This window comes from Topomyia yanbarensis, chromosome 3 (assembly GCF_030247195.1).
Source record: "Topomyia yanbarensis strain Yona2022 chromosome 3, ASM3024719v1, whole genome shotgun sequence".
NCBI lineage: Eukaryota > Metazoa > Arthropoda > Insecta > Diptera > Culicidae > Topomyia > Topomyia yanbarensis.
In genome coordinates this window covers 35,514,199-35,575,406 of record NC_080672.1, presented here as the reverse complement: position 1 = coordinate 35,575,406, position 61,208 = coordinate 35,514,199, and the positions used below count along the sequence as shown (strand labels likewise).

The window sequence follows — 61,208 nt, the reverse complement described above, 5'->3', positions numbered from 1 at the left end:
AACACTGGATTTCTTGAAGCGCTTAAACTGATTCAAATCAATCAGGATGATTGATAATGAGCTTTAGGAAAACTAATATTAGTATAGTTTACAAGGTTAGCTTTTATTCAGTGTGGGTACATACTAATTATTAACTGACTTCAAAGAACATTTATCTCCCAATTGGAAGTTAGCGCTACTAAAACAGGATGACTAGACTCATACCTATTTAAAGGACAAACTTGCGCCTGTTGTAGTTGAGGTAGAGTACCACCAAGACCAAGAATCTCTCAAATCTTCAGTTCATATGTGCCTGTTCAGTGCTAATTTGCCACAAAAGTGAACGTAGGTTGAGCCAAAGAACCAATGGAAATATAATATTTCAACAACGGCTAGTCTTCCGCATTTTGTACCGTCTACACGCGCAAAAGCACTCTACTGTAACGGTAAACCAGCTGTTTGATAGTTGAACTAGCCGGTCCCATTATTGCCGCAATTTCACATTCTAACGACGGCCACCTCCACCCCTAGCTTGGCCCCGATCAACCGGTCGTCGAACGCGAGGGTGTAAATCCATATCATTCTGTAGGATCGCCGCCCCCGAGACGGCAAAACCTAGCAACACGTTTTGCACAGATTGACAATATTCTCCTCTATTCAAACATGATAGAATGTTACGTGAAACAAAACCAACGCCCGTACAGCACCCCCCTCCCTCCCGGCCAACATGCGACGTCGAATTACACAGATTTACTGCACGTTAGCTAAATCAACCGAACGGATGGCTGTTTAATGCGAGGAAAATGCACAAAATGAAACCCAAGCTCTCGAGAGGCCATAAGCTTCAATGAGTAAATCCTGAAATTTCTTAGGCACATGACCCGATCACGTCGGGCTAGGAAGCCCACGAACACTGTAAGAAGTGGGCTAGTAAACTCGTACTGAATTTGAAAGGCGTTGCACACAGTACCTACCCAGACTAGCACGAGCGCGACCAATCCAACAACTATTTTGAGCAATAAAAAATACAATGAACAATTGAAAGGGAAAGTTCATCAGATTGAGGTTGAAAGGTTCAATTTTTAGCTAGGGACGCATGTTTGAGAATAATGGCGATAAAATATATTACGTTGGCTCTAGTGGTTCTTATGAAATTCTGCCTAAACAATAGGTTATTCGCTAGAAAGATGATGAGTGGATAAAATTAAAATGAGATGACAAAATAAAAAACTAAAAAGTGCGACAATAGGATTTACAAGAATTTCAAACGTGTATGTATGACGAATACAGCTTCAATTCAATTATTCAATGATTTGACATATCTACCTTGAAAAAACCCTATATAGAAAAAACTAAATTCAGCAGAGGTAACGAAATCATAAAATCATATAAAATAAAAAAGAATAAGAACATATAACAAATACTAACGTGAAAATTTGTTGTCATGCAAGCTTGAAATCCAAATTGAGTTATTTCTGACACCAATTATGAGCAAAATCGAAAGAGGGAGAGAAAACACCCAACAACCTTCTAGGTAAACCACTCCGTGATCTTCTTCTAGTCGTCCTTCCTTCTGCTGCCACTCGATCTCAAACGGAGAAGACCAACCGGCTCAACAGTTGGCGTCAGTCGATATTACATAATTGATGTGATTTCGGAGCCCGACTCTACTACCTCTTTTGAACACGGCAAGCAAATCGTAGATCTCCGTATTTAGGTCACCACTATAACCGAGTGTGGAGGAGAAGAGAACTGGTCAAAGAGCAACGACACTTTCGGGCAAATGCAATCGAAAGTGGTCGATGTGGCCAAAGCAAACCCGTTCATATATCTCTATGTCTGCTGGTCGGTGGAGAATAGTTTGCAGCGGCTAAAACACAGATTGCAGAACTAAACTAGACTAGAGCACTGAAGTCGTGCTCCAAAGCGACATGAATTTGCAAACATCGCTTCAGGACGGAAGGCCAATGTCTTTCGAAATTTTGAAATTGTTTATAGTGCCGCCGGTTTGGTGGTGAGTTGGAAAAAGCTAGTTGAAGAAACGAACTGCCGTTCTAAATTGGTTCCGCTTCGATGCCAGAAACTGAATCGGTTAGCATTCTTTGCGAGTTTAGCCTAATTGATGAGTCTGATCAAAAAAGCCATGTCTACTTATTTATTCTTTCTATGATTGTTAAATAAAAAAACAGAAATAGAATTATTTAACACTTTCGTGTCCAACTTTTTTCTAGCGCATATAAAGTTCCAAAACGAGGTACGACTACGAAAACCTATTTTGATCAAGATATGTGTTGCTCTCGCTGTGCTAGAAGCTGCTTAAATTTTGCATCCCGAAGCTCAATACAGTTCTCCTAGAATATTTACAATTGCATGAAAAAGATAACTGATGACAGCCAAAATTGATAGCTGTCAATAATATTGTAACAAACCAAAAATATATCAAAATATAATTTTTCACCGTTAACTAAAACTGTCTCTGACAGCACTACTACAGCTGAATCTAATTAGGTTTATTGCAATAATTTAAGTTCTACGGATAATACTTTTTCCGAGAATTGTCCTACTGGAGCAGTAAAACTGGCTTCTCGGAAGGGCTCCTCTTCAGAATCACTCACTACAATTGCAGACGAGACGGGAAACTCACTAAAACAACGCTTACGACCAATTGCCGCAGGCCGTGATTCTGATTGTGATATTGAGTGTACGGTTCAGATGTGCGAGCGGTGGGATTTTACGGTCGCGTGGGAATGAGCGTTTATTTGTCCTATAGCGTTTGCAAAAGATGAATTTCGCGCCCACTCGAACAAATGTTTGCAGCAACCTCTCAAATTTTATTGAAACTTTCTGTGTATGAAAACTTTGTTACAAAAAGCCGCTTTGCATACTTTGTTTTTCCAAAAATGATCTAGACTGTCTTTTGAAAAGGGTCAAACTTTTTTACCTTTTTTTTTTTCAAATGGCTATAGTCTAAAAAAAATGACAAATCATACAAAAATGTTGTAGGCGTGATTTTTACAAAATTAATCCAATTTTTAAATAAAAATATTGAAAAAATTCTTAATCGACCCCTACACGGAAAAAACGATTTTAAAAATATAAAGTCGATTTACAAAAAAAGCCATCTTTGATTTGGATAAAATTTGGGCATTTTCAAGAAAAAGAATTATTTGAAAAAACTTTTCCTCGTCCAAACTGAATTTTTTTCAGTGTAAGACACCAAATCATCAAAAAAACCAGTCTCAGTATCTCATCGAGTAATGTTGGATCGATATAGATGACAAAACTTACGATAAGACCAGCAATTCACTGAACAAGAATATTTCAGCGTCAAGTCCAAGTTTATTGTTCCAAAGTACATTCGAAAGAAAAGAATTTCAAAGCTTTTATACTGGGCTAACCGAGACATCACTTGATATCAGCCAGTTGCTTTTGGCGTTCACACAGGTTATGTGAACTGTTTGGATTTAATGTCTAAGTGACGTCCATTTGGCAGCAAGTTGGTGTCAGTTACTGACGATTAGAACACTAAACATTCAAATCCACCTCTCGTCAATACTTCGTTACGTATTCGATAATCGAAACGTGTCATTGCTTCTCACGAGTAACTTAAATATGTGTGTCGAAAAGCCGGCTTAAATATGCAGTCAGTCGCAACATTTAGTCGCGAAATTGCTTCCTTGTGTCTCTCTCCCGCGATGAGCGTCATGTGTATATACTTTCATGAACATGCTGCTGATAGTTGCAACCTTAAATTCCGCGTGTGAACAGAAACTAATAGCGCAAATTAATGGTATCCGATTGAAAGAAACGACAAAATAAAGGAAACTTGAACTTTTTCTAACTCTTTCTAGCGTATTCACGAGAGATATGTTTCTTAAGAGCCGCCAAGTTGCATGCTTCATAAAAAAATTCTGAAAATTTTCGGAGAGGAGTCTTTAGCCCCCTAACCCGCCCTCTGGCGGCGTATCGTCCAAGCCATTCTTCACTTTCTATTGTGTCGCTGAGTATTGAGCGCAGAATTCTTATTTGAAACACATCGAGTACTCGATAGTCTGAAACGTTCCCACCTCAGAGCCGTACCAGGTAACAGGGAGTGTCAGTGATTTGTATAAAAGAAAGAGAAGATCGGACGGTTGACGAATAATAAAGCCACTTACAATCGACTAGGGAACTCGACTAGATGATTTCCGAAAATTTGGAAGAAGTCTTTACTGGAGGATTGAATAAACAGAGTAACTCTGCCATTTTGCAATTGGTTTTGCTTTTCTCTCTAAATTTTCATTTCATAGTTTACTCATCTCAATGGGATTCTTGATTAATAAAAATATACTTAGTTGCTAAATTAGACAATATCTTCTCACAAACTGAATTTCATTGGAGTTTTAGATGATTATGACTTTCATTGGTTTAGTTTTCAATTAAAATACACAAAAAAAACCGTTTAGACAAGGAAAAGTTTTTTTCAAAAAACTTTTTTTCCTTGAAAGTGCCCAACTTGAATTTTTGACGGTGGGTAGGGAACATAATTACCTATCTTGGAACAAAATTTCATCCAAATCAACGATAGGATATGTTTTGTAAATCAATTTTAAATTTTTAAAATCGATTTTTTCAGTTTAGGAGTCGATAAAAAAAATTTTCAATATTTTTTTTAATAAAAAATTTGACTAATTTTGTGAAAATCACTCCCAGAACATTTTTTTGTAGGATTTGTCATTTTTAGATTATAGCCATTTGAAAAAAATGGTAAACAAAATTTGACTCTTTTCAAAAGACAGTCTAGATCATTTGTGGAAAAAAAGTATGCAAAATGGCTTTTTGTGACAAAATCTTCATGTGCATCTTCATGAGATTTTCATTAAAATCTAAGAGGGTGCTGCCAACTCTGAAAACGATTTAGCGCGAAATTCTTCTAAACCATCGGGGCGTTTTGTGTTTACAAAATCTTTGACGCAGTTGTGCGTTGATGATCGCGATTGCATGTTCGTCTTTGTGTACTATCGCAAAGTGATCGAGCGTTTGTAAGTTGACGTGTTCGATCGCGAGGGCATTTGTATGTCGCGTGTACTAGCGTGAATGTAACTTCGCGAGTATAAATTAGATTCCATAACCGTGTGTCCATTCGCATATTCGCGTGTTTTCTTGTATGATCGCGCGCGGACCGTGAATCTGATACTTAATTTTTAGTGTTCCGTTCAGATTCTAGAAGAGAGTAAGTTCTACCGTATCACTAAAGTTGCCGGTCATGTCGCCATGGAACGTGTTATCTAGTAGATATGAGCATATTTTTTTCTGATTAGTTCAACTGAAGGCATGGACCTAGACAACTAGGACCAAAAGTAGGGGCTTCCGGACGTAACCGATACATGACCGCGCGAACACGGGCGTTTATAGGTTAACTCTTGGACTGCGTTTATAAATTTATAAATGATAACGATTACGTATTTCGCATTCGTGAACAGAAATAGGCGATACTACTTTTCACAATTTCTTGAAAGATGGAAAGTTGGGTTCCTGCTACTAAGGACGAAAATGATGAGCGATAAACTGCTTATCGTGAAAATGAGCACATATTTCAACGTCTGGTTATCCTATTTGCGAGATCGCGAGCGTGGGTGTTCATGGATGATCGCGAAGGGCTCGAGCATTGGTATGTTAATGTGTTTGTCGCGTGTGCTATCGTGTATGTAACTTCGCGTGTATCAATTCATTTTTAAAAGTGCGTGTTCTTGGAGGATTGTGCAGACCGTTAATCTGATACTTAATTTTCAGTGGACGGTTCAGATGCCAGAAAAGAGTGTCTTCTCCCACATACCTAGAGTCCCCAGTCATGTCGACATGGAATGTGTTGTCTAGTAGATATGAGCGACATTTTGTGATTGATCCAATTGAAGACATGAGTCTAGGCAGCTATGACCGAAGGTTGGGACTTTCGAACGTAACTGATACCTGGTCACGCAAACGGTGGGTTAATGAGTGTGTAAATTTATAAGTGCAAAAGGACGATATTGCTGTTTTGAAAGCCGCCGTAGAAGCTCTCTCGGTTAAAATTGGTTCAAAACCGCCATCTCCAACCGTAAATGCCAACCTTGGAAAAGAATTACTGGATATAATCCAGCTTCTAACATACCCAAGCGCAAGCGTGAAGACGATCCACTAAAAACAAAATCACGAATACTCGTGGAGCTAAGGCAGCGTTTCACTACCTGAGGAGCTGTTATTGGTCTTTTCGTCAGCATTTGATGCCAGCACGACAAATGATAAAATTTCGAGCGGGGACGTTGGTAAATTTTATGCTCAACATTTGCCGCCAACAACGTTTTTTTTGGTAACGTGTCATGGTTCTGTGTAATTTGACAATTTTCATAAATAGACCCATTGGGTGACTGTCAAACGATGACGTATGGAGAACAGTGGAAATTTCTTATTTTTGTGATCTATCTTAAAATGCGCATGGGTTCCGATTATCCACAGTAAAAACGACTCATCAAGTGCAAAGCTTGTCAATTTGGGCAGGTTTTTTTTTTAGAAATTATCTCTTATTTCAGGATTGCAGATTATAGTTATAGTGTTTCATAGTTCCTACCTATGGTGCACACTAGTACATTTTACCACCGACTGAATCTACAAAAAGTTTTTATGCATTAGTTAACAACAAAGTGGAACTATGTATCATTTTTGGTTACACAAATAACATGTATTAGTATTAAATCGTAGAAAAAATGTGTTTCACTACATGCCTAGAAAATAAGCAGTTCTACTTTTATTTGAAGAGTATGAATACTGCAGATTATTTAAAACATAATAACACAAATAATAAATTGTATCAATTGACGTGATTCAAATAAGAAAATGAGGAAGCGGCCAATTATGTGAAAAATCATGAAACCGCGGAAGGAAATGTTGGAAAAACGTTCTTTCTCAGCAGCCGCGTCTGCTTTTGTACTTTTGACTTTATTATTATTATTTTGATTATAGAGGTTTTAATCTTAAGGTCATTCGCCTCTGTTGGGTTAGAGAAATCTCTAGAAAAATCTCTAACTCTAAGTGCGGAATTGGGAATTGAACCCAGCTGAGCTGTGTACAAGGCAATCGTTACGAATGACTTCTTCGATGTCCTCATCGTCGCCAGAGTGTAGAATGAAAGTTGTGCTTTCCGACTCATGTGGTTACTTAGCTGCGGGACAACCACGTTTGCACTTTGAAGCATTAGCATCTCATACGTGGAAAGCATAGCGGGGAGCGAAATTGTGGTGTTTTTTCAGATTATCTCCTCCAACAACACCTTATAAATCGCGCGAAATATCTGACACGCTTTCAATGAGGACGAGAACTTTCCTGTCACACGTGTGCGTAATGGCGCCATCTTGAACATCTGCAATTGTATTATTTATGTCCTCTTCACTTCGTTTTGCAGTTTTGACGTGGGACTACGTCTTTGTTTTTCGCACAAATTTACGCCCCACTTTTCTGTCACATTAATTCAAATTCACATTGTAGTAGTAACCTAAGATGCCCCAAAACGGTTGACCATATCATGTCTCCAGGCGTATGTTTCATGTTGATGTCCATACTTTTTTCAAAACCCATATATCGAAAAACTAACAAAAATCCGGGCCTCCGTTAAAAAGTCGGTTTTCAGAGCAATTGCAATACCTTTTTATTAAGAAAGGCAAAACTTGTGTTCACCATTAATTTTTACGCAAAAAACTCATTTGACCATGTTATACATTGATTAAATGTACTGTACTGCCCATGATCGCATGATTGTCAAATTTTCTATGAGATTTCCTATCTTTATAGGACTGATTTGTTATCAGATACAGTGTACTGAGGACGAAAGACAATGCATTTTCACAGAACAACACGTGAAAAATAAACGACGCCGTAACTAATAAAACATTTACTTGTATATTCATTTACTTACTTACTAGCTGAAATTTAGTGTTGAGCTGATGAAAGTAAAAGCATTCAACTTTTAAAAGGTTTCCCAGTTTCCTTATTACAGTTATGTTCAATAGAATATTAAACGCTATTTTCCTAGCTGACGCCATTAAAATAAGATTTACGAATAAACTAGCACTAGTTGATGATACTTTCACCCTATACGAGGGTTACATTAGAATGTCCAAGAAGATCATTATCGGAAGGAAAAAAAGATGGTTGGGTAATGTCAGCGACATAACCGGAGTGAAGTAGAATACACTTTAGACCGGTAAATTCTGCTCTGGAATAAGCAATTTCTATGCGATTTTGTCGTCTTTTACACATGTATAGTTTATTTGGAGTATTTTTGGAATTATCAAGTTGACAATTTGCAACATTCTTTGAAAATATTGTTGAACTTTTATGAATGAAGGCACGAAAACGAGCGTTTGACCGTCGTCCTACTACCAGCATCAGAGAAGTAGCAGATCAGCATTTTTCGCTACATGGCCTGTACCAAACAAACCGCTCGTAAGTCCACCGGAGGAAAGACTCCCCGCAAGCAGTTGGCAACGAAGGCCGTGTAAAAGTGCCCCAGTCACGGTTGGCGTTAAGAAGCCTCATCGCTACCGAACAGAAACTTTCGCCCTGCGTAAAATTCACAGCTATCAGAAATCGAGCGGGACTAAATTGTGATCCAAAATATACCAGAAACCAACAAGTTTTTTTCAGGACCAGCCAATTATATTCCAGTAAGATGTAAATGAAATTTTCCATTGCCTTACAACCTCCTTCCCCATTTCCTTCCGGCTTGAATTACTATCAATCTTGATGATGCTGTGCGGCGGTGGCACTAGTTTTTATTATAGTGGAAAATTTAGGTTTGCGCGTTTTTCCCAAAAGTTTTTTAGCTGTGCTGTTTTCAAGAAAGTTGTAGTTGAATTCAAAATAAAATAGTTTACTTCTATTATCAGAGGTGGACCTTCCAACGAAAACTAGTCTGGCTCGCTTGGAATCGAATTGTACGGACCAACCACTGCTTTCACAAAATCTGTTATTTTCAGTAATTCTACAAAAGCAGATTTTCACTTTTAGAAAAACAGGCAACATTCTGGCCGAAAATTTTGAAACGGAGCACCTATATCGAAACGTTAGAAAACGTTCGATTTTTATAAATTGAATCATTACACTAACCTGTCTACAAATCACACAAATAACTTTTTTATTTTGTGCCATTCTACTTGAAAGCGACGATATTGTTCACAAGTGGCTCACTTACCATCCAACGCTCTTGGCAAGCCACTTTCTGATGCTTGTAATAACAAAATTTCAATTCGATTCTTTGTCGATAAATTGATGGCCCTGAAAAGGGCCTTTTGTTTGGGCAGTGTTCGGAATTTACTTGGAGCTGGTGTATATGGTAACAGTTTTGGTGCCATCTGAGATGGTGTGCTTGGCCAACTCATCTGACAGCAGCAAACGGACGGCGGTTTGAATTTCGCGGGAGATGCTGCAAACGAACTGATCGTGAACAACAGCATGCTGAGTTTTTATACCTGACTACAGCACAATGTAAGCTCGTCCTTTTTTGTGTTGTCCTTAATATTTGTTCTTCGTAGCTCCACCCCTTCGTTGGTCGACCACATATTTTTGATATAGAACAAAATTGAAATTGTGTTTCCAATACGGAGGTTATCGAACACTCAGGGTAAAGAGAGTAATGTAATACGGCACCTTGATAAAATGTTTGAGAATTGAAACCTTTTTTGAATGCGCCTAGTAAAAATGTTTTCCACTTTACTTCAGTTTGTCTCTGACCATACTTGCAATTTGCGTACTGAAATAAATCATAATTTAGGGTTTAGCCCAAATTGCTCTCCAGGGAGAAACAGTCCATGAAACAGAAAATGCAAACTTATTCTTTGAAATGATTTTGGTGGCCCTGAAAAGGGCCTTTTTATAATGATACAAGTGAGTTCTACCTTTTCAACTTCCAAATCCATACAAAGTGCGTCCCTGCCGCTTCAGAGTATAGACGACATTCATTGCGGTTTTGTGCTTGGCGTGTTCAGTGTAGATCACGGCATCTCGGATGACATTTTCCTGCACACCATCAGCATTCGTAGATTAAATCGGAGATGCATTTTACACCACCACGACGAGCCAGTCGCCGAATGGCGGATTTGGTGATTCCCTGGATTTTATCACGAAGAACCTTGCGATGACGCTTGGTACGGGAACGCAAACATGATACCGCTCATAGTACCGTCCGGACGAGCATGTTGCTCGTGTGGTAAGCGTGCACCCACTGATTCAAAACAAGCTCGCATGACTTGTATTTATAACATTCCCGTATGTAATGAAACGCTTACATGCTCCTTTTTGACGGCTCTGCGTGAGATATACTTGCAAATTGCGCATTTTCCTCGCTGTTTTCGAAGGATATTCTAAAAATCCTTGTTTTGGTTTATTTATAGTAGTCGCACTAGTTGCGAAATTTAATACGAAATACGTGTACGAATTTCCGATCAGATAGTGCAAAAATATTGCGATTTCGATCAGTAGAACGGAAGATATTCGCATTTCAAACCTGGGAAAATTTGTCAACTGAAATTTTTGAAACGGGGCCCCATATTGAAACGTTAGAAGTATTCTACTTCAAAAAAGTAACTGTAGAAGAGGTTTGACAGACCCCAAGATGGACAAGAAAGTTTTAGCACAATTCATGTACCAAGCGAGCATGTCAATCCGGGATGTCGCTGGAAAAACATTCGTTACCTGTAAAGTATAAAGCGTTCTAAACTATATTTCCACGGTTCTGCAGGGACTAAATCGGAATGAGAAGCATTGTGATGGATTATGAGTATTTCGACAAAGTCGACTTGCCTGTGCAACGGAACTTTTCACCGCCAAGTCTAAAGTCGAAAGCAAATACTGAAATTTGCCAATAAATTTAAGATAAGGCAAGCAATTTGCGTTTATGGTCAAAATATCAAATATTCATCTATATTCGCGATTGATAAACTCTCCCCCTGTTTTCCCCTAAATGCTCGATATGGTATCAGTAAGCTATCCATGCTCTGTTGTTCGTTTTTAACATGCACACATATTGTTTCATACACTGATCCTTCTTAATTCAAACAATCCCATTTGTGACCGCGCTATCAGAAAAAAAATCAACTGGTTTACTTCCTTGAAATATCAGCGATCGCCTTGTAAGGTATCAGGAGGAAAAATGAAGTTTCTTTACTGTGGTTCTGATCGATTTGCCATAAAACTACATTTGTTCTATGGCATCAACATCCAAAATTGTTACATATTTTCTCGTTACCTCATCGACATTGTGTTTCTTGTATTGAAAATTATTCCTTATTATATTATTACCTCACTGTTGCTACTATATTTCAGGATGATTGCGTCGCAACTCCTCCCAGCACCAGCAGGTTCTGGGATTGTAACAAAATGCTCGACTTTTTTCGACGCGTCTGGCTACAATTTGCGGCGTCGCCGTCATCATCGTCGTAGCAAAAAATGTCAAGGACACCAAGAAAAAGTGAAACCTGGTCTAGCTTGACCAGTACCTGTACGCTGTCGACACCCAATATTCATAGGTACACGACGAAGGCGCGTGAAAGGATTGATTCTGTGTGAATACAGCGGGATGCGGTAGCTATAAACGCAATTAAACAGCACAGTAGGGAAAGGTGCGGTACAAGATTTCGAGGTGTTCCTTCAACCGTTGACATGGTTTGATAATGGTTGAATAGCCGCAACGAAGCCAATCAATCCTTTTCGAACTATGGTCTCTAAATTGTTCGAATTAGTATGAAAATAATTTAAAAAAGTTTGCAGGTTTTCTAAAAACGTAACAAAAATTACAACCTTTAAATTTATGCAAGGTGAATGAAATAATTTCCAATGAATGTGTCACGCAAGAAGCCTTGAAAGAATATTGACATTGAAGTGTACGTTCTTATCATTTGTTCATTTCCGATCCATTAATTCAAGTTGTCGATATTAGCTAGGTACTCATCGACCAGTGTTTGATAAGTACCAATGATTAGAAGGCTTTCCATTTCGCAAATGAAGTCCGCGTTACACTGGCGAAATGGGGTCAGCCGTATACCAACCGAACCTGGATGAGACTTGTTTGACCATCTCTGAAACCAGTACCAGTTCTTGTTCTCGTTTCTGGTATTAATATCCTAAAAGTTGTCCAATTTGAAAGCTGCTACGAAAGCAAATTCTTGCAATGCTGAATATTCTGCTGTTTCAACAGCCCTCTTTTGTCTCCTCTACCTTCTTCGGATAAGATCGAACTGATGATAGAACATCAAGGCTGCTCCCATCAGCCTGGGGAAATTCAAATTAAATACGAAAAGTTGCTGCAGAAACAGGTTCCGGTCTGGCCCTCTGCCAGTATTGAATTTGTCCAAGTTAAATGTCAAACTTCATGGTTAATAGATATACTACAAAAATGGACAAAATTTACATAGGAATTAAAAAGCCACCTCGCAAAAAAGTTGGACCCGGACTAAGCAAACAGAGAAATTAGTGAGTTTATTTTGCGTTCAGCTGACCAAATGCAGTACGTCGTACTTATAGCCTAACATCACTAAAATTCAACGTATCACTTCGTCTGAATTGGATACGGAACACTAATGGATGCAAGATGTGCAGCAACAAAAAACACTGGATCACTTGCGTAACACCAGACCCCACAAACTAGCGGAGGTTCCAAAAGAGAGCATCCCAAAAAGCGCAGTCTCCTATATCGCATATTATCTAGGCGAAAAGAAGAACCATCAAACAGCGGCATGTTACGAAATCGATATAATTAGCTGCAGTTTTTCATACGTTTTTCGGCGGCCGTTGTCTGTTGCATGTCTGGGATGTGGAGCACCACGAAGGAAACCGTCGTTTTTGCGGTGCGGCTACAAGAAGGCAATCAATTTCAAGTGAATCGTAATATCGTTACACGCATCTTATCGGAATCTGGCGATAACACATTCAGGCTGCTCCTCTAGTGGACGTCAGAAAACAACAACAAGATAAAGTACTTCATTAGTACCATTATTGGAGGCTTGTGAACCGGAAATGAATGAGCACTGTTGAAAATAAATACCATTAAATCGAGTTTGGGTGTTTGTGGGAGTGTGGAGATATGCTCCTTTGTGAATTTATTTTTTCGGAACTAATCACAAATATTCCATAAGCTCAGTCCAGTGAATTTTTGAAAAAGAATTTTTACAATCTCTGTTGATTGTAGATACGTTGATTGTAGATACACAGTGTGGTCCCCACACTAAAGGTTATAGTTATCCAACAGATTGAAGACACCTTTTGTTTCTGATGCAGAATAAAACCCTGAGGCCTAAGGGTACCCAAGATGGTTTTGTAGATATGACATTTAGTTAAGGGGTGAAGCGCTCTTATGCATAAATGCTAAAGAATGCTTCCCCATCTGTCCCCTCCGAAAATTCCTATGCTCTTTTGGCTCGTGTTGAGCAAGAACCTAACGATCCACAAGAGGGAACATCTTTTATTCACCCGTGGTGTCCTGGAAGAGGAGAATTCTTGCCTAGACTGCCTTGTAAGAGTCCTCTAAGAGTACGCGAACAGCATCTAATAAATCCAATGGAAGTGCTACCTTTAACCCGAAGCGATCTGCTCCCGGATTTGGAAATTTTAATTCTAACAAGAAGTTTCCATCACTTCCAACGACACCAAAAACCCCAAGTGCGCCCTTTTTTCAAACAGACTCTCAGCCCAGTAATGGATTAATGAAGTTTTATGACATCGTGGACTTAATTTTCACAGCTTCCAATGTTACTGATCCTCTTCAAAGCCTTCTGATACGTTTTCTTCCTACAGTGCAAACATTTTTCAAGCAGTTGACTACTTTGTGACCCCTTCTTTCAGCGATCGTATCCTTCGATGGCTAAATCATCGAACGAGGTCACCCATTCGATCTCTGTTCAACAGTGGAGCTGCCTTCGCATTATGTGAAACTTGATTAACTTCCGATATAAATTTCGTTTTCCACAATTTTCGTCTGGATTGAGAAAACCCCTACTTTTGGAAATAAAAAAGTGCTATTCCTTCAACCGAATTAAACTTCCTTCGGCACCAACCACTGAAGTTGTCGCTTGTCAAATTCTAATCAAAGACCTTTGCATTGCTTCCATTTACATTCCTCCTAAGGCCTCGGTGGGAAAGCTTTGTAATATCACGGAATCTTTACCGGCACCGCGGTTAGTTCTAGGAAACTTTAAGTCGCATGGTACGGTATGGGGTTCTCTTCACGATGATAATAGATCAACATTAATCCAAAATCTTTGCGGCAATTTCAAAATGGTGATCTCTGATCTCCACGTAGCGAACATTTGTCTATCGTTATTTCAATTGCTAACGGTTCAAAACCATCAGAAACATTCAATGTCTCGTATGACCTCACACGGAACATTGATTGGAAGAGTTACGCGCGACCGTGATATCCGACAAAATCGAATTCACTCAAGAGCTCCCCCCGGAGGAATAGTGCAGGTTTTTGGCTGGCCTGAGTTTCGACTGCGCGAATCAAGGTCAGACTAAACCAGTACCCGGCGCGAACACTCACGAATGGTCTCCCACCCTGTGGTGAGAAAAAAAAGTGCTCAGAACTGTACGTGGAGAAGTCAGCAGTGTATAAGACCTTTCGGGATGACGAGTTAACCGCAGTTATTGGAGCCATTTCGTTGACGGATTACCGAAAGAAATAGCGATGAGCACTCTTTCGGGTACGGCTCGACGTATGCGTAACCGAAACGGGAGCGTGGAATATTCAAACCGCTGGATATTCGCTTTTACCAAGATTTGTCCGGACTCTGTCCCGGTATAGAAAACGTTCCGCGCCGCGTCTTCTCACAATTCAGCTAACGAAACACCGTTTTCGATGGTGTAGTTCTCACTTGCTATCCTATCATGCAACAATAACGCCCCTAAATTCAACTTGCTGAAGAATCTACCTGACACTACGAAAAAGACGTTTGTTGAATTTATTTAACAAGTTTCTTGAGGGTAACATTATCCCTTATGACTAGAGTGAGGGTCATGGCCATTTAAAAACCAGCCTCCGACGACAACTCGTGTCGGCCAATTGCAATGCTTTCCTGTCCAAAGGCATCAAACGTTCCTGATCTTGTAACTACGAGACCTGAGTCAACTTCTACGCCATGTTTCCACTGTTCCGTTGCAATGCTTGTTACTGAAGATACGGTTCCAGTGAGATCGAAAGGCGACAAGCCGAAATAATTTGGTGAGTTCGTCTTTGTCGACTAGATGTTACTCCTACGTTGGACTCAACAAACTTGTCACAATGTCATTGGTAGAAAAAGAAACGTTTGTCAATAATAGGAAACCCAACCACCGATGCTACCCAGACCATTCAGTACTCACTCAATTGACCAACAGCCTCAACAACAGCCCGCTATACTAGTTCGAAGGGGCCATCTAGTGAACGAATGAATGCGAGACAAGTTATGTCGCTGGACTAGCTAAAATGTTCAGGTGACTCTTAAGATTGGTTGTTGTTCTATAGCTCGTTCTGCAACTCTATGGAAACATTTAGATACACTAAAAACATGACGAGACTAAAGCGTTGTTTGAAAGGAATTGCGTTAGAAGCCGGTTACGGATGCCGCAGTCGGTGGCCTTCGTAAATGAATATATTATAGCGATGGTCGACCAGAGATTCTGATACCTTCCTTCTTCCAAAAGTTGCGAAAAGTCACCGAAGACTGATAGCTTGCAGTCGCAAATAAAAATCGGTCTCGTAGTACGAAATGACGCGGATCACAATGTGATGTCATGTGTGTTATCTATATTCCTGACCGTTTGTGGAATTCCGATATTTGCCGGTAACTATACACGGGAATGGTAAGCAAGATGACGAGCCTAGTTCTACTCTTCTTGAATACAACATTACGTCGACATTAGACATCGAGGGTTCAAATGATGGCTTCTGTTTGAGTTGGATAGGAAATATCTCGAGCGAGGAGAAGGAATCCCAGCGTACCCTAATACACTGGGATTTCTTTCCCTAATCTACAGGGATGGTAAGAAATCCAAAGTCCATAATGTAAGCATTGATGTCACTGCGGCAGGTAGTGTATTAAATATCGCAGAGTACGATATTTAATACACTACCTCCTGATTCTTTCGAATTATGGAAAAAAGATTTGCCTGTTAAAATTATAAGCACCTGCCTTCTGTCGCGTTATCGGTCACGTTCATGTCGCCATCGGTATTGCTTTCTTGCTGATCACGGTTCTAGGCAGCATTGCCAATCTTCCAGATTTTTTCCAACTGAACACACATTCGTTCAAGCAAGACATTTTGCCAGATTTTTTAAATTTTGCCAAATTTTTCCAGGTATTCTGAATTCTACATTACACCCCCGAGGGAATGCCATTATGCTAGATTTATCTGGCACAGCTAGTGTTTTTTTAGGTTCTAGCAAAAAGACAAACCTCTCATTCTACCAGATTTTTAAATTATAGAGGTGGTTACACACAAATTTTGGAAATCTGGGTCATATTTTCCCAAACAAAAATCGATTATTATTCTACAAAGACCAAAATGTATACCAAATTTCGATTACTTTGAGGTCGCTGTCAAATGACAGATTTTTACAGATATTTTTATTTGATTTTCTTTGAAAAATAGTGGCAACCCTGGTTCTTGTGTTCACGGGTCGTTGTTGTACATTGTCTACATCGGTGATTACTTCTTTATTGGTGGTGTTGGTTGTTGGTTTAAGGTACTAGACGCAAACGTTGTTGCTTCGCTGTTGCCGTGGTTGCTCTGGTTTAAACAATTTTCAACAGATTTCCACCCAAACCATACGCAAATAATCCCGAAGTCGTATAAGTTTTCAAGGCTGTATATTTCATTATATTAGGTAGCCGTTTGCGGGTTCATACGGATATTTTGTGGAGTATTTCCCATGTTTATTGAAACTACTTCATTAATTTTTGAACGTCAAGCTTGAAGCCTAACATCATTAGAATATAAACGTAAACTAATCTTGTATGCAAATTCTTCGATCTCATTTTGGGATCATGCGGGCCATTTTCAGGAACTTTGGAACCGGTTCTGGGGGTCCAAATAAATCCAAAATACGCAATCCATAGATATTCAGAAAAAAATGTTTGGTCCGAAGAACCAAATTCCAGAACGTATAACCAAGTGATGCCTAATGCTGCCGAAAAGGCCCGGGAATAGTCTATAGAGACCTAATTCGCGTTACGTTGCATTTTTTGGACCATATGACTATTACAAATGTAGCGATTCTAGGTGTTCTCGGATGTTACATTTGCGAATTCTCGTTCGGTAAGAGTATGGTATTTATAGAGTCGCCTTGTTCATAGTCTGCACATAACCTTTCGTCATTTTTTCCAGATTTTGCCAAAAAACGGAGTTTTGGAATAAAATTTGGCAAAATATTCAGCTGCATTCCTCCAGTGCAAATAAAATGCTATTAATCGGCTATTATGCATTCAAAATGCTGAGCCAGTAAAGGCGCTTTAACCTAGGCTTATTACCCAGGGCAAGGTGTAAATACCTCTGTCCCATCCCAAAGGGTCAAAGGAGTGACATTAACCTTCTTAGCCAAGTCACTCCCAACGATTTATTATATCTATCTATATATATAAAAGTCAAAGTTTGTATGTATATGATTTATAGACTCCCAAACGGCTTAACCGATTTCCGTAAAAATTTGCACACAGTAGGTATTTGATATGGGGCGTGTTTATGTGCTATTAGTTGGAGATTATCTGCCCGCCAGATGGCGCTTCGGAACAAATTGTGTTTTCCTCATATTTCATTGAAAGTCGCAGCAACGCGCGATGGGTATTAGCTAGTCTGTATATATAAAAGTCAAAGTTTGTATGTATATGATTTATAGACTCCCTAACGGCATAACCAATTTCCATAAAAATTTATAGATAGTAGGCTTTTGTTATGGAGCGTGTTTGTAAGCTATTAGTTGGGGATTATCTGCCCACCAGATGGCGCTACAGAACAAATTGTGTTTTCCTCATATTTCGTTGCAAATCGCAGCAACGCGCGATGGGTATTAGCTAGTCTATATATAAAAGTCAATGTTTGTATGTATATGATTTATGGACTTCCAAACGGCTTAACCGATTGCCATAAAAATTTATGCACAGTAGGCATTTGTTATGGAGCGTGTTTGTGTGCTATTGGTTGGGCATTATCTGCTCGCCAGATGGCGCTTCGGAACAAATTGCGTTTTTCTCCTATTTCGTTGAAAGTCGCAGCAACGCGCGATGGGTATTAGCTAGTTCCCTTTAAAATTAAACGGTCGGTACGGTTGTCCTCGTTTCTTCCTCCTTTAAGATTCAAAACAATTCGTTAATTAAATTATCCATTAAACGAATAGTTTAATTGCCGTCTAATTTTGAAACATCTTCAAACCCAACTCTGCACCGTAGGCCTGGCCGTTTTAATATTTGCGACATATGAAAATATGCTTCAAATATTAATATTGACAAGAAAAACACTACATACTAACTGCAGTGTTTTCCAGGATGCTTTTCAACACTGGCTGCGTAAAGGTTAGAATTAGAGGTGTGCGCCGCCGCGCCACGCCGCCGCCGCCGATGATTTTGACACGCCGCCGATTTCAGGAAAAAATGGTCAGCGCGCCGATTGCCTTTTTTGTGCTGCGCCGCCGATCATATTTAAACTCGCGCCGAGTCCATATTTGACCTGAATGTGTATTGAGTGAAAGAATTTTGGTTTATTTTGCGATAATCTTTTTGGTTGTAATAGTTTTGTCTGATTCTTACCATTCCCAACAAACATTTCGTGGTTTTATAAACGTTTTAACAGTTGCTTTATTCAGCTCTAGCTGAACATTGGAAGTATACGTGTAATCATATATCGTTTATTCCACCCTTAAACATCCGGGATTTGGAGAATTTATTCAGTTGGTCTGATTAAGACACATGAAAGAACAATTCTTCAGCACGTATACAGCCTGAAGAAAACCATAGTTCAGTTTTATCAATAAACCTTTTCGTTACCGCTATTCAGCTGAGAGAATTATCATAGGAAAATTGTTAAAAAAGACATTCATTTCAAGTTACACACGCCATCAATCTCTTTGGAAGCCATATTCTTTTATTAGTGTTACGTTACAGTTAGAGAAAAATTGTATTACCTTGTTGGATATCATATCACGTACCTGGATCCGAACCAGCAACCTGTTGAATACTAAGCACTTACCTTACTGTCTGCACCAATCTTGCATACGTTGAATGCTTAAGAGTTCACCGATGTACCGACAAGTCTAGGCTGCTGAATAGAGTCTGTACAAAGGCTACAGTAGCCTTCTATAGATTTAAGTGAACCTAGTTGACTTGGGTTCGAATCCCAACCTACGATAATATTTTTATTTCATTTTTTTTTATTTAATAAGTTTTAGAACATTCGGGAATTTTAAATTAGATAATTTATTTATTTCAAAAATGATGATTATAGTCGTTTTTGTTTCCAAGGTGAGGATTTATGGTTGTCACAAAATATTTAGATAAGTAAAAATGGGTGTTATATGAAAGTGGTGGTAACTGAATGATGGATTGAAGTCATTTATAATTCTAAGGTGGCAATCTCCTCAATTTATTTACCACTCCCTGCCAAATGATTTTCTTTCCATTGTGATTTTTTTAGTAAGCGGAAGTCGCTGTTCGAATTCAATAGTTTATTTATTTATATCAATTAAGTCCGCCCGCGTGAATAATCATTTCATTGTACCTTTGTTTGCAAGTCGATGGATAGAAAAAAATCATGGTAACAATGCTGGTGTCTAAAATTTATAGCAACATTGGAACAAAAAGTTTCTATTGTGTTCAATATTAGTATATTCATGTTTCACAAGTAAACAGACCGTTTCGAATTAAAAGGTAAATTTACATAAACGAGGGCGCGAGTGATTTGGTAAGCTTGTACATTGAAAAACTGTAAATCGTGTATTTCTCGTGGTGAAAACTCAGTAGATATAAAAAAAAAAATTAAAGGGTTGTGTACAGGACACGACCACGGTGACATTAAAAATGTAGCGTTTTTCAAGAGCGTGCAAATGTATTTTATCTATCACACATATCGACTCAAGTTCTTGCTCACTCGCCTGTTTTTTATGTTACAATTTGCTATATACCCTCCTCATTAAAACATAATTTATTGAAGGTCTTTTAACGGTAATCTATTAATTAATCAAATATCTCACTAGGTGATTAGCATTATTTGGCTAATCCATCTAGTAAAAATAGGCTGGTCTGTCCAGAAAATATATTTAAAAGAAAAGTTCCATATTTAGAACCGTGACGAGGAAGCCCACGCTCAGCAACCGAAATATACAGATTCTTCATGAAATATGAAATTTCATTTTCCATTTAAATTTTCAATAATGTATTAATGAACTTAAGTAAACAATCTTAAGGTTAAGTATTTCTTGATCGATTAGTGGTGAAAAAAATGAAATTATTTGATAAATTACATTGTTATGCAACGTTCGCACTACCAGTTAAAACGGGTTTTATGCTATCTTGGTGACATTTTCTCTTGTTGCTAATTATTAAAACGTGTTATAATTCTGTACTGTAAACATTGTATTATTAAACCAATTCTGCAGCGTTTTATGTTATATAGGTGTTTTATGTGGTAATAGGACTGACATAATTATATCTTCAGTACAGCGGTTTGTTGCATAATTTCAAACAGATATATTTTAAAATTTAAATTAGTATACCCAACCGTTCTATTTTTTTTTTTATTCATTTCGTTTATTTGATAGGCACAAATGCGTTAGCTTGGCGGTGCCAAATGCTTTTGTTTTTACATTTGGATATCTTAAAACTAGGAGGTTACAATGTTGAAATATTTTTTTTTACAAAGGAAAAGAAAGTTTACAGCTATCTTAAGACTAGAAATAAGATTCAATATACAAAAGAGGGCCAAAAGATTTTTTTATGAAAAAATTTAAAACAAGGGATTCACTTTGATATACAAGAGGGGGAGTAATAGTATTTTACGAAATATTTTACGGTTATCTTAAAGCTAACAATATAGTTTAGTACACAAAAGGGGGGAACAAATATTTATGAGAAATTTCACAGAAATCTTAAAACTAGGGATTCAATTCTATTTACAAGATGGAGGACAAGAGTTTCAATAAAGAGTAAAAATTATAGCTATCTTAAAACTAGGAATACAGAATACTAATTTGAATTTTTTAACTAAAACTTATGGTCAAGATATTCAAAGGGTGGCTTATTTCCGCATCAGTGTAGCAGCAGTTGTATCAAGGACAGGGGAGAGACAGGGAAAGAAGAGCAAAACTTGCAACTTTCGCTCGAACGGCGGGGGGGGGGGGGGAGGGGGATCAGCGAATCAAATTTGCGCCTCAGTATAGTAAGTCGTCGAGTACCGGATTGGCGGATGGTATTCTTCGGACCCGCGGGGAATCCTTCAAAAGTCATCGGACCTCGAGTCGCTCTCGCTTCAGTTTCCTTCTATGCAGGCGTAGTGGTAAGGGCGATGGCGGTTACATAGTGGCACTCTGGAGCTGATCGGTTCCACAAGGCAGGAGGAAACTCTAAAAACGAGAAATAAAAGAGAGGGGCTAAATTGGGATATTTATCGTTTTTATGAAGGTATAAATAAGGGACATATAGGGGAAATCACGAGTTGCCAGCATATCTCGGACTGGTACATTGGGTGGTCTACCTCGGGCCCGAAGGGATTCCTTTAACTGAGACCTGGCGTCACAATACCCGGCGCACACCCAGACAACGTGTTCGATGTCGTGATAGCCCTCGTCACAAGCGCACAGACTACTCTCCGCAAGCCCAATACGCCGCAAATGCGCATCCATGGTGTAGTGATTGGACATAAGTCGGGACATTACACGAATAAAATCCCGACCCACATCCATCCCCCCAAACCAAGGCTTCGTTGATACCTTTGGGATAATCGAATGTAGCCATCGTCCAAGTTCCCCATTGCTCCACGAGGTTTGCCAACTGTTGAGCGTCCTCTGACGACAAATACTAAAAAATTCGTTGAAGCAGACTGGTCTTTCGTATATGTCACCATTTAATGCGCCCGCCTTTGCTAATGAGTCGGCCTTTTCATTGCCCGGGATAGAACAATGAGAGGGGACCCAAACAAAGGTAATCTGATAAGATTTTTCAGATAACGTACACAAGGACTCCTGTATCTTCCCCAGAAAATACGGTAATTGCTTTTTAGGCTTCACCGCACGAAGAGCCTCGATAGAGCTGACGCTGTCCGAAACGATGAAGTAGTGATCTGTGGGCAGAGTGTCGATGATCCCAAGGGTGTACTGAATTGCAGCTAACTCTGCGACGTAAACTGAAGCGGGATCATTGAGCTTGAATGAAGCGGTGATAGTATTGTTGAAGATACCGAAGCCAGTGGACCCATCGAGATTTGATCCGTCAGTGTAAAACATTTTGTCGCAGTCGACTTCTCGGAATTTATTATAAAATATATTGGGGATCACCTGCGGGCGTATATGGTCCGGAATTCCACGAATCTCTTCCTTCATGGATGTGTCGAAGAATACAGTAGAATCAGAAGTATCTAGGAAACGGACACGGTTGGGATTGTACGAAGAAGGATTGATGCTCTGTGCCATGTAGTCGAAGTACAAGGACATAAAACGGGTTTGAGAATTAAGCTCGACGAGTCTCTCGAAGTTTTCAATTACCAACGGGTTCAGAATGTCACATCGGATGAGCAATCGATATGAGAGTTCCCAAAATCGATTTTTTAGCGGAAGAACGCCCGCCAGCACTTCGAGACTCATCGTATGGGTCGAGTGCATGCAACCCAAGGCAATGCGCAAGCAACGATACTGGATTCTCTCCAGTTTGATGAAGTGTATGTTCGCAGCGGAGCGGAAACAGAAACACCCGTACTCCATCACCGACAATATCGTTGTTTGGTACAACCTGATCAGGTCTCCTGGGTGAGCACCCCACCATGTTCCAGTTATTGTTCGGAGAAAATTGATCCTTTGTTGGCATTTCTGTTTCAGATACCTAATGTGACATCCCCAGGTACCTTTAGAGTCGAACCAGACCCCGAGATATTTAAATGTGAAAACCTGGTTGATCGTTGCACCCATTAATAGGAGCTGGAGTTGCGCCGGCTCACGCTTCCTAGAAAAAACAACCAACTCAGTTTTCTCCGTGGAGAACTCAATACCCAGCTGAAGAGCCCAAGCAGACAAATTGTCCAAGGTATTTTGTAATGGTCCTTGCAAGTCGGCAGCTTTGGGCCCTGTAACAGAGACCACCCCGTCGTCTGCAAGTTGCCTTAGGGTGCATGAATTGGCAAGACAATCGTCAATGTCATTCACGTAAAAATTGTAGAGCAGGGGACTTAGACATGAGCCCTGGGGAAGACCCATGTAGCTAAATCGCGATGTTGTTAAATCGCCATGCGAAAAGTGCATGTGCTTTTCAGACAACAGGTTTAGCAAAAAGTTATTTAAAATTGGTGAAAGACCATGCTGGTGCAGCTTCTCTGACAGAATGTTGATAGAAACTGAGTCAAAAGCCCCCTTAATATCCAAGAAGACTGATGCCATCTGCTCTCTGTTAGCATATGCCATTTGGATTTCTGTAGAAAGCAACGCAAGGCAATCGTTCGTCCCTTTGCCTTTGCGGAAGCCAAATTGTGTATCTGACAGTAAGCCATTTGCTTCAACCCAATTGTCGAGGCGAAACATGATCATTTTCTCGAACAACTTCCGAATACAGGACAGCATTGCAATCGGCCGATACGAGTTGTGGTCGGAGGCTGGTTTTCCTGGTTTTTGGATGGCGATGACCTTCACTTGCCTCCATTCATAAGGGACAATGTTACCCTCAAGAAACTTGTTAAATAAATTCAACAGGCGCCTTTTTGCAGTGTCAGGCAGATTCTTCAGCAAGTTGAATTTGATTCTGTCTAACCCTGGGGCGTTATTGTTGCACGATAAGAGAGCAAGTGAGAACTCCACCATCGAAAACGGTGTTTCGTTCGCGGTATCGTGAGAAGACGCGGCGTGGTACGTTTTCTGTACCGGGACAGAGTCCGGACAGATCTTCTTGGCGAAAGCGAATATCCAACGGTTTGAATATTCCACGTTCTCGTTGGTACTATTACGGTTACGCATACGTCGAGCCGTACCCCAAAGAGTGCTCATCGCTGTTTCTCTCGTTAACCCGTCGACGAACCGGCGCCAATAACTACGTTTTTTGGCTTTCATTAGACTCTTCATTCGCCTTTCTAACGACGCGTACTGTAGATAGCTAGCGGGTAACCCGTCTTCCCGGAAGGCCTTATATGCAGTGGACTTTTCCGCGTACAGCTCTGAGCACTCTTTATCCCACCACAGGGTGGGAGACCGTCTATAGGTATTCGCGCTGGGTACTGGTTTAGTCTGAGCTTGATTCGCACTGTCGAGAATCAAGCCAGCCAAAAACCTGTACTCTTCCTCCGGAGGAAGTTCTTGAGTGGATTCGATTTTAACGGATATCGCGGTCGCGTAACTCTTCCAATCAATGTTTCGTGTGAGGTCATACGATACATTGATTGTTTCCGATGGTCTTGAACCGTTAGCAATTGAAATCACGATAGGCACATGATCGCTACCGTGGGGATCAGGGATCACCTTCCACATGCAATCTAACTGTAGCGATGTCGAGCATAGCGATAAATCCAACGCGCTTGCGCGTGCTGGTGGTGTAGGAATCCGCGTCATTTCTCCCGTGTTTAAGATGGTCATGTTGAAATTATCGCAAAGATCTTGGATTAATGTTGATCTATTATCATCATGAAGACAGCCCCATACCGTACCGTGCGAGTTAAAGTCTCCCAGAACTAGCCGCGGTGCCGGTAAGGATTCCGTGATATTACAAAGCGTTCGGTGCCCTACCGAGGCTCTAGGAGGAATGTAGATGGAAGCAATGCAAAGGTTGATTTGATTAAAACTTGACAAGCGACAATTTCAATGCCTGGTGTCGAAGGGAGGTTAATTCGGTTGAAAGAATAGCACTTTTTGATCCCCAAAAGTACTCCTCCATAGGGGTTTTCTCGATCCAGACGAATTATATTAAAGTTGTGGAAGTTGAGATTTATATCGGAAGTTAACCAAGTTTCACATAATGCGAAAGCATCACATTTTAAACTATTTAGTAAAAATTTAAAGGAATCGATTTTCGGGAGGATACTTCTGCTGTTCCACTGTAGAACAGTGATCGAATCGGTGACCTCGTTCGATGACTTAGCCATCGAAGGATACGATCGCTGCAAGGAGGGGCCATTTAGTAGTCAACTGCTTCAAAAATGTTTGCACTATAGGGAGAAAACGTATCAGAAGGCTTTTAAGAGGATCAGTAACATTGAAAGCTGTGAAAATTAAGTCCACTATGTCAGAAAATTTCATTAGTCCGCTACTGGACTGAGTATCTGTTTGAAAAAAGGGGACACTTGGGGTTTTGGATGTCCCTGGAAGTGGTGGGTACTCCTTGTTAGAATTAATATTTCCAAGTCCTGGAGCAAATTGCTTCGGCTTTTGTGCATCACTTCCGGTGGATTTATTGGTTGTAGATGGCGCACTCTGAGTGGACGACACCTTGGCACCCTTACGAGGCAATGTAGGGGAGGCTGGATTTCTCCTTTTCCTGGATTCCCCTGGGTTAACCAAAGATGTTCCCTCTCGTGGGTCGTCAGATTCTTGCTCAACGTTAGCCAAACCAGCATAGGGATTTTCGGACAGGACAGATGGCGAAGCATTCTTTAGCATTTCTGCATAAGAACGCCTTGAGCGTTCCTTAAGGGAGCGCTTAATTTTATCCCCGCGCTGCTTGTACGCAGGACATGATTTAAGAGCATGTGAAGGGCCCCCGCAGCAAATACACTTTTCAGTTTCTTTGTCGCAAGAGTCATCCTCATGCTCTCCTTCGCATTTGCCGCATCGTTTCTTATTTCCACAATATGTGGCTGTGTGGCCCAACTGCTTGCAATTGCTGCAGCTCATGACCCGCGGTACAAACAGGCGAACTGGTAGGCGAACCCTGTCAAGGAGGATGTAGTTGGGAAGAGAGGACCCGGCGAATGTCACCCGAAGCGAGCCTGATAGAGAGTAGGTAGTCTTACCTCCCTCGGTGTTTGCGGTATACAATTGTTTGCATTCTAAGATCTTAATCTGTTCAAGAAAGGGGTCCTTAAAGCAGCCAACCCCGTGCTCCAACAGTTCTTCGCATTTCAGGCCCGGTTCGGACACTACCCCATCGATTTCACAGGCCACACAAGGCACGTACGCTTTAAATTCCCGCGTAAAGCGCTCACAGCAAGCAATCGCGTTTGCCTGGCCGAGATCACTCACTAGAACACGTATCTTGTTTGCCCGAACACGTGTTATCTGAGTTACGGCCGGGTAATTAGCAGTCAGATCTCGAGAAAGTTTTAATATATTAACCGGTTTCTCTCCGGTCCGAAAATATACCACCCATGGCCCAGAGGAACCTTCTGGGTACTGCTTTATACGGGGAGCAATGCGAGTATTAGGGGGATCAGGGACTTCCATGATTACATCAGATGGTATTTCGCCCTCGGCCATTTAAGCACGAGGGCAGAGCGTTATATAAACGGGAATGTGTCTTATTATTTGATTACAAGGTAGAGTAAAAGTAGGGAAAAGGAAAGAAAGCAAACGAGGAAAAAAAAAATAAAGCAAAACTTATCTGCAAACAACGTCGATTGTTCCGCACCAGCGAAAACAATGTACTGGATTTACTGTCGGCACCAGCAGAACGGCTGCTAACGAACGAACAAAGGATGACCTTGACTCACTAAAATTTACACACCGAGCACCACTGTGAAATATAACGATCCGTTCCGTTCAAAGGTTGGGAGACGTATGAACCGTTCTATTTGTTGTATACTTTAAAACGCAATTAGAACTGTGTTTTAAATACATAGGGCAGGACAGATACTCTGACTGGATAAACTGGGAAAACAATTTTAAGTCCAGTAACGATTAAGACATGGCTTGAATTTGAATCGAAAAAGAACACCCGCCTAAACTGCTGCTGGGACGGTAAGTTCTGTTTTAAAATTTTCCGTTGTGTACAGTACGAAACAAAAGTGTTTGAAATAAGAAAACAAAAAGTTCTGCTGGGAATGTGATTGTTTCCGATGCAATTACACTCAGGTTTTTTACGCAGGGGATACAGGCCGTGCAAATGAAAACCGCCTAAATTTCAAAAAAACGCGTAAATGAAAACCGCGGAAATTTCAAAATTCGCGTAAAAAATACCGCGTAATAAAATCTGAGTGTACTCCCCTATATAAAATACTACGCTGCTGAACAGTGCAATAACTACAGAAGCACGTTGTCAGATGCCTTACTGATAAAAAACATATAACCAAAATATGAAACATATGAAAACCAATAGGCTCTTTACCCTAGGCAGCTACAATGCGCCGTAAACATGGATTAACAAGTTACAACGCACACGCATGCATAAAAATAAATATATTTTATTCAAACGCAACACTCTTAAGCAGCACACACCGTATTGAATTAAATCCAAACCACCCCACCCACCCACTTTGCAAATCATTCTGTGACACCGTGCTGGTACCCGAAAAATCCGCACACGGCCACCGCTGCCGAAAATGCATAGCGTCTACCGCTTATTGTAGTGCCCACACGCTGCAGCCATGATCTTACCCGTTCGACATAAGAACAAAAACTGATTCAAACGGGTACGCGTCACCTCTATTTATAAACTAACCGTATATGGTTTAGTCACATAGGTGCGAGTGTGTGCAAATGCCAACGTTGCCGAAAATCGATAGCGCTTATTGCATCGCCCGGAGACGATGTTGTTCGTATGAGACAAGAGCAACAACTGATTTAAACGGACATGCGTCGCTTCTATTTATGACTTTTCGTCTTTCATTGAGTCACTAAGCTGCCCTCTTTTGACAGCTATGTCTGAGAAATCTGCCTCACGAATGGTAATTTTCCCGTTTTTCGTGAACTTTTTAATTTTACCAATTTCCAAAAGTCTACTTTTATTGGGGAGATATTAAATTATTACCAATATTTAAGTTAGGTGTTTCTGAATCGGTTGGTGTATGAATGATTAAAATCCATCTAGTAATATCGAAGTTATAAGCGTGCAAACCTTACATAGTTTCGTTACATGCGAGATAGTTTAGATTTTAGAATGACACCTAGCCCCAGATAGTGGAGTAAGACATTTTTAATGTCAAAACTAAATAAACTTTCTTTATTTCTTTATTCATTTATTGCTCCTTAACTGTAATATATGCAAAACATCTCAATTGGAATATACCGAAATAATAAAAAAATCCTTCACATAATAGTAAAAAAAAATATTGTGTGTGTATTGGGACTCGAACCCAGGTCGGTTGCCATTCCTCATGATTTGCTAATCGCGCCAATTTTTGTAGTAGTTACAATTACCTTTGTTAAACACATAATTCAGCTGAAAGTCAAAGGTGGTATAACGGTAAATGCAAAGGTAGAAACAACCTCTTGAAGACATGTAGTGCAACTTAATGATTAAAGGTAATACTTTTGGTAACAGCATCGTTTATTCAACTCGCAATTCAGTCTAATTAAGATGGTTGAATAAAAGCTTTAATATTGTCGCTATTACATTTATTAGCAGCCTAGTTGGAACTGGCGAATACTGGATTTTAAATAGGCTGAATAAACTGTTAATGTTTAAATAGTTCAGCGAAAGTTTTATTCAGCTTACATAACCTTTAATCTGTTTTAAATCAACACGTAGTCTTATAGTTCAGCTCCTAATGTTGGTTGGGTTGCCAATCTTGAGGCAGGATATTGTAGTCCATATGGAAACAAAGCTGCTTTCGAACCGCACGGCAATTCAGCAAGAAATTAAACTGTCACCGTGTCTGCGAGCGGTTTGCTTATGAACTGTGAATTTATATAGTGTTCTGCTGTTTAAAGACTGGACAAGCGAATATCAGCCGAATAGGTCGGTAAAAGGTATTAAGATATTCAGAAGTTAAGCAATATACTTGTTCTAAGCATTTCTTGTTTTACTAATCAATCAATCGATATGATAATAAAATAGCCTGGACAATACTTTTGCTGACTTCCTACTCGCATAGTCATCCGGATCGCAGCAATCAACGGTCAGTCTGTGGAAACCATAATACTCCCTACTGTCGAGTTCTCAGTAGTTAAAGACACAAGTTACTCAGTGCAAGAAAATATTCGGCTCATGCGGAATTAGATAGCATATCGAACGAATGATGTCACTTTTTCATGGTTAGAAACAGTTAAAACTTAATGAACCGACATATAAGCCAGTACAATTGTTTCTACAAAATCTGTGTAAATATTTAAATAAAAATACGTTGTAAATTACCATCGCACGCGTGAATCACAATTCTACTCAAATTTGCACGCAAGCCGTATGACTTTTAACTATTAACCTTGGTCTGGTAGTTCAGAGGGTAAGGCGTTGGTGTCGTATAAGCCACCCGTCGCATAAGCCAGCCCCCGCCAGGAAGGATTCTTAGTAGTCAGTAGTCTCGTAACACTAACCATGCAGTAGCACTGCACATTCCTAAAACCTGGCTGCAAAGTCTGCCGAAATGAAACTTGGAACGAAAAACTAGTGCTAGACATACTTCTGCCAACATAATGGAAGGTTTTCTGTACGTTTACAACTGGTTCTCTCTAGAAAAATCCGCATTTCAATTTTCTTATCCTTTGTTTCTCTTTTCCTTTAATTTACCGAAAAAGTCTACAAAGTCGATACAGTAGAACTTTGCCGCAATCGAAACTACCATACCATATTGGCCTATTGTTCGAAAGTGATTCGATGTTTAACCTGTATTGGAAGCCGCACCATTTTGTAATTTTATCATGCTAAGGATTTTTTCCAACGATATACGTGGGCAAAATATTGAGTGCGGTGTATCAAACGATCAGAGTGGCCCAGAAAACGCCCCGTTGATTTCTATTTCAATATTTCAGCAAAAAACATTATTGGTTATCCGCAGAATCTCGTGCTCGTGATTTTCTATTGAGAGTGGAGACCTTCTTTAGCGGTGGGGATACAGTTGACTGCTTGTCTGCTGTATCTTTGGGATTATTTGCTTCTCTCATGTCTGACGTCCAGGTCTTCATAGTTAAAGCTGTATTGGTGCCGACGGTCGGATGTTGTATCTTGCTTCTTGCACTTGCGCGTGAGCAACGTCGCCTTTTTATCCTCACCGATAGTGCTAACAGTTGATTTTGGGGTGCTGGATGCTGTTTAGCAGTTGTCATTATGTCCTGAACAACTGTTACAAATTTGGGAACCGTTTGTAGGTATTTGTATAGAGATCACTGTTCAAATAGGTATATCGTCGATGAGTCGGCAATTCGATTCGATGAAGACCAGGTATTGTTATTTTATCTCAGAGGAATATTTATTAAAATGAATGGCATAAAACTTTGCATGCTTTCTGAAACTGTGTTAGCATCGATATTCGTAACAGTTGGCATTGCAAGTATTAGGAGCGGTTGTTTAAATTAATCTTTAGTAATCGCAATTTTGGATATTTACTTTTATTTTTTTCCATTTTCTCAAATAAAATTAATTCCCGGTTAAAAAACAGTGTTATGCTTAAAGCTGATGACACCGCTACGTCATCAATATTTGGTTTAATTTTGACACACGCAGACACAATAGTCAACATAGCAAGATGATTGAGAAAATTACTACTTTCCATCCATATAAAAAAATATCCCACGCCGCTTTGCGCCGCCGCCGCCGCCGATGATTTTAGCAAACGGCGTCACGCCGATACGCCGCCGCCGCCGGCCCAAATCACACCTACGCCGCCGATTACGACATTTTTCATCGGCGCACACCTCTAGTTAGAATAGAATAGAATATTATGCATTCAACATGCTGATTACTGACAAGAAATTTTTAAAGCTATTAGATGCTGATTTACGACAGTTATGCATAAACAATGTGAATATACTGCAAGAAGTATCTGAAATCCAAACAGTATGCTACTTTACTGCAAGTGCTACCCAGTAAAATTCAACCGGAAATGAACCGGAATTCCCGCATGCCTCAGTTAGTATTCCGGCTCCAGTGACACAAACGATTCTAGTTAGAATCTGTTGTGTCACTGTTCAATTAAGGGTACTTTTTACAGATTTGAAAAGAAAATTGCTAGCTTTTACGAAAAATTCCGCCATTTTATGAGTAAATGAGTCGAAAAATTATCTGAAAAACTCAATGTATAGGTTAGGTATTTTTCGCATAGAATGTGTATGCAAATTTTTTAATAAATCGGTTAAGTAGTTTTTGAATGGCAGGTAACACTGCAAATTTTTTTCCAGAGACGTTCTACAGAAAGCTTCATCACCGAGTCGATTGTGGATATTTTTGCATGAAAAAATTACAGAATGTTATTGAAGTGATACATTATAACATACAAAAGTTTTGGTCAGTTCGCTTTACCAAAAGTTGTAAAAAAATCGCAAAAAAGTGATTTTTTACTAGCTGAAACCCTTACCCCTCACCCCCCTTAAATTGATAGTAACGGACCAACAGTAACAGATCCAAGACTAGGACGAAGTTTTCAATGAAAACCACGATTGAAGATGTTTCATTTAACGCTCAAATTGACAGCTTCACACTTCAAATTTTTAGAAGATCTAACAATGTTTTAGTCTACGACAATTCCATACTTCACTTGCGCAAGAGAAATTTTAAAAAGGTTCACAAGCTCGATATAAATTCAACGCATAATAATAACAACTAAAATTCTTCATCTCAGAGATTTTTAAATTTTACACAAGAATGCTCTACCTCTACTTGATTATGTTTCGAAATGTTTGTTACCCAATTTGCTTTTCCATTCTAATCTATTTCTTTTTCTGTAGAACAGAAACTAACTTGTTTAGACACCTTCATACACAATTTCTTCAATACCAGTTCGTTTAAATCAATTTACATTGTTGAGCATTTCGAATGCTCAACATAGAGTCCTCTTTTTCAAATATCGGACAAAACAGAAGTGTAGAATTTTAAAAGCTAGAATTATATTTATATTGTACGAAATTACAGCATGATTATTTGGAAAAATGTTCACATTCAATGTTCATGTTGGAAAATCTATAAACAATGCAAAAACTGATTTTTAGACATTCTGTTAAGAAAAAATTTAATGTTTATGTCAGAGAGAATCATCAATATGGAGCGCCTAAGAGAACTAATCAAATTTTAAGAAGCGTGATGAATGAAAAAAAATTGAAGACACGTCAATAAAAATTAAGTAAAAATATTGGGAAGTCTTATTAGTGTCGCATGTATTTTCGTGCCTTATTCGTCGATCGGTAGTCGAACGAGAAGCATGAGCATACGCGATCAGTGGGAGCAGTGTGAAGAAGGTATTCTATGTTTTTGGCGCTCATATGTAGTTGCGAATGTAATTTTTGTTTTTATTTTCAGAATGCGCTATGTTAGGATGTTCGTATCCCAAAATTTAGTGCTTCGCGGGGAGCTTGACAAGAAAATTGTTTTACTGGAATTACGGTTTACTGTTCAACACCCCAGCGAACCTAGTAATTAAAACTTTAAGTGCAGTTCGGATACTATATCAATCGGTGTTGTTGAAATCCGCATTAATTTCACCACAACCACAAATTGGCTGCCTCAAAAGAATTTTTATAGCTGCTTTCTTCGAATGTTTTCTGTCCCGAAATATGACGGATATCGACCAGTATAGATTTCATTGTTCATCACAATGTGAACTGTCTGATTTGTTAAGTTAATGTATTTAGTAAAGTCTTGGGTTGAGTTTTGACTTTGTCTCATCGGTTTTATATATTTAGGTTATTATTAAAGGTACTGTATAATTGATAAAAGGCTGGTGATATTTGGGAGGTAACCTAATTAACATCTGCACTGATGTACGTCCAAAAGAAAAGAGAACGTTCTTTCTGTTTATTGCTGACAGTTTCACTTAATCCTATGTTTTGTTTCGTTTACGTGGGCCATACTTCTGAATAACATTCGACCAGCGAATACATCATGAGGTACGTTCACGCAAACTTTACACTGAACGCTTTTGATAAGCAATACATTACAGTTCTTCCCCTTTTAAACAAAAAGGTGTTACAAATAGAAAAGCTACTAAAGATGTCCGATTTGACATTTATCAAACAAGTTAAATGATTAAATAATTTCATAACACTGCATTCACAGACTATTTGTACTTTCTTACTACAATCAGCTACACACAATATTCGATCCATGGCATTTGCCATTCGATTGTATTGCAATTCGCAAATGGCTGAGATCATTAAATCTACCAACGTATGGTGTAGTTCAACGGGTTGCACCATTATTTCCAGCTTCATTGTATTTTCCGTTACTCCACATCAGCAATATTACATCAGATGATTGGCACGACAATTATCGTGTTCAAAATATCGGGTTGGTTTTCGATGCGCCGTATGCAGCATTTTATTTAACCTAACCTCTTGGTTTTCCAATTTTAGTTAATAAAAACTACTAAACAACTACTTTTTTCACCATCCGCTTCCCTCGTCGCCATTTTTATATATGTAGGTTATTATTAAAGGTACTGTATAATTGATAAAAGGCTGGTGATATTTGGGAGGTAACCTAATTAACATCTGCACTGATGTACGTCCAAAAGAAAAGAGAACGTTCTTTCTGTTTATTGCTGACAGTTTCACTTAAGCCTATGTTTTGTTTCGTTTACGTGGGCCATACTTCTGAATAACATTCGACCAGCGAATACATCATGAGGTACGTTCACGCAAACTTTACACTGAACGCTTTTGATAAGCAATACATTACAATCGGTATATCAGAACTCCTGCTCAAACGGGACTTCACGTTTGATCAGTCGTTTACTTCACCAATAGCTTCCATCATGGATCTAAATTATTCCGGCTCTAAGTTAGTGTCGGATTCTGAAGAGATGTCGAAGCTCAACCCATGACTTTATTAAGTTAGGATTTGAGCCCTTCATGCACAAATTATTTTCGCCAAAGTTGTGCCAAGCCATTCACACCATGAACTCGAAATCAAAAATTGGTAAAATCCCCTCGTTCGCAAGAAAAGCCTTTTCTACCGAAAGGGCCTACTAGGTGTCAAACTTGTACACGTATTCCTCGCCTACAAGTATAATATGACACGAGCTGGGTACACAATAGCGACAATATGTGGTAGTATCAGTTTGTTTACACGGATTATTGCATATTATAGCAACAACCAAAAGACGATAGCTGTGAGCTCAGTTCTTAGCGGTCTTGCTGCACACCCGCACGTACAAGATGGCACTCAGCAGAGAAGACATACTGCTGCTGTTTGACGTGGATGGGACGTTAACTAAACCACGGGTTGCAATCGATGACGAGTTCAAACAGTTTCTGTACAATGAAGTTCGTCCCAGGGCTACGATCGGTGTCGTCGGAGGGTCCGATCTGGAGAAAATGTTTGAACAGTTGAACGGGCGCGAAATTCTGGAGAAGTTCGATTACGTCTATCCGGAAAATGGTCTGTTGCAGTACGAAAAAGGTGCGGAAGTGGGGAGAGTGTCGATTGCCGTGCATTTAGGAGAGGAAGTGCTACAACGATTTATAAATTTCGTTCTGCATTATCTCTCAGAACTGAACATTCCAGTAAAAAGAGGAACGTTTATTGAGTTCCGGAATGGTATGCTGAATGTTAGTCCTATAGGAAGGAATTGTTCCGCGGAGGAAAGGAAGGAATTCTTTGAGTATGATAAAACGAATCACATTAGACAGCAGATGATCGACGTGTTAAGGAAAGAGTTTAGAGATGTTGATTTAACGTATAGCATTGGAGGCCAAATCAGCTTTGATGTCTTTCCGAACGGTTGGGATAAGACCTACTGTTTGAAGCATGCCACCAAAGGGACCAGGTAATATATTTACTGTTCAATGATGATTGGCAAATATTAACATTTCTCACAGTTTTAAGGAAATTCATTTCTTTGGTGATAAAACCGATCCCGGTGGAAACGATTATGAAATCTTTATGGATTCTCGAACGATTGGACACAAGGTTACTAGCCCTGAAGACACGAAACGTCAGTTGAAAGAACTGCTTAACATTTGAGTTTCCATAGCATTTATTGTACATAAAATCGTTAATCTGATCTCGTAACAAAATATCAAAAACAATCTGGTCGGCTACAATAGATAAATGCACGTTTGTATCACATAACGTTAGTTCCCTGTCATAGTGCGGTTATTAGCATTATCAAAAAATTTCCGACTATTCTCCAATGTATTTGGGTTTCCTTTTCTCCGAGAACGCTTTGAGCCCTTCCAGGCGATCTTTTGTTGGGATAACTTGCGCATAGCAAGCTTCCTCGATAGCACATCCGGATGCCAAATCAACCTGTAGTCCTTTGTCAATCGCTCGCTTTGCCATTCGAACTCCGACCGGTCCGTTCGGGACAATTTCCATCGCCAGTTGTAGGGCCTTCTGATATGCAGCATCTCCGCAATCGTTCGGTTCCACGGCATGATTAACAATGCCCAAGGTTTGAGCTTCCTTTCCGCTTACTTGCCGTGCGGTGAAGATAAGTTCCTTGGCAATGGCCGGGTTTAAGATCCTTGGCAGGCGCTGAGTACCTCCTGCTCCAGGAATTATTCCCAGCTTAGTCTCAACCAGGCCGAGAGTAGCATCGTTCGAAACGACTCTCATATCGCAGGCTAATGCCATCTCTAACCCACCTCCAAGAGCAGGACCATCAATGGCAGCGATAACTGGCGCCGGCATATGTTCGATACTGGTCATCATCAGTCGCAGTTTAGACACGAAACGTCCCACTTCTTGCGGACTCATGGTGACCCGTTCTTTCAAATCTGCTCCAGCACAGAAGATTCCTGGCACTAGGCTACGGAGTATCACCACTCGAACATTTTTGTCGTGGGCCAGCACGTCAATCGATTCCAACAGCTTATTGACGAGGGAATTGCTGAAGGCATTTCTTGCTTTTGGGCGATTCAGTCCTAGAATGGCGATACCTTGCTTGTCATCCTCGGTGAGATAGGTGAGCTGTGGAAAGCATCGCAAAATGGAAGACCTATACAAACGTTCTGTGGTATAATTTGACCTATTACCTGTAGTTCTTGCCCATCTGCTGGATTAGACGATGCAAGGCGTAGTTTCGAAATCGAGAACGATCGCACCAATTGAGTATCTATTCTGCTCAACAAGTTGATCTTTCTAGCCAGCGAGAGAAACATCTTGTTTTACGTAATGTGTTAGTAGTGCGTGAACGTTTCTTCTGGAACCAAATTTCGATTAAAACTGGCAGAAAAAGGTAGGATTACCAAAAAAACTTACATAAGGATGATTTAAACAATTTGCCCGATTTGTTTTGATGAGATAACCGCACACCGAAAGGGTACTAGTATAATGATATAGACTGGTGAAATAAAAACACCGTATAGCAATGTTTTCGAATGCCGAAATGCTAGTACAGCTATTTTACTGATAAAAATTAGTTGTGCGGAACACTCGAACTCAGGCGTGCTGATACTTTTATTTTATGTAAAATTAATTCAAATATATTGGAAAACTTCACACAATTTGTTTACTATTTAAGACTCATAAACAAGACACTTTCAACTTATATCCCCACTGCAAACTACCTGCCCTGCACTGCTGATTGTCAAATACCAAATCATAAACACCACAGTTCTTGCTAATGTCATGAAATTTAAAACAAGCTGTCAACAAAAAAACGCACCGATCCACCTAATGATACTACTACAACTGTCTGATACATTCACTGCTAATATAGGTAGTAATTATTCGATCTATAACCCAAAACTTTTTTACTAATATTGCAGTCAGCACTTACACCTTAAAATAACTTTTCCTAAAGTTGTAACTATAATTAACCCCTGCGGGTAATAAATATGTATTCGCAATTCGAACGAAATTTAATGTTTCGAACTCATCGCTTAACCTTTCTTTAATGAGGCAAACGTAACATCTTAGAGCAAAACATACAATAATAGTGCGTGAATAAACCGATCTGTGCTGATTATTTGTTCAGAAAGCTACGTCGCCAACTATTAATAATGGAACGTGCGGGGAATTGCAACTTTTGCAACACGATAGATCCGCCAGATATAGAAACCATAAACCCCAATTCAACAAATAAAATACAAGAAGTTGTGATTAAACATTTTTGGTTCACCGTAAGCAGATGCAAATTATGTTCTATATCCTACTCTAACGGAGTACACAAATTTCAGCTAGATGATCTGAAGAACTTTCAGATTTGCTCCGAATGTAGAGACAAACTCTTGGCTTTCCATAATTTCTACTGTCAGGTGGAGAATTTGTATCACAAGAAACTGCCGAAGATCGAAACTGCTACCGAACCGGAAACTACCAAGCAGCACAGCCCCGAACCGGAATATGAAGAGATTCATTTCGAAGTAGAGGGAATTACAATAAAATCGGAAGTAAATGATTCCTTTCTCAACGAAGAAAGTGACTCTAAACTCGAGGATGAATCTTACACTCCGACAGACATACAGGATAGCGATGAGCAGCAATTGGTGGATGATAGGGACAAAGAATCTCCTGAGCACCGTGTGACAGACGATGATATCAAACTGTACTGCCAAATGAATTGTGAGCTGTGTTCAGAGCGTTTTGAAGCTTTCAACCAACTGAAGAAACATTACAGCCGAATCCATAACAAAAAGGGATTCGTAAAATGTTGCAATTTACGCTTCGGTGACGCAAAAAGGCTCAAGGAACACATAAAAGTTCATATCAATCCCAGCAGCTTCCAATGTGACAAATGTGACAAGAATTTCTGCTCGAAACGCAGTCTACGGTGCCACCAGTTGGTGATACATTTACCAGACGATCAGAAATTATTTCGCTGTAATATCTGCTCCAAGAAGTATGCTAAACAGTACCAGCTCAACCAACATCTGAACACGCATACAATCGAAGCAAAGGAAGAAAACGAACTTTTGTGCCCCCAATGCCAAAAACCATACTATAGCAAAGGAGCATTACGATTTCACATACAAAGCATTCACGAACGAGCACACGAGGTCCTGTGCGATATATGTTCGAAAATATTCAAAACTAGAAGCGCCCTGACACACCATCGAGCGGATCATTTCAGAACCGAGCGCGTCCAATGCCCGACCTGCGGCAAATGGTTGAAGAATGAGAACTCACTGAAGAAGCATATGATTCGGCATAAGGAGGAAAAACTGGTCATCGAATGTGACATTTGTGGGAAGCGATCGCCCAGTTCGCATGCTTTGAAGAAACACATCAAAGATCAGCACACGAGCGAAAGAGCTTACCAGTGTACTCTGTGTGAAAAGGCATTCAAAAGACCGATAGCGTTGAAGGTAAGTTGAACAGAAACGATGGAAGCGTGTTGTAGTAACGAATGACTTTTTTTAGGAACACATGGCAACTCATACCGGGCAGTTGTTGTACTCGTGTGTTCATTGTGGAAAAGAGTACAACTCGTCAGCTAATCTTTGTTCGCATCGCAAGAAGGCACATCCAGTGGAGTGGCGCGAGTATCAGCATAAAAAAGAAGTCAATGGCGTTGTAGCTTATTGTATTAATTCAAATAATAAGAAAAATATATGAGATCCTATACATAGAACCGTAAGAAGTTTTAATTAGAAAATATAAAAAGAGGCTAATAGTGTTGTTCAAATGAATTCTCGATAAACGTCAATTCGGTTCGAATTAAGGGAGGGAGCTTTTTCGAATACCACACTTCAATGTTAGTTCAATTTTCAGCTCAACCTAATATATTACATCACACATAGAATTTGCTCTAGTAACTAGTTGAAAACATTTTAGTTACCCTTTAGTGAAAGTTAGTGAATCCAAACTGCCCATTGAAAACATTCACTAGCACCATTATGAATGAATCGTATACGAAAGAACACAACAAATGTTGAATTACAATCTGTCAATGAAACCTTACAACGGGCGATTTTTTTCTTATAAGAAAAGTGGAAGATTTTTCTTCTATGTACAAGCGACACCGTCCAAGTATACAAGCATTCAACACAGCAAGAAAAAGCGAATCGACAGTGCCGTGACTTTGTGGTTTATTTACCAACCACTAAGCCCTTTAAACTAGTCAAACCTACGACAGGATCGTTGCTGTGGCGCGCTCCAGCTTGCCGGTGATGGATGTGGAGCAGCACCAGACTAGGTAGGTTGTAAAATTTGATAATTGTGCAAAAAAAAGTTCCAGCCCTAGCACTGAGCCATCGGCAGGAGAACAAAGATGTCGAAATCAATTTTCTCTCCACACACTCGCTTTGACTGCTTGTTCGTTCGTTCTTCTTTTCATCTCCACATACTACTGCGCGCCAGTATTGCGTACTGGCTCCCTCCTGTGGTGCTTGTATACATTTGTCTACTCTTTCACCCCCCTAGTGATCACTTGCAGCACAAAATGTGCGATTCCTAAACACTAACTATGGGGTGACGGCGGATGTTTTTCTTTTTTCAGAAAAGATTCCCAATCAACTGTAGCACCGAATCATGGCGAACAAAACACGACGACGGGAACCAGTGATAGTAAATGTCTTATGTGCTTGTTACCCTTCGACGAGCTGGGCTCGATCGAAACAGAATCACCGGAAGAGCTGAAGCGAATAGTCGAGAATGCATATAAGATTGCCAAAATTGAGGTGAGCAGTATGATCATTTTTATCCTGTTTCCATTAACTACTATATCATTAAACATCCAATGTTAAGCATGTGCATGTGTACTCACCTGACGAATTGTAATCTAGTGATCCCTTCCGCATCTTGTATATTGTCGCAATTGTTCTGATATCATGTAATATCACTACGTCTACACAAGTTTCTCAATAATTCCATTTCCTTTCGTAACAATCCCAACTATAGTAACTTCTATTCATCGGATTTGAACCTGAAATTAAATAAAAACAATTAAACGTAATCAAATTTTTCGTACTATTGCAGCTATGTCCCATTGGTGGTAAAATCGGACCCCTCTGCGGTGGTTGTCGTGCCAAACTGGGCTACGACTTCGACGAGGACGCATACTATGAAATGATTAGCAAAATGTACACCGACGCAAGTCCACCCAGCGGTTATCCGGTGTTCATGAGCAACGGCATTCCGGTACACATAGGCATACCCCCCACGGAAAGTCCCGATTCGCCAACCGGTCCGCTATTGGATGCCGCATGCGGGACTTTTGTTGTAACCGAATTCGGCCGGGATGAATCGGCAGATAAGTCGTCCGATTTGAAGTGCGTCGTATGTTCCAAAGTATTCAACTTCAAATCAACGCTACGACTGCACATTCGAAGCCATCACAATAGTGCGCTACGTGAACCTGAACCGCACAAGCAACCACGAAAACCCCGAATGTACGAGTGCACGGAGTGCAACCTTAGTTTCAAACTGAAGTACGACTACGATAAACACCAGGCCATGCACAACAGAGCAAATCTGTTTCAATGTGAAGTATGCTACAAATTGTTCAAACACAAGTCCTACTATCTAATGCACCGGAATGCAAAGCGGTGCAAGGCACTTCCGTTGAATCTTAGTACCGGTTCCGTCAGTAGAGTAAGCCCCAACCAGCAGCGACAGGAAGTCGGTACCCTCAGTGAGGGTATCAGAAATACCAGCTAAAAGCACTCGTTTACATTAGGTCCTAGAAAATCCTATTTTTGAAACGGAACAAGCTTCTTTCGTTTTCGCCATAACACACCATAGATGTATGTGTTTTAACTATATTAACATTAGCATATACTAATAGATGTATTGGCGGCTGAGAGGTGCAGAGGAAAAAGATTCGTTACCAACCAATTGGTTTAAGTTCCTTATCATATGTCCAATCCGTATTGGCTCAAATCAAAGATATTTTTTAAGGCCCACCGATTTTACGTTGTACCAGATTGTGATCAAAACCAATATTAATTTATTTATTTATCCAAAGAAACGTTAACTAACATCTCGTCTGCATCGCCGGCTTCGCCGACAATTTCTGGTCTCTTCGTTTTAGTCACTAATTGTAAATGGGGATAAAATACCAAAGCAAATCACACAATAGAAACCGGTAGAGTTAAGTGCTAGTCCATAAGACAGCAAACAGTAAACTATTTATTAGATCTTCTCTTCTGTATTCCTAATTCAAACATAAAACTACTAGTATTCAAGTGGAACAATAAAAACTAACCGAACTGGAAGCCATGTTCGGCATCTGTAAGAAGATTGTATCTTTTGTGGCACATCGAATCTTCAACTATAGATGGTAGAACTGCCACTTGAAGACCAAAAACTCGTATAATGTGTCATTGTGATGAAACAAATTGTAAAACTACGTTTGAGGTTAGTACTAGAATACTACATTTTACCTTCAAAGAAATAAATGTAAAAATCTATATCAACGATACTAATTTTGACAACCAACGGCGCAAACTATGTTCTTATGAAAGAAAATTATCTTAAAAACTATTGAAATCATTGGAAAACACGTTGCGGTTTCACCTTGTAAAAAATTGAACTCTTTCCGTTATCGGCAACTAGCAGGACCCACATGTCCCCCTTCAACCAATGAAAACGGACCATATCCGGCCCAGTACCAACCCACACCTTCAACCCTTCAACTATGACTTGGAATTATAGGGATATGAACCTTTTTTGGCCCTCCTAGAGAGATTGTCGCACTATTTCGTTAATTGAGATTTTCGATACGCCTTCAATGGATGATGTGGCTATAAATGGGTATCAATACCTTTGTTTCATTCCTAACAACAAGTAGAACAAACACGGCATAAAAATGATAAAATATTTGTGCAACGAAACCTCCAAATCAGAAAACCAAGTCCGCCGCTCATTGGTATGACTTCAAATGGGTGGGATCAAAATAAACTCCTTACCCTATACTGCCGCTAGAAGCATAATTGTCCCTTGTGTATAGGCATTCCCATAACACATGGTACAGTTATGCTTCTAGCGGCAGTATATTTATTATATAAATTCCCTTTCAGCGTTCAGGTGTCTAAAGCACCTTCAAAAACTTAAAAAAAATCGATTTGTTGTGATTGTGATACCTTCTTAACGGCTACTACAATTTTTCGTAGCTAATTTCTTCTAGTGTTTCAATACCGTTGGTAAATTCGCACTATGGACTAGATCGTCAGCGCGTAGTTTTGATATATGTAAATGCAGGCACGAAAATCTTCGATCGCAGAATGATATCATACCCAAATCGGTAAATCATTTCTCGCGTAATTTTTGGAAACAACGAAACTTAAAATGTCCAGATGTCCCGGATTAGGTGGGATAGGCCCAGATTTTAAGTCCCACATAACCAAACGCCCCGGAAAGTGTCCCGCATTCTCTAATATGCGAATTTTTATTCCAAAATATCAATCTTGTGCATTCATATTGCACAAAACGCTCAAAAACGGTTTTGAGAGCGTTGCTGCCTAATCTCCGAACAACTTGAGGAACGTGCAAATTCAGCCAACTTAATCGAATTCTCTCGGTACCTATGTCTACCACTAGTATGAGTCAGCTCATGAATCTTTGCGGAAAATATCTTTGTTTTACAGAATTTGCAGAAATTTCTGGGAAACCTACATCTGTAATAAATTGCTTGACCGCGTCCCGCATTCATCCCGACAGCTTCTTGTCACTTTAGCCCTTCGCAGACCAGGTAAGAATAAAAGGCGCTGAAGACCAGGTGAGGTAGTATCCAACCCTATATATTCGAATGCACAAAAATACTTTTCATCAATCTATTCTCAATAGTTCAAATTTACTTTTGTTATATTCACTCACTCCAAACGCATGCGCTAGCATGCAACCAATAGAACATGGGGTCGAATACGACCCAACCTGTGTATGTTATGTAATAACGCCGTAGTAATTGTAAGAGAAAGTAAACAAATAGAAGCACTCATTTGCGGTTACATTGTTTTCAAAAATCATGCGAGTATTGACTGAGCAATATTTTACTCTACAACAAAATTCAGAGAGCAAAGTGATCTAAAATTTGTGGAGCTAGTTTTTAGATAAATGTCAGTGTAACATTGTAATTTAAATTTTGCCAATGAGTTCATGATAGCAATTATAACCGAAAATATCCTATATTATCATAAGTTATACTTTGAGTTATCACATTGACAGCGGATGACTACTGTTAGTGTATTTAGTAGATAAAATTAAATTAAAGGTAATTGTTTACTTTAGCTACTTTTTCCCCTGTGAGTGGAAAACATGTTTTTCTTTCGTGAATATGTTAGTTTAGTGTTGCAGATTCATAAAAAAAAAGCGGAAAGCGAAAATTTTTAATAATTTATTAATGAGACTAAAAATAAGTTCTACCTACTAACCTTGCACATAGGGTTATTGTGCTCCCGAAAGTAAGGTTTTTGCCGAAGCTAGTTTAATGCGACTATGCCGCATAGCCGACTCCAAGGATCCGAAGCGGCGCAAAGCCGCTGAGGATCCGCTGGACGAGCCTTCCTTGTACTTGTCATCAGAAACGTAAACAAACCTGTAATCCACTCGTTTGCCCGGTATACTCAAACATAGGGGCTATCTCTAGTTTAAGTCCGACTGAGCGGCAGCGAAGTCGGACAGCACCCAATTGAAACGATGTGGCGTAGCCACATTAGGCAGTGACAATAATTTAATTTTTGCCGATGACTACAATCCTATTGTTACTTAATAAAACATTGTTAATGCCTAATGTGGCTACGCCACATCGATTTTTTTCTCATGCTGTCCGACTTCGCTACCGCTCAGTCGGACTTAAACTATGGATAGCCCCTATGTTTGAGTATACCGGGCAAACGAGTGGATCACAGGTTCGCTTACGTTTCCGATGACGAGTACGAGGACTACGGCTCTGCGGCATAGCCGCATTAAACTAGCTTCGCCAAAAACCTTACTTTCGGGAGCACAATAACCCTATGAACAAAGTTCTTAGGTACAACTTACTTTAAAGCTACTTAATGAATTATTAAAAATTTTCGCTTTCCGCTTCATTTTTATGAATCTACAACACTAATCTAGCATATTCACGAAAGAAAAACATGTTTTTCACTTACAGGGGGAAAAGTAGCTAAAGTAAACAATTACCAAATTAAATGTTATGGACTTACCCCGACTGCATGCCCCTGTGTTAGTCATAATTTTTATCTCGATCAGGATGTAGTTAGCAGAATCATATTTGACATCCTTTTGAGGCAAAACTTGCTAAAAAGTAAAACGGAGTACATATATGTAATGCATTAGTCCTCTCAGTAATTAAAATAGTTTGGTTCATTACCTGAAAAATTATTTCAGCTACCAGATTTTAATTAACACTAAAAAAATACAATGCCCGTTCAACGTATTGTTCTTGCATCACATTTATTCCGGTCATCAATAATTATTAAACTCCCTTAATAAGTCAGAATAGGCTGATTACCCCACATGTACTGCATATACATGTCCCATACCAGTTCATCAAGCAGATTTTCAATTGGAAGCTGATATCGCAATACTCCGAGGACCATTTCGAAAATGTTTGAGAAACCACAGCAGAGATCGAACATAAATTTGGACGGATTTGTAGTTTTAATGAATTTTACTCGTTTTAAAACAGGCGCACTAAATAAAACTTTAACTGATTCACAAATTCGAATACGCAAAAATATTGTAAAACACTGAAACAAAATGTTCTTTTCCAAATTGGACCACTTGTATACACCAAGATGATAAAATATAAAGGCGTTAATATTTGTCGTTTTTCATGACGCGCTCCAAAATTTGGTTGTTTATTTCAGCAAAATTTTGCCGAATTTTTATCGGTAGAAAATTTAAACAATCTAACATACTGATAGTTCAGCTATTTGAATTTAAATTATTTGACAAATTCATGTCTTTGAAAATTCAAATATTTTTATTGTTAAATTTAAAGCGCAATAACGGCAGTCCAGCCTGGAATACTGAGAATTTAGTGATTGTGCTATCAATTTGACAATTTAAATTGCTGATTCGGATTCGGTTTCACAAACAAACAACCTGGTAGCTTGTGCCGCAATATGCCACGATGTGCCATGATGTTCAGTAAAACATAAGCAATGGTTGCAATGATTATTTAACTACACTTTGTTGACAGTTTTTGGGTTTTCAGAAGTGTGCCTCAGTGTGCCACACATTGTAGTAACGAGTGAAATGATCGTGTTTTACTATGAATCGTAATCTTATATCGTGTTATCGTAAGTGATACAGTGTGTATGGCACATTGTTCTAAGCGACTCACCCCTTGATTCAATACAAATCGCTGATGTTTCGGTCACTTGGATTACTAAAACTTTCAGCTGACGAAAATTCAACAAAAAATTTGCTGACTTTCGACGAAGAGAAATGGTGTAAGGGACCTGCGGATAAATGTTTTCTTTTTTCTGTTAAGTTCATCTCGCACAGCCTCTCTTCCTGCTTCACATATTTCAAACAGATTGGCTTCATTCGACAATTCTCCCTTATCAATTGCATATGTCGTTAAATCCGCGGGTCCCGTCCCAGATATTTATCAGAAAAACTCTAGAAAAAGAGAGCTGCGGAGACTTCATTTTGGATCGATTAGATTCGCGTTTAGCTGTCAAAAAACGAATCCAATCGAGCATTGCCTATCCTTATAACATTGGACGTGTTGCCGTACAAAGCCGGAGCATACGTTTCCAAAAATGCTGTTTGTATCACCGCAGTTCTCTTTCTAGAGTTTTTTCTAATATTTACTATTTCTAGTTTGTTTTAGAGTACGCTAGGTCCCGGTCAAACCATTCGGAATTTGATTCGGAATCCTGAATGGAGTCAGTATGGATTCCAACTCAAATGATTCTGAAACCGATTGAGTCAGATTCGGTTGTTGCATTTGAGTTGGAATCCATACTGACTCCTTTCAGACATCCGAACCGGTTCCGGAATGGGTTTAACTGGGGTAGAGTGCGGCCAACATGAATTTGACGTGTCCCACACTAAACATAATCGACACGATAAAACCATATGCAATTAAACATCACTTTGTTAAAAGGAAAAAGAAATGATTTCCCTTTGAATTTCACATGGAAATCCATTAAAAAGCATTTCATATGGTGTTTCAAATTAAATTCAAACAAATTCCACGTGAATACGACATATTTATCCAGTAAGAACTTTCCATATGATTTTCGCATGAAAAACCTGTAGTGCATTTCTACGTGTAAAACAATTGATTTCACCAATTCTTCTGCCAATGAAATCTATACGCAAAACAAAGTGATATTCACGTGTAATTCATTTGGAAAATTTAGTCAATGGTATTTCTTATGATTTTGATGTGCTTTTTACACCTTGTTCGAATGAATTTCATTTGAAAACCATATTTCCCACACTCGAATGTATATTCAAGTGGCAACCGTGTGCATTTCATGTGTTCGTGGATTGAAATAATTCAATAGATGTCCACATGATGTTAACGTGTTAAGTTTTTTCAGTGTAGAGAGCAGAAATCTATCATATTTCTCTTGTGAAGACCTAAGACAAGACATGATCGCTGCTGTTCCAATTTTACGTCCGAAACTTCCAGCTCCTGATTGGTTGATTCTGACAAATGTAACTGTCGACAATCAACTTGCCCATCATCTACACCGGCTGGACTTTTGTTGCGCACGCAGGAAATACTAGAAAAATCAAAAGACGCAAGTTCACTATTTCGATTTTCAACTGTAAAAGAAAACAGCAAAAGTTTGAACACACAACTTCCCAGTACGGACTAATTGAATCTTACTTTATGCAATTTGTGATTGTTCACCAGATGGGCTTCAACGCTCGTTGACATGGCATGCTAGTGCAGTAACCGACCGAATTTGCACTCCGATAACGCTTCTGGGTTCTTGCCTAGTTACGCAATACACACCTTTTCTATTTTCACTGTTGATTCTTTCGTATTCTAGTAGTGTCCTTTTGGCGCAAAGCTTTGCAACATCAGTTGCCCTAGATCCAATCATAGTGATCGATCATGGAGTTCAGAACCTGATTCCGATCAGTTCACGGTTGAACAACCTGCAAATAAAAAAGATTACAAGATATCGCCTAAAGTTTAAAATTTAATTATGCTTCTTGCTAGAGTTTTGAAAACCAACAATTTTCGACGAAGTGAACAAACGGGACATCAAAAATTCACTGCAAGAAAAAAATGAAGAACGTCATTTTTGAGCATAATGGAATGGTGAAAAAAACAATAACTTTATTATTACAGTAAAAATGCGGTTTACTGTAAAAATGTTGTAAATGCATTGTTCCTACAATTGATGCTGACATGCTTTTCTGTTCGGCTATTCATATGTTTGTCGAGATTTAAGAGATGGCGCTGCTTGGGTGGTGGCTAACGTGAATTAAAATGTATTGTGCTATAATATTGCAGTTGTAAAAAAGATACATATTTCATGCAGAAAAAATATGGGAAAAGTTTTTAAAAGTTTATAAAGCTACTTATTTAAAAAACTTCAAGTAACATCTAAAAAACTGTTTGGCCTCCATACACTAAAAAAATCCAAACGTTAGTTATATTGACTTCAAACCACTTAAAATTCATATGCAGAAGACATTCTAATGTTATCACGCGCACACATACCTTCTATGTGTCAACTGTATAAAATATGTATGCATACACATAAGTTATATCTGCATATTGTTATAGTATCGGGTTTTATGTGCCTTATAGCTATGAAATGTGAATGTAAGATTAATATTTCTTGTAAATACACACATTAGGTTTATATGCCAGCAAATAGTGTCTATATACCTCCGCTAATTGCAAAAATCTATGTGTAAAATCAATAGGCATAACGTTTACATTTTTTTGAGTGTACATTCTACCAACTAGCTTTCACCAAGAGAAAAGTTTAAATCGAGGTTAAAATTCTTTTTCTCACAACTCTCTGTTTCACTCGTTTTGACAGCAGATTTCCACATCTGCTAACATCTGATCCGAAAACCGATTCATTCAGAATGGGTTGTTGCATTTGGGCTGGAGCTTTAACCAAATACAAATACAAATTTGTATTTGGCTTTAACATAAATCAGCCCACATTCCTAAACTCATTACAGTAATTTACTGGGATGAGGTTATTTTATGGTGCGGACATCTATGTGCCTAAAGATGTCTGATTTTTGCAAATAATCGATTATCCGTTAATCGAATAATATTTGAGAGATTGATTAATTTATTCTAATTCATTCGATAAATCGACAAAAATAATCGATTAAAATCAATAATCGATTACTTAGTAAATCCTAGTTTGTCAACCAAAAAAAAAAGTTCGCTCGACCCATTTTGAAAAAATTGGAGAAGTCTGGTCATATTTTTTTGCTCTGCGACTTTCGTTTTCAATGCCACCCTTCATTAATTATGCTCTCGATTAATCGATATCAGCTACTCGATTTGCTCGATTATACCGAAAACTTGTAATCGATTATTTATTTTTCGATTATTTTAGAAATTAATCGATTATTTGCGTTAATCGAGTAAAAAAAGACATCACTATATGTGCCGTCATAAATAAGCTCTTTTCCATGTATATTGCCGTAACATGTTCGAAGTATGAAAAAAGAGCATCCTATCATATAAGGTAAGCAGAAACGACCAAAACTACTCAGTTCGTTGCATCACAAACCTTTTTTGTTTTTTTCCTGGTGCTACAGCGGTGTAGTGCAAAAAAAGAGACAGACTGATTACACCCGAGTTTGAATGAGTGTAGCACCGACTACACCGGTGTAGTGCACAGTCAAAAACGAAAACGACATTAGAATATGCATTTCTAAGTATATTAAATTTAAATCCATGCAAACTTTGTTCGAAGCAAGCTAACGTTCACGTACAATTCAAGTGTAAATACTTCTTAATAATGGACAAACGGTACGCAAAAACGTGCGTTCTCTTATCGTCTCATTCGTTCCATTCCGATTGAAAACTTTTGACATTTCAGCCTTCGACTCGTCCATTTCGTTTTTAGCTTCGGCAGAGTAAAGTTTCTGTCCGCGGTTCAGCGCTGTTCAAGATACCTTGATTATCTCGACCAGGACAATTTTTACAGTTAAAAATGGTAAATAATCAATTATTAGCGGTTGGAAGCAAAATGTAAGTTTGATTCCGCCGCATATTTTTGAGTTCAACAGCGTAATGCTGTTAGAAAGCTACGCGACAATGTTAGGTTATGTTTCCGTTGTCTACACGTGTAAATGTTAATGTTCCGTTTCTTAACAATGTTTACAGGCAACCGCTGGAAAGGACATCGAAAAACCCGTGGCGGAAGCGGCGACCGTTCACCGTATCCGCATCACGCTAACTTCCCGCAACGTCCGAAGCCTGGAGAAGGTTTGCGCCGATCTGATCAGCGGAGCTAAGAAGCAGAAGTTGCGTGTCAAGGTGGGTATCAATATGCTTTATATTCAAAGATACATTGCATTTACCTGGGGGGCTTCGAATCAGTCTACCAGTTCTTTGCCCTAGTTAAGTAAATGCAACAGTAAAATGGATTTTTTTGACTAAATTATTGCAGCTTATTTGCTGTTGCAGTTAGATTGAAAGAATTCGACAAGCAACACTTGACGGTTGCTTCACTGAAGAATGTTTAAGCACGTTACTTAATTAAAACTATTATTTCAGGGTCCAGTTCGTATGCCAACCAAGATCCTGCGTATCACCACCCGCAAGACCCCTTGCGGTGAGGGTTCCAAGACTTGGGATCGTTTCCAGGTAATATATTTGTTATATCCAATAGTCTAAGCTTAAGGCAAACTATAAACCAAAATGAATTGCCTCAACCGAAATGGCTTCATTTATGAAAGTTGCGCCGAGAGTAAACTGGTCCTCGTCATAGTGCTTGATTGATGTCTAGAAATCTTTTCAAGTCTCTAATGGTTCAGACATATCCCTTCGTTCCGAAAGGGATATTTGTTTCTATTTTCGAAAGAAGATAATCACCACCCTTTATTTGTCTTTACAGATGCGCCTGCACAAACGTATCATCGATTTGCATTCGCCCTCGGAAATCGTCAAGCAGATCACTTCGATCAACATCGAACCCGGTGTAGAGGTTGAGGTTACCATTGCCGATCCTTAGGCAGTGCGATTCGCGATGCATCGGATGCGGCAAACCAGGGGATTTCTGAAGAGGAGGTGGACTCCAAAGATGGAACGATTTATCGTCAAAAGAGAAAGCTACAAAGTTACCGCTATTGGCTGGTACTTTTGTTAAGTTCGTCGCACTCGAAATAAAAATTTGAAAAAATAATTTTGCTGGTTTGCTTGAAACCTTGATTGAGAAAATTGATTCAAATATCTTATTTTTGTTTACGACGTAACCGGTTCGAACGAATAATTAGCCCATTTAATTTTGTTGTCAACGAAAATACGAACCACATTCATTCGAATCTCGCGTTCGTCGTCATCAACAGTTAGGTGGTTAGGACTGCTTGCTTGTAAACTTTTGTAGTCGCCCAATCTTGTTCGACTGCAGTTGCATATACCTAGCTAGATTAAGTGAATTTATTGATGAAATCGAACCCTCGTTTGCTAGGGCAACACAACAGTCACGAACATGTTGGAAGGCATCGTTCACGATTGGTTCGGTCAATTGCATCGTTTCCCAGAAAAGTCCCGACGGATTTAAGATTTTTTGTACGGATCAGATAGGTAAAATTTACCCTTTTTTAACTACACCACGATATTCTACACACCAGGCAGACGCTTATAGTGTGATACAACCGGTAAAACACGATAAAATTAGTTAAATGGAGGTTCACCCACAATATCAACGACAAGGAACGTACGTAACAAGAATAAGAGTGAATACTAGATTTTTTGAGAATCGAAATTAAAATTTCACTTAAATTAGCTGATACGGATCGGCCAATTATTGCGGATTCCGGAAAGCGTTAAATGGAAGTGCATTTGCAAATGAACAACTGAGACTTGACAAACCACGAACGGTACTGATTCATTTTCTCTATTTGCTTGTAATCAGAAGAGTTAGACACTACGTCAAATGCAGATCTATCTCTACGGAAGATATCTGGAGATTCGAGAAATGTTAATTAAAATGAATTTCTTCATGTGCAATATCGTTAACCGTAAAACAAGAATTTTCTCCAAAATTAATCATCTCGATTAAAACACAATTTCAAATTTTTATACACCTGCGATCTTGGCTTTTCTGAGTTTTTATTTGCAACAGAGGATGCTGTTCAACACACTTCCTGCTAGCCCAAACATCGTATTTCGCGCGCTCTCTTATTCAAGGTTTAGAAACTATTGTTAATAATAGTTTACAGGTAGGGTTCCGGGAATTCAAATGTAACATCCCGTCCGGTCAATTTCTTGTAAACCGGCGTGAAAGTGTCGACCTGCAAGACAAAAAAAGGAACGTTAGCATAATTGAAAACTCCGGTTAGGATAAAAACAATGTAGATCTTCCCACCAATCGCCTACATTTACTAATTCGAAATAAGACATTTGGGAAGACCCCGCAAGTTACTGTTAGCATCGTATAGACGAAACGATCGTAATTTGGACGAGTCACTCCGAATGTAGATGATGCTGAACGCTGCCACGCACTCAGTTCTTCCAAACGGCACTCACCTTGTGTTCGATGGTGGTCTGCTGGTTCTTGTCCAGGTGCACCTTAATCAGCTGAGATCCGTCCAGTTTCACGCGGATTCGCTTACCTACAACCTCAGCCGGGAAGACCAAATCCTCCAGAATAGCGTCGTAAACCGCGGTAAGGGTTCTCGATCGTGGACGCTTCTGCTTGTTGGGATCACGGCGACCCCGCTGGGGCTTGGGCAGAATACGACGCTCTCCAATGAACACGACATGCTTGCCGGAGAACTTCTTCTCCAGTTCACGAACCAGTCGAATCTGAACCTTCTGGAAGGCTTTCAGCTTAGGCACTGGAACGTAGATGACGATTGCCTAAAAGAAATCGCTCGCGTCAGTAAAACAAATCTACCAAGCAAACACATTTGTTTACCTTTTTGTTGTTGAACTCGATCTCACGAGCGCGAGTGATATGCAGATCACGCAATTGTGGCTTCAGGTCCGAATTCATCTCCAGCTCCAGAATAGCCTGTCCGATTTGATTCTCGAACGCATCCGGTTCGGCACCGCCGGATTTTTGAACCTTTGATCCGAAAACCATCTGAGGAAGGAAAATCAGAACGTAAACACTGGTTGATTCTGCTACAACACAGTAAAGAAGTTCCGGATTACAATCGAGCACTATTCTAATGCATTCCTGTCAGGGAATCTCTGGTTGCCTTGTCAACATTTCGCTTAACCGAGACAATCAAGTTGGGTGTCGAAAAACATTGCTCGATTTCAGCCAAAAAATACCCAATCACGTTCCGGTTTTTGAACTGCATTATACAGTCATTTAAAATCCGAAACTTTTCCGACGATTATCATAGCATTTCTGTTAAAATTAAACCACTTACAGCGAAATTATTCTTCGTTCACAGTGAAATGTGTTCACTCGTACATCAAAGATGCCCGGAAAAAGAGCGAGAAAGGAGAAAAGTTTGACAGCCGTGTCGTTTGACAACCAGCCGGAAATTGAATTGAGAAAGTTGCGTTTTTTGACAGTTCACGGTGCGATTAACGTATTCGGATATTGGGTGACCCCTCATCAAAATCGCTGACCAAGATCTTTGAAATGAGGGTATTTCTAGAGCGTTTTTTCATCACATCATATCTAACAGAAACGTGAAACGGAGAAAATCGCGTGCAAAAAATTCCTTGCGACTTTTAAATTTATTTAACAATTAGGGCATGTTCAGGAGTGTTTTATTTTGTATAGGAGTTTCAAAGTAGAATTGGAACTGAAACATTCACATCCCCAGCAGAGCGTTTTGTTTTATAATTTCGAACAGTTTAGTTTTAAAATTTAAAACTGTTATACGATGCCGTTCTCTTCGTTGCTGATTTTAAAACACGTTTAGAACTGTGTTTTAAATACATGCAAAGCTTTCAGCACAGACACTTAGACCCGATAGACTGGGGAAAAATAAATTTGAATGTAGTAACGCTGAAGGCATGGCGAGGCTTGAATTTTAAACTGAATAGAACATCCGCTAAAACTCCTGCTGCGGAAAGCAAGTTCTAGTTTTAAAATTTTCAGTTTTATTTTATGGAACTGTCAAAATTATGAATCTACAACTGAAACACTCCTGAACATGCTCTTAAAGCACACAGAAGGCTATTAATTATACTATCACCTCTGCATTTACTCATTGCAGGATCGTATAAGCATATTACATGTTTTTCGCGAAGATAATAGGGAGATAATTGATAACTTTTATTTTATTACGTTTTGCCGATCACTTTTGCTATTATGCTCTTTTACATATGTGGTCTTGGCAACACCGTTTGTAGATGTCACATGTCACTGTGACGTTTTGAGAGACGGGCTTGTAGTTATGATATATTTCATGTGCTGTATTGCAATCGAGAGTGTAAATATGAGGTTTGGCATTGGAAAAACATGCTAACTACAGTCGCCTTGGAGAAACATCAAAACGCAAAACATCACATCTACACATTTTAACGTCGAACGGCAAAACAACATTAGGCAATCCATGAGACGTTTCAAAAGAGATTATAACTACTAGAGGTCGCATGTCGCTGCTAACAAAAAAAATTATAACTACTAGAGGGAGCAAAGCGCTACTGTCTCCATGAATTCACGGACTGAAACATGGGGTCTCGCTCTAGCATATTGTATTCCATAACTGTGACATGTGTGTACCCGGGGCATTATGTGTCAAACCAATGGGCCTATCATTAGAGCACTCTAGTTAGAGTGTGGCCAAGAGGCCATGACGTATCCAAACGAACATGAAATTTGACGTATTTCTATTGCGTATACGTCAAATTCCATGTTCGTTTGGATACGTCATGGCCTCTTGGCCACACTCTAACTAGAGTGCTCTACCTATCATATGTAAGAGCGAGAAGATAAATTTTCAGTGGTAACAGCGACATGCCACCTCTAGTAGTTATAATCTCTTTTCTGCTAACACTGAAAATTTATCATCTCGCTCTCACATATCTCGACAAACATGTCAAATGGTCCTAAGTGCAAATGAGAGCCTCTCTTTGTTTACTTTCTCTTTCGATTTTTACAGCGGCATCATAAAACTTTTCAATATTGTTTCAGGATAGGGTAAAGTGCCTATTTTCACCATACTAAGCAGGGTGCCTCACTAATTCGTTAATTTGTCGGCCTACAATCAATGGAATACGAAAAAATTTACATCAACAGCTTTGCTTTGTTGTTAAGAATCAATATAATAACACAAATGCGCTGAAAACAGTTAAATTCTCGTGTTTAAGCGCAACGAAAACTCGAATCGAGTGCCCCTATTGTTGCGCTACCATTTGACTCAATGTGTTGAACAAAGATGGCAGACACTGCTCTAACCAACGGTTTCAAATGGGTAGGGTGATAATAGAAACATGGCGAAAATAGGCTCAACACCCTATATCGAAAAATTTTGATTTCGACTAGCATATTATCGAAGACCCCATATCTGATATAGTGATATGGGGTCTTCGCTGTATGGCACGTAAAAACTAGAAAAACTCCAGAAAGAGAACTGCGGAGACTCCCTTTTGGATCGATTGGATTCGGGTTTAGCTGTCAAAAAACGAATCCAATCGAACATTGCCTATCTTCATAACATTGAGCGTGTTGCCATACAATGCCGGTGCATACGTTGCCAAAAATGCTATCTATTTTTCTCTCCGCAGTTCTCTTTCTGCACGCAAAAATAAAACAACCTACAGAATAAGTTCAATTAACGTAAATTTAGGTACTTTTGAGTTGTGCGTCGCTTTCGCACTTATTAGTGTTTTCAAAAACAAAACGAGAGATTCGACTCAGTCGAGGTCTTCCGTGCAGTAAGGTACTTTTGAGTTGTTTGGGATATACTCAAAATTAGGTAAATTCAACTTAAATTTAAGTAAGTTAAACTCAAGGTTGAGTTATGATTTTTGCCAGTAGTTACAGAACACTAGATTAGAATTGTCGCTGGCATCAGTGGTAGGAACATCATTGTTTTGATCCCGGTATATAACTGTCAAATGGGCCAAATAGAAAAAAGCAAAAAAATCCTCTATCGCCGTTTCATAGCGACTAATAATTTTGGTGTGTTATAGCCAGCAAAACAATGGCCATTCGTGGCTCGTGTATTTTCATTACATAGAATGCACAAATTGTCTAAACCTGTATTGAATTCTGATAAGTTATCTTTTCTTTGTGCGGTATTTACAAAATCTTTCATTTCATAACAATAACAATCGAAAATTTACACCGTGAAAAATCGCTATATTGAATCTATTGATTTGACACATGCCTTTTTGTAATTTGTGGCAGAACATCAAAATTATCTGTTACACATAAATATCATGTGAAAATTATTGAAATTGCTGTGCCGTAAATCAAAAATATAATAGTATGCCACATAGAAATTTGATTCATAGCAAATTTCACATTATTTTTCGGTTTGCCTCTCGTTTTTTCTGCTGTGAATTTTATGCATGTCTCGAATGCATGAACATCACAGCAGTATCATAGAGACGGAAATGAAAAATATGCAAACTCTGCATTCTACCAATTTGAACATCAACTAAACAGTTTGTTGTTACAAACAGCTAAATTTTTCTGCGTGTAACAAAAATGTGGACCGAAGACTTTTACCAGATCGACGTGCGGCACCTTGACAGATATATACCGAAAACAAAACAAACATGTTCTGAAGCGAAAACAATGGGAACACCAGCGACAATCCTAATCTAATGTTCTGTATCTACTTTTTTGCCGTAATTAAATGGAAACTACCTTCAACACGGTTTACCTAATTTTATCTTCCTGCGCGATACCACAAGATTGAGTCAAAAGTACTTAATTTTAGGTTGTCGTGATTTTTCTTTTTCGGTTGGTCAGCCATTTTATTTTTCAAAATTTATGACCGGTTTTACAAATCTCGTTCGTACGCCGACAAATTATTTTCCGAAAGATAGATATATTCCATAGCCTACTTTTTTCTGATGAATCGTTTTTCCGTTCATTATTATTCATTGTTCATTATTCATTGTTCATTATTCATTGTAATTAATTTTTGAGTCGCGATGAAATCGATTCGTTTAGCTTAAATTTTTTCATTTTTATTGCTGCTGAATCATCTAAGGTAAGTATAATATAAAGCAAGTCTTTAGTAATCATTTTCCTTTCTAGGACTACCTACCACAGTGACAATAGGGGGGGCTGTTTTTGTTCCAATTTTACGTCAGAATGGTCCAGCTCCTGATTGGTTGATTTTGACTTTTTGCACCGTACGCAATGTTACTGCAGGGATAGCGAAATGATGTTTGGCAGTGTTGCAATATTTATAGGAAAAGATTGTCATTACTTTTGACAAATAAAATTATTATCGTTAAAAAGTAAAAATGACTAAATTGAACTGAAATTTTGCGGCAAAGTGAAACAAGTTTTTATCATGCATTTGTCGCATACGTGGTTGATTAACTTCTCTACAAACATATGATTACGGCCTAAAAGCCAACTGTCAAAATCCACTTTGAATGGAAATTCCGGACAAACCGTTACACGCCAATCACAGATATTGATAATAAACGAAAGAGAAAAGTTTTCTCTTTCATACACTGTTGTAAATTGTGTTCGACTAGTAACGGTTTGTCTGGAATTTTCATTCAAAGTGGATTTTGACAGTTGGCTTTTAGGCCGTAATCATATGTTTGTCGAGACTTTAACAAAAATAAGACAGAAACCACACTATAATCTAAGATTCAGAAAATGTCTTTATCAAACCTTACTAAACACCCATGACATGGAAAAACGGTGCTCTTCATCAATATAGTGGATTCAAGATTCAAAATATTGCCGGCATAAAATAAATTAACAAGACTCTATTTTCAATAATAATAATAGCAACACTGTTCGGAGATTTCGGCAGGGTAAAAAAGTGCGAAAAGAAGAATGCCGAAGAAAAAATAAGAGGCCGATTGTCACGTCTTGTCTTACGTATAAACCTGCATGGGCACTGCCAGCGCGTGCAGCGACATCCGCTCTCTCTAGCAGTTATTATTCTTTCTTATTTACCTGTACCTATAAAAAATGTCTTGGTCGCTGTCATATCGGTTTATTTCGAAGCATTTATTTTGTTCCGTGTATTTGTAAACAACGAAAAGCACTCGGTCATATTTTAAATTTTTAAAAATTACTGTCGTGAATTTTCGAGTGAAATCTAGTCCCAACATCGGGCCCATTCCGTCATGGGTCTTCTTACAAACCCATCGATTACCCAAAAAGCGAAATACTGCAAGGCACTGATTCGTCACAACACGCTGATCTGCCTCGGTCTGTATCTGCTGGGTGTTGGCTACTTTTGCTTGCTGCCGGATCCGAACTTCAACTCGGCAACGTATTTCTCCGAGAATGCCTTACTGCCCGGACTGGTGTACTCTGAACTGCGATCCGAAACGGTGACACTGGCCAAGAACTATGTCGGTGAGCTTGAGCTCGAACGGGAGCATCACCGGAAGGATATGCCCTACGCATGGATACTGGCTAAGATGCGGAAGATTGGACTGGAGACGCACACACACAATTTTACCCTCAACTATCCGTTGGGTGGAGGTAAGGTTTTCACCGGCAAGAATGTGTACGGAATATTGCGGGCCCCTCGGATTGGGTCCACGGAATCGTTTGTCATTTCAGTGCCCTACCGACCGCCGGAATCGGTTCATGCGGATGTATCAGCGGGAGTCCCGCTCATGTTGGCTTTTGCAGAATTCGCTCGACGTCAGAAGTACTGGGCTAAGGATATAATTTTTCTAATAACGGAGCAGGAGCAGCTGGGAATGCAAGCCTGGTTAGAGGCTTACTATGGATTGGAAGATAATCGAGTGCTGAATGCAGGTTCACTAAATGCGAGGGCTGGGGCGATTCAAGCAGCCATTAATTTGGAAGTTCATGGTTTCGATGTTGATTATATTAATTTGAAGGTGGAAGGATTAAATGGACAGTTGCCGAATCTGGATCTGCATAATTTGGCACAAAAACTTTCGCAAAAGAATGGAGTGGTGGCGGGTTATCGACTGACGGAAACAAAACAGAGGAAATCAAATAGTCACTGGGGAAAGCTACAAAATTTACTTGCGATGGTATTTAGTCAGTCGACGGGAGTTCCGACTGGAAATCATGGCTTGTTTCATCGTTACGGAATTGAAGCGCTGACCTTGGAATGTTTCCAGCAGCCGAGTTCTAAGAATAGTTCACCTGGTGTTGGAGCTCTGCTGAAAATCGTCGAGGGCATAAGTCGAAGCTTGAACAATCTTTTGGAACGATTTCACCAGAGTTACTTCTTTTACCTGTTGGTGACTCATGATCGTTTTGTGTCCATCGGGGATTACATGCCCAGTCTTGGGTTGATGGCCGGAGCGCTTCTCATCAGTTCCTTTATTCATTACCTATCGCTTTACTATCCGGAAGATGAGGAGGAACAGCCAGCTGGCGAAGATGTGACGGGGACCGAGTCAAAAATTAACTACGTACAAGTTGGATTCCTCTTACTCCTGGCACATTCGATTGGGGCTTTGACCACGGTTTTGCCGTTCCACACTGGACTGAACAATTACTTGCACGCGGCAAACCTGTCCACTCAGTTCAGTTTATTCACTATAATGGTGAGTATTTCGGTTCTGGTGTTGATTCTACCGGCTTTCGTCACGCTGGATGCTTTCAACTCGGAGGTACTTCAAATCGTGGTCCTGTTGGAGTTGGGAACCGCACTACTGACGGTGGGAATGCTAAACTTTTCCCTCGGATTGGTTCTCGCCGTTGTGATGGTTCCAATAGTGCTGATACTGCAACCACGCCAGGAGGGATTTCTGAACAAGGGGTGAGTTGTTTCATAGCGGAGGTACAGTTATGAACATTTATATTATGTTTATTTATCCACACCAGTATAACCCATATTTTTGCTATGTACTAATCATGTTTATTGCAGTTATGTAATGTTATCAACTAACTAATCAAAAAACATTTTCTGACTTCACAGATCATCCCGTCTCTTCTGCATTCTACTTCATCCCCTGATGGTCACTTATTTGGTACTGCTTGGTGTCACCTGCGCCCTCTTTCCGGAACTATCCTTGAAGGGGCTGCTTGGAAAGGCACTCACAGCTACTATGGATGCCATTACCTACTCAGTTGTAGATTCGATGGTTAGTGAACACGTATTTTGTTGAAATTGTTCCTAAATTCTTTTTTCGTTTGTTTAATTTCAGATCTATGGAAACTGGCTGTTCAATCTAGTTGCTCTTATTTTTCTGCCTACGTGGACACTGTTATGGTTTCTAATGTTCTCTACCTCCACCTCAAAAGTCAGGCGGCCTACGACGCAGGATGGACTTACAGGTGCGACCAATGCGGACGCACTGAAACAGGATTGAAGCCGTTAGAGATTTTAGTTAGCGAACAATTATGAGTATTACATACCAAAAATAGAACGAAGCGTGCCCGATAGCTTTTGATTACGAATTTAATCACTGAACACTTTTAGAAATGTCCTTCCTGTTGCTTCAAAGATATCTCGTCATGAAATAATATAGTTCTTCATTTTAACGACGGTAACTTCAATCTGTTGAGGATTGTAATCTGTCGTTACTATGAGAGGTTGTCAAAACAAAAAGCCGGGAAAACTTTCCAACCAATGGCAGGAAGATTGATTCAAATTTGATGCTTTAGGTGCTTCTAAACTATACGGAACAAATTACATGGTTTATCCAACCAGCAATGTTAGTTCCTGATTGCATTCTACGCGTTTGGAAAATCAACTGCAACATGCTGCGCTTACACAACCTACCCCCCGGATGCAAGGAAGGCAAATTGTTTTCAAAACACATGCATCATGTGGCAGTACACTCAGTACAGGGAAGAGCAAACTCCATATGCTTATACGTTTTGATTACATGATGATGATATGTGAGATGATTTTTTCCCATCTTCCGGAAAACAAACTTGCAAATGATGAAAAAAGAAGTAGTCTACAGAGCACCATACTCCCCCTCCCCGGCGACAAACTGAGCAGTGGAAATTTTGAATTGCATCACGATTGCTTCACTGCCGTTTCTCTGTAGGTATCACATGTGGGGTGAAAAGTGTGCGGAAGAAAAATGCAATTTTCTGCAGTGTATGCGGAACATCACACAAAGAAGGACGAAAGTTGCTGAGCTCGACAAGAAAGATAGGGATGTGCGGAAGTAAAAGAATAACTTTTCCGCATAATAATGCATCCTATATCTACTCAGCTTCCGCTGTTACATGCCGTGCACGGGGGCGGCTACGTTTTGTGGTGCGTACGAGTTCGGTGGGGAACCGCGGATAATGTAAAGTTTCCCGCAATGTGTGCAATATCTTGTTCGGTTATTTTCTTGTGAGCTTCAATTGCAAGCCACTAACGAATGCTCTGTGCTGTATTTGAATTAGCGTCACGGGGTTTGTAAGTCGCGACATGCAAAACGTTGTTTGGGGGGTGTGTTGGGTAAAACCTGGGTATGTTCTGCCTGATAATCTTTGGTGCGCCTGCTTTTCCCGTTATACGCTTTTCTTCATTCTGAACTCACAAGTGTCATGTTACACTGTAGCTATGGTTGTCTTGAAGTGGTTAGTCCTATCCAGTACTTTTACTGGGGTTAAAAAGAAGTTCAGCGAAAGATTCGATATAATTTCCCGAAAAGGAACAAATTAGCTTTATACCATTCCAGCACGATCTTGGATTAGGTACAAGAAGCTGAATCTGAGCAAAAATTTGTGTTACAATTGAGCGACCGAAAATGATAGTGGGAACTGGGAAGAACAGGTTTTGTAAAACCCGCTTTAAACACATTAGAATGTAAAAATCGGAAATAGGTACAATTAAAGTATAAAAATTGAGTTGGAGCTTTTCGATGTAAAATATAGCTGGCTTTGGGTCTGTTGCTAAGACCATACTTGATAGCTGGTTCTTAAGAAAGCA

The 61,208-nt window shown here is 39.4% G+C and overlaps 7 protein-coding genes across 8 annotated transcripts; 5 read left to right on the top strand and 2 right to left on the bottom strand.

Moving 5' to 3' along the window:
- The first annotated feature begins 34,265 nt into the window (after positions 1-34,265).
- On the top strand, positions 34,266-35,197 carry LOC131691508 (phosphomannomutase). Its single transcript, XM_058977988.1, has 2 exons — positions 34,266-34,983; positions 35,036-35,197. The coding sequence occupies exons 1-2, from the start codon at positions 34,373-34,375 to the stop codon at positions 35,178-35,180; spliced, it is 756 nt and encodes a 251-aa protein (XP_058833971.1). The 5' UTR covers positions 34,266-34,372; the 3' UTR covers positions 35,181-35,197.
- A 7-nt stretch (positions 35,198-35,204) lies between these two features.
- Positions 35,205-36,717, bottom strand: LOC131691507 (enoyl-CoA hydratase domain-containing protein 2, mitochondrial). 2 transcript variants are annotated; one of them, XM_058977985.1, is made up of 4 exons: positions 36,568-36,711; positions 36,420-36,501; positions 36,194-36,360; positions 35,205-36,128 (listed from the first exon to the last, which is right to left on the bottom strand). In XM_058977985.1, the coding sequence occupies exons 3-4, from the start codon at positions 36,317-36,319 to the stop codon at positions 35,340-35,342; spliced, it is 915 nt and encodes a 304-aa protein (XP_058833968.1). In that variant the 5' UTR covers positions 36,320-36,360; positions 36,420-36,501; positions 36,568-36,711; the 3' UTR covers positions 35,205-35,339. The 2 variants fall into 2 exon arrangements, with proteins under 2 accessions (XP_058833968.1, XP_058833970.1); XM_058977987.1 differs by having other exon boundaries at positions 36,194-36,357; positions 36,420-36,717.
- Positions 36,718-37,052: 335 nt separating this feature from the next.
- LOC131692799 (transcription factor grauzone-like) lies at positions 37,053-38,721 on the top strand. Its single transcript, XM_058980088.1, has 3 exons — positions 37,053-37,282; positions 37,340-38,467; positions 38,523-38,721. Exons 1-3 carry the CDS (start codon positions 37,163-37,165, stop codon positions 38,715-38,717), a joined length of 1,443 nt encoding a protein of 480 aa, XP_058836071.1. The 5' UTR covers positions 37,053-37,162; the 3' UTR covers positions 38,718-38,721.
- Positions 38,722-39,111: 390 nt separating this feature from the next.
- On the top strand, positions 39,112-41,518 carry LOC131691882 (zinc finger protein 226-like). The gene is made up of 3 exons (XM_058978568.1): positions 39,112-39,297; positions 39,601-39,781; positions 40,080-41,518. Exons 1-3 carry the CDS (start codon positions 39,272-39,274, stop codon positions 40,758-40,760), a joined length of 888 nt encoding a protein of 295 aa, XP_058834551.1. The 5' UTR covers positions 39,112-39,271; the 3' UTR covers positions 40,761-41,518.
- A 7,555-nt stretch (positions 41,519-49,073) lies between these two features.
- LOC131692205 (small ribosomal subunit protein uS10) lies at positions 49,074-50,404 on the top strand. Its single transcript, XM_058979119.1, has 4 exons — positions 49,074-49,213; positions 49,384-49,536; positions 49,777-49,866; positions 50,117-50,404. Exons 1-4 carry the CDS (start codon positions 49,211-49,213, stop codon positions 50,231-50,233), a joined length of 363 nt encoding a protein of 120 aa, XP_058835102.1. The 5' UTR covers positions 49,074-49,210; the 3' UTR covers positions 50,234-50,404.
- An 886-nt stretch (positions 50,405-51,290) lies between these two features.
- Positions 51,291-52,716, bottom strand: LOC131691377 (small ribosomal subunit protein eS7). The gene is made up of 4 exons (XM_058977711.1): positions 52,605-52,716; positions 52,142-52,309; positions 51,751-52,083; positions 51,291-51,515 (listed from the first exon to the last, which is right to left on the bottom strand). Exons 2-4 carry the CDS (start codon positions 52,307-52,309, stop codon positions 51,438-51,440), a joined length of 579 nt encoding a protein of 192 aa, XP_058833694.1. The 5' UTR covers positions 52,605-52,716; the 3' UTR covers positions 51,291-51,437.
- Positions 52,717-57,365: 4,649 nt separating this feature from the next.
- LOC131691310 (glycosylphosphatidylinositol anchor attachment 1 protein) lies at positions 57,366-59,724 on the top strand. Its single transcript, XM_058977602.1, has 3 exons — positions 57,366-59,090; positions 59,250-59,415; positions 59,479-59,724. The coding sequence occupies exons 1-3, from the start codon at positions 57,463-57,465 to the stop codon at positions 59,641-59,643; spliced, it is 1,959 nt and encodes a 652-aa protein (XP_058833585.1). The 5' UTR covers positions 57,366-57,462; the 3' UTR covers positions 59,644-59,724.
- The last annotated feature ends 1,484 nt before the right edge of the window (positions 59,725-61,208 follow it).

Bases quoted from the DNA above. Each gene is read 5' to 3' on its own strand.
- LOC131691508 (XM_058977988.1), top strand. From the start codon at position 34,373: ATGGCACTCAGCAGAGAAGACATACTGCTGCTGTTTGACGTGGATGGG. The intron at 34,984-35,035 runs GTAATATATTTA...CATTTCTCACAG, and splicing joins CATGCCACCAAAGGGACCAG to TTTTAAGGAAATTCATTTCT.
- LOC131691507 (XM_058977987.1), bottom strand. From the start codon at position 36,319: ATGTTTCTCTCGCTGGCTAGAAAGATCAACTTGTTGAGCAGAATAGAT. The intron at 36,129-36,193 runs GTAATAGGTCAA...TGCTTTCCACAG, and splicing joins CAGATGGGCAAGAACTACAG to CTCACCTATCTCACCGAGGA.
- LOC131692799 (XM_058980088.1), top strand. From the start codon at position 37,163: ATGGAACGTGCGGGGAATTGCAACTTTTGCAACACGATAGATCCGCCA. The intron at 37,283-37,339 runs GTAAGCAGATGC...CACAAATTTCAG, and splicing joins TTAAACATTTTTGGTTCACC to CTAGATGATCTGAAGAACTT. The intron at 38,468-38,522 runs GTAAGTTGAACA...GACTTTTTTTAG, and splicing joins AAAGACCGATAGCGTTGAAG to GAACACATGGCAACTCATAC.
- LOC131691882 (XM_058978568.1), top strand. From the start codon at position 39,272: ATGGATGTGGAGCAGCACCAGACTAG. The intron at 39,298-39,600 runs GTAGGTTGTAAA...TTCTTTTTTCAG, and splicing joins GTGGAGCAGCACCAGACTAG to AAAAGATTCCCAATCAACTG. The intron at 39,782-40,079 runs GTGAGCAGTATG...GTACTATTGCAG, and splicing joins ATAAGATTGCCAAAATTGAG to CTATGTCCCATTGGTGGTAA.
- LOC131692205 (XM_058979119.1), top strand. The intron at 49,537-49,776 runs GTGGGTATCAAT...CTATTATTTCAG, and splicing joins AGCAGAAGTTGCGTGTCAAG to GGTCCAGTTCGTATGCCAAC. The intron at 49,867-50,116 runs GTAATATATTTG...TTGTCTTTACAG, and splicing joins AGACTTGGGATCGTTTCCAG to ATGCGCCTGCACAAACGTAT.
- LOC131691377 (XM_058977711.1), bottom strand. From the start codon at position 52,309: ATGGTTTTCGGATCAAAGGTTCAAAAATCCGGCGGTGCCGAACCGGAT. The intron at 52,084-52,141 runs GTAAACAAATGT...GATTTCTTTTAG, and splicing joins TCGAGTTCAACAACAAAAAG to GCAATCGTCATCTACGTTCC. The intron at 51,516-51,750 runs GTGAGTGCCGTT...TTTGTCTTGCAG, and splicing joins AGACCACCATCGAACACAAG to GTCGACACTTTCACGCCGGT.
- LOC131691310 (XM_058977602.1), top strand. From the start codon at position 57,463: ATGGGTCTTCTTACAAACCCATCGATTACCCAAAAAGCGAAATACTGC. The intron at 59,091-59,249 runs GTGAGTTGTTTC...CTGACTTCACAG, and splicing joins GAGGGATTTCTGAACAAGGG to ATCATCCCGTCTCTTCTGCA. The intron at 59,416-59,478 runs GTTAGTGAACAC...GTTTAATTTCAG, and splicing joins ACTCAGTTGTAGATTCGATG to ATCTATGGAAACTGGCTGTT.